The 71,344-nt window shown below is 45.1% G+C and overlaps 2 protein-coding genes across 26 annotated transcripts; both read left to right on the forward strand.

Annotated features, from left to right (window-relative positions):
- The first annotated feature begins 9,524 nt into the window (after nt 1–9,524).
- RPL14 (ribosomal protein L14) lies at nt 9,525–14,924 on the forward strand. The gene is made up of 6 exons (XM_081073445.1): nt 9,525–9,630; nt 10,100–10,201; nt 10,787–10,881; nt 11,975–12,074; nt 12,163–12,216; nt 12,381–14,924. The coding sequence occupies exons 1-6, from the start codon at nt 9,628–9,630 to the stop codon at nt 12,660–12,662; spliced, it is 636 nt and encodes a 211-aa protein (XP_080929571.1). The 5' UTR covers nt 9,525–9,627; the 3' UTR covers nt 12,663–14,924.
- A 557-nt stretch (nt 14,925–15,481) lies between these two features.
- Nucleotides 15,482–40,601, forward strand: LOC308507159 (zinc finger protein 621). 25 transcript variants are annotated; one of them, XR_013994849.1, is made up of 8 exons: nt 15,482–15,682; nt 16,225–16,310; nt 18,163–18,313; nt 18,897–19,013; nt 19,462–24,968; nt 25,385–25,779; nt 26,929–27,045; nt 31,548–31,861. XR_013994849.1 is itself a non-coding variant. In XM_081071728.1 (7 exons), exons 4-7 carry the CDS (start codon nt 32,855–32,857, stop codon nt 40,449–40,451), a joined length of 1,314 nt encoding a protein of 437 aa, XP_080927854.1. In that variant the 5' UTR covers nt 24,742–24,968; nt 25,385–27,045; nt 31,548–31,873; nt 32,793–32,854; the 3' UTR covers nt 40,452–40,601. The 25 variants fall into 25 exon arrangements, 14 of the variants coding, with proteins under 14 accessions (XP_080927854.1, XP_080927856.1, XP_080927857.1 ...); XR_013994852.1 differs by lacking the exon at nt 31,548–31,861 and adding an exon at nt 30,415–31,340; XR_013994851.1 differs by lacking the exon at nt 31,548–31,861 and having other exon boundaries at nt 26,929–31,340.
- Nucleotides 40,602–71,344: the final 30,743 nt, after the last annotated feature.

The raw sequence follows: 71,344 nt of genomic DNA on the forward strand, positions 1-71,344 counted from the left end.
CCATTTCTTGGGGGCGGCCTGGTGGCTCAGTTGGTTGGCGTGTGAAGGCCCATTTCTAGCTCTACTTCCATAGAGCTTTCCTTAATCACACACACACACACACACACACACACACACACACACACACACACACACTAGTCTATTTCCTGGACTACCTTCCAAAAACTAATTGCATCATAACTTATTACATTGTTATTTATCTTTGTGTGTGTCTATGGCTTGTTTCTAAGCTAGGTAATACCGTGTTTTCCTGAAAATAAGACCGGGTCTTGTATTAACTTTTGCTCCAAAAGATGCATTAGGGCTTATGTTCAGGGGGTGTCATCCTGAAACATCATGCTAGGGCTTATTTTCTGGTTACATCTTATTTTCGGGGAAACACGGTAGGCCACTTAAGGACAACACCTGTCATTCATCTCTCACTCTCTCATTCAACAGACATCTAAGAAACACCTGTGAGCTTAACACCTTTCCAGGTGTGATCTTGGTTTTGGTTGAGTGCTATGAATGTGTTATGTATACTCAACATATTTGTTGTTTGAGGCTTCCATAAATGACTCAGGGGTGGGCAATAAATGATAGAAATACCAGATTAAAATAGCATCTAAATCACCAAGAGTCTGCAAGAAAAAAAAGGATCTGTCTGTGCAGGAAAGAAGGCCAAAGCTCCATGAAGGCAAGTTGTAGTCAGTGTTTCTAGCCTACTGGGAATTTGAAATAAGCTGATGACGTATTTGGGGTTTTCTGATGTTTATCAAAGAATTCCTAACAGATGGACCATCATGAAATCTACGTATCTAGTACTGCTGGCAGAGGTCTAAGGTGGTCCCCATGACCTTCATCCTCTGCTGTTACTCCCCAGATTATGCTGTTACATGGGCACAAGGGATTTGCGGATGTAATTACGAATCACTTGACCTTAAAATGGAGAGATTGTCTAGGTAGACCTATTTTATCACTTGAGCTCTTTAAAGGCAGAGTATTTTCTCCAGAAGAGGAAGTCATATGCAGAGCATGAGAAGGATTTTACTGTTGCCAGCTTGAAGATGGAGAAGGCCAGGTGGAAAGGGCCTGAGAGCATTTCCTAAGAACTAAAACGAACTCCTGGCTGACAACCAGCAGGAAACAGGGAACCTCAATTCTACAACTGCAAGGAACTGGGCTCCGCCAACAACCTGAATGAATTTGGAAAGCAGATCTTCCCAGAACCTCCCGATAAGAGCTTGACCCAGTTAACACATTGATTTCAGCTTTGTGAGGCCCTAAGCAGAGAACCCAGGTGAGCGCACCTGGACTCTGATGTATAAAACTTCAAGGTCATAAATGGGTGTTATTGTAGGCCACTAACTTTGTGCCACTAAGTAAGCATTTTTGGAGATGGAGATTGTGAGTTGAGATTCCGGCCCGGTTGAGTCTAAAACCCATTATATCCACCTTGTTTCCTTTCACAGGGAAAGGCGGTATGGTGGCAGTTAGGAGTTTGTCTTTAGAATTGTGTAGTCCAACATATCCACTCATATAGAGCCATTTGATTTACGACAGAAGTGTCACAGCAGAGCAGTGGGGAAAAAATGTGGGGCGATTTTTTTCCATATGAAGGAAAAAGGAAACTCGACCCCTTTCTCATGCCATTTGCAAAAATCATGTCCATGTAGGTTAAAGACCTCCATGTGAATGATAAACCTATAAAGGTTCTGGAATAGAACATTGGAGAAAAGTTTTAGGGTCATGAATAAGGAAAGGGTTTCTTAAACACTGCACTAAAAAGCACTAACTATAAGAGAATACTTGATGTACCTGACTACATTAAAATTAAGAATGTCTGTTCATCAGAAAACACCATTAAAAGAGTGAAAAGACAAGACACAGAGTGGAAGAAGAGATTTGCAACATGTATGACTGATGAAGGACTAGTTTCCAAATTACATGAAGAATTCCTACAAATCAGTGAGAAAAAAGGCAGCGGATTCAATTTTTCTAAATGGGCAAAATGCTTGAAAAGACACTTTACAAAAGGAGAAATCTAAATGTCCAATAAATATGAAAAGGCGCTTAATCTCATCAAATAGGTCAGGGCAAGGCAAATGAAAACTACAATGATGTAACACAATACACCCATTGTTTTGGCAAAAGTCAATACCAAGTGTTAGTGAGAATGTAGAAAAAGTGGAAATCTCATCACTGCTGGTGGGAATGTACATTTAATGCAACCATTGTGGGAAACGGTGGTATCCTCTAGAAAAGCTGAAGATATACATACCAAATGACCCAGAAATTCCAGTCCAAGGTATATACCTTAGAAATATGTGTTCTAATGTACTTCAGGATACATGCCTAAGAATGTTCTTACCAGTGACCAAGATGCCCATCCCATAAAATGGAAGAGTAGTGATACGTCTGTACTAGAAAATACCATACAACATGAAAACAAAAGAACTACAAATACATGTTTGATATGGATGGATCTTATGAATATAATGTTGAGCATAAAAAGCAAGTCACACACACACACACACACACACACACACACACACAAACACACACACTTGTATAGTATAACTCCCTTCACATAAAATCTAAAAGCAGGCAAAACTAAACACAGAAGGTAAACTCCAAAGGAAAGCAAGGAAATTATTACTTTTAAATTGGGGGGAAGACAGGGACTGTGTTTGAAAAGGGAAAACGGATGCGTTAGTCTGCTAGGGCTGCCATAACAAAATACCACAGACCAGTTAGCTTAATCAACAGAGATTTATTTTTTCACAGTTCTGGAAGCTGGTCCAAGATGAAGGTGCCAGCCAATTCAATTCCTGGTGAGAGCTCTTTTTCTGGTTTGTCAACGGCTGCCTTCTCGTGAGTTCTCACATGGCCTTACCTCTGTGCTTGTGCAGAAAGAGAGAGTGAGTGCTCTGGTGTCTCTTTTCATAAGGGCACTAATCCCATCATGATCATTGGGCACCCCCTCAGGACCGCATGACCTCATCTAATCCTAATTACCTCCCCAAGGCCCAATGTCCAAATGCCACCATCTTGGGAGTTAGGGTTTCAACATATGAATATTGGGGAACATAAACATTCAGTCCATAACAACAGGACTTCTGGGGTGACAGTCATACTCTATAACTGGGTAGTAGTTACAGGTGTATCCTTTTTCAGCCATTTATACACTTTCTGTATGTCCTATGTGACATTTAAAAAATAAAATTATAGATCTAGATTAACTCAAGGATTTGAGTTACTTCTAGGATCTTCACAAATCTTTCAATATCTTTGACCCTTGATTTGCTCATGTATAAAATGAGGATAATATCTATCTGATGGGATAGTTGAGAAAAGGGAAAATTAAGCCCTTACCCTGTGCCTAGTACAGAGTATAGTCAATGAATAAAAGTTTTAAAAAGTATTTCTTTCAACCATTTACTTATTCATTCATTCACTCATCATACATTTGTCTGCTAAGTACATCCTCTCTGCTAAGTAAGCACTGGGCTGAGTTCAGACTGAGGTTGGAGAGAAGAGACACATTGTTCCTTTTGAAATACATGAGACAAGAAGGCCCTCTGCTGGAGCCACAGAGAAAACCCTTCCCAGGCTGCATGCTTTCTTTTCTTTTTCTCCCTAATTAAAGATGTTGAAAAAAAACCATTCATTCAAAAATATTTCTAATACTATAAAATAATGAGACAGTTAGTAATCTGAACATTCAATGATATCAAGAAATTGCTTTAATTTTTGTTTAGGTGAGATAATGGTATTGTGAAATTTTTTTCAAGGTTCCTTACCTTTTAGATACTTGCTATTTCCAGATGATATGATATATCTGGTGTGGCCGTCAGGGTTTAACCAGGGAAATAGAACCGGTAGGAAATACATGTTAAGAGACTGTTTCTGCAAGAAATTGGCATATTCGATGATGGGGGCTGGTCAGGCAAGCCTGAGATCCACAGGGCAGGCTGTTGGGAAAGGCAGACTCTGAGGTGTGAGCTACAGAAGCTCTCCACAGGTGGAATTTCTTCTTTCTCAAGGAAGCCTTGGCTCTGCTCTTAAGGTCTTTAAACTGATTTTGTCAGGCTCACCCAGATGACCTAGGATTATCTCCCTTACTTAAAAACAACTGACTATGGGCTTTCATCACATCTACAAAATACCTTCACAGCAACACTCAGAGTAATGAATAACTGAGGACTGCAGCCTAACCAAGTTGATATGTAAAATTGACCATCACATCTGTGAACTGGTTCAAAATGACGTTTGTATTCTACCAACCATCTTTACCCAGAGTGTCTGTATGTTGTTATTCTTGCCTCTCTTCTTTTTGCTTTTTGTCATCTGCTCTCTTCATTAAAAAAAAAAAAAAACCACAGGTGGTGGTGTTGCAAGAGGCCCCTGATTTTGTTCCTAAAACTCGCCTCTCAACTATCTTAGAACTGGACTTCTTTGCAAGGGTAAAGTTTCATCGCCTTTCTATGGATTTCAGAACCATGGTCAGGGATGAAACTACAACTCTATGAGGGTGATTGGGCTCCATCATACACTCCTAATGGGAGTGTAAATCGATGTCAACTTTCTGGGTTTCTGGACCCATCATAAATTACCAGCCTATTGTTGATGTTGTGAAGAGTGTCAAAGATCTTGATTTTGTTTATTTATCTTGGCTCCTGGCTTCACAACCCATTGAGCAAAATATGTAGCAAAAAACACATTTCTTCTGCTTACAGGAAAACAAACAAGTGTTTAGGATGATGGTTAAACAAGAAGCCATTAGTCCCAGAGGCTATAATCCTTAGAAATAACTGCCTCTGGTTATCTGTCCTTGTGCTGAAGAGAGGAAAAGACATGGCAACTCTTCCTCAATTGGCTTCCACTTTGGAACACTATACACACCACACCCACACACTGACATGTCCCACCACAGATACATCTGCCCCCTTCCTGATTACACACACACTCATTCACAAGCCATGCCCACTCCCACACACACACACACTATACCTTCTCAGCTACCCCCACCCATACCACACACACCTGTGCCTCTCCTACACACCATATCCTGATACCTCTGTACCACCCACCCTTACTACACACACACACACACACACACACACACACAACCACTTGTACTTTCCAACACCACTGCTGCTCACACATAAACACATTCACTGTTTTTCAGACATTCACACCAAATACCAAAAGGTCAGAGCTATGCACATTAAAAAAAAATTTTAACACCTTTATTGAGATACATTCACATACAATATAATTCAGCCATTTAAACTATACAGTTCAGTGGTTTTTAATATATATTCACAGAAAGAAACCCTATGTCCATTAGCAGTCATATCCCTTACCCCCATCCACCTCTTACTGCATTAAAGGTTCCCAGGATCCACTTCCCCTAGTATAGGTACAAGCTCCACTTACACGAGAAAGCCTTTTTAAAACAATCATATAAAACAGAGAGCAAAACCCAAAAATATGTTCAGCAGACACATTTGCCCTGGGGCAAGTTCCGAGTACTGCTACATAAGCTGAATAACTCAGAGAGCATTCCAGCCACTCTGTCAATACATGTAAGGCTCACAGTCACCCAAGACCTGACACATGCCTGATGTCCTGAGGAATACAGGTCAGGGCCAGCCCAGGCAAGCTCTTGTTCCTTTCCGGGGTGTCTCTGTCATTCTGATTCTCTCCAGCCCCCAGGTGGGACATGGATAGGCACAGTGGCCAGGATGGAGAGGGTTGTATTCTTGCTGGGGAAGGAAATGAGGTTCAAGTGTTGAGGGCAGCAAAGATGTTATTGGCTGCTCTCACCTGGGAACGTCCATCCACTCGGCATCCATCTCTGCAGCTCTGCTCTACACCTGTGCAGGTAGGCAATCTCTCCCTTGAATGCCTCAGACAGTGCTACCTCAGACTTATTCTTCAGTAAATGCAAAGTGCGTGGGACCAGCTACGGAGCTGATTAAGAAAGTCAAGTCTGCAGGGCCATTCATCAGGCCGGAAAAGCAGACACAAATACAGATAGCTGTAAAGTTAACAGGAAACAATATTCCTGCTAACATGCTACATCTGCTGAATGTCACAACGACCCTATTCTTTGAATGACCACTGCTTCCTTACTCACTGAGAAACTTGGTTCTCTAAAATCAAACACTCAGGGAGTTTGGGGTCTGAAATTTTATCAGCCAGAATGAAACCTCCCACTTTTTCCTTTCCTTTGGTGAAATGCTCCATGGCGTCTCCCATAGGTAGTCTCCCTTACAAGGAATCAAATGCACCTGCTTTTGTTGGACGACAGGTTTATTTCTGGTGATCTTCGGTTGACGGGGCTCAGCGTCAGGGTTCCAAAGATGCAGATTTTGAGAACAGACGTAACACACAGTTTTTCACTCCTAAATACACAGGCACCTGTCCACCACGTGGAGCAGGCACGCATGTGACTGCCACGCCAGTGTGGTCATAACTGGGAGGGGTGCACACGTCGCAAAGGTTACAGGAGCCAGAAGAGACGTCGGGGTTCTAGGCAGCGTTGGGTTCCCTTCGTGAAAAGGCGTAGACTTTGGGCCCCAGCCATGTGGTCTGCTGAACTGACACCTCCATCCCCTGTGACCGAGGGAAAGAAAGAAAAAAAGAAAGCAACACGAGACATGTACTCAGCCGAAGCTGGCAGGAATACTGGGGTTCAGCTGGCTCCAGGTGGACAGCCCTGGCCAGTGTGACACCCTCAGCGACTCTGGAAATGCTTCGGGGAAGTGGACGTCCTCCAGTGGGGACCAGGACCAGGCTACCTCTCCGCTCGGTGCCCCAGGGCAGGAACCCGAAGCCCAGTCCCCGCCCGGACCCGCACATCCACCTCTTGCCACAAGCGATCGCGGACGGGATCGGCTTTAAGGGGACACAGCTCCCAACACAAATCCCGCGAAGGACCTGCGGAAAACTTCCAAGCTTAGTAGTGACCCCCGAACGCCACGTCTGTCGCACCCTTCCTCCCGGCGATGGACTAGCGGGGATGACCTACCGCCAGGGTCTGGCTACGCAGGGAGAGGCCGTACAAACGTCCGGAAGGGCCCAGGACGCCATCTTGGATCCTGGCGTCGTTCACCAGTTGCCCTTCCTCCTCGTGATTGGACGAAACGGTTGCGGGTCCCGGAAAAGGCGTGGCCGGCCCACCGCAGCTCTGCGTGTGCTCGGTCTGGTCGTGCGGTTTCTGTCACTAGCTGCTAATAATTGTCTTGCTTATTTCTGGATGCCCGCGAACTCGCGAGGTAGAGCAGGCTGACGTAGCGTTACCTTGCCCTTATATTGGAGCTTCGGAGAAATCTGAAAACCGCCTGGGGCCGCTTGGGAAACGGTCTTGAGATGCTTCCTCCAAGACGCGCTGTCTGTCTCCATGGAGAGGGGAGCAGCACTTTCTAGGAGAGGGAGCCCAACTGCATGAAAAGCCGAGAGACCTGTAGTTACGGAGGCAGAAGGGTGAGATTGTGCAGGACCGCGAATGCTGGGTTGTGGAGTTTGGACTTGATTCTGTAGAACGGGATAAAGATGAACATGTGGAGGACTTAAAAATTTTAAGTTAAAAAAAAAATTTTAAGTTGACATGTATTTGGGGAAAATAAATGCACAAATCATAAGGGTAGAGCTTTGAATTTTCACCAGCTGAACACGTCACGTAACCAACCCCCAATGAAGAAACAACAGCAGCATCTCGGAAGTCCCTTTTCACCTCCAGCCCCCTGTTGCCTGCGCCAACAGTGCGGGTAAACACGATCATTACTTTCAACACCCACAGATTAGTTTGCCTGTTTTCAACTTGATATAAGTGAAACCACGTGGCACACAGTCATTATGTCTGACTTATTTCACTGCTGTGTATGAAGTCATCCATGTTGTTCCATGTAGTTGTTGACTCCATTGCTAGACTTCCTCAGTACACCCATTCTCCTGTGTATGCGCCTTTGGGTAGTTTCTAGTTTGGGGCTATTACTACAAAAGGACTGCTACGAACGTCATTCGTGTCTTTTGCTTCGTAAATTATAAAGCAGATACCAGAGCCTAAAGACTAAATCATTCACTACGCACTTATTGAGCCCTTTATCAGGTATTGTGCTAAGAAAAGATGGACAAGATCCTGCTCCCATGGAACTTATTCCAACTGATGCAGAACTGCAACCTTTTGGACAGAAAAATGAGTCAAACAATTGCAATTGTAATAACAGGTCTGGGGAAAACAAAACGCTGAGCTGAAAAACGGGCAAGACGTCTTTTTTTTTTTTTTATGTGGCAGTCAGGCTTAAGTTTCTGAGAAGAGCTATTTCTAGAAAACAATACAAGAGATGAATTGGCACTGCCATGCAATGAGTATAAACAGCGGGAAGAGCATTCTCGACGGAAACACCAAGTGCAAGTGATAGAGCAGGGGAGAGCTTGGCCTGTTCAAAACCAGGGTGGCTGAAGCACAGTGAGGAAGGGGAACAAGGGATGTGACAAGGTGTGTTTGGATACAGGGGCATATGATGCAAGGCCTTGTTTGTAGATAGAGTAAGGAATTGTCAGCACAATTGTCAGTACAATTATCACCACCTTAATAAAGTCATATTAGGACAAAGCTATCCTAAATGTGTTCCAATATGATGCATTAAGGACACAGCATGTCTACAAAAATGCAGAATCTGAATGTAATCATGAGGAAAACTACTGTAAATCCATACTGAGAGATGTTCTACAAAACACCTAGGCTGTATTTTACCATGTCAGTATTATGAAAGACAAGGTAAAGCTCAGGAAGTGTTGCAGATTTAAACATCTGGAATAACTAAGTGCAACTTGTAAATCCTCCATTAGATCATGGACAAAAATTTATATTTTCATTTGCTCTAAAAACTTAAGTGGGACAATTGGTAACATTCAAGTAGGACTGCAAATTAAACAATAGACCATATTACATAGTACTAATTTCCTGATTTTGGTCCAGCTGATTATGTAAAATAATGTCCTTGTTTTTACACATTTAAGTGTGTAGAGGTAAAGAAACATCACGTCTGCAATTTCTTAAGCGGTTCAGGACAAAAAGATGAAATGATAATGCAAACATAAAACGTTCATATTTGGGGAATCTCAAGAGAATTGTTTATGGGAATCATTTGTACGAGCTTTGCAACTTTTCTGTAAGTCTTAATCACGTGGAAATGACATGTTTACAATACTACTGGGGTCACCTAGTGGGAGAAAAAAATCTAGCACTAAGCCATGAGTAACATTTAGACAAAAAAGGGGAGAGTCGAGTAATTCAAAGTTGGAGGAATGTTAAAAAAGACAGTAAAATGGAACGTGTAGAGTTACACTGGAGTCACAGCTCCCGTGCTCTCCTTCACCCTAAAACACTACGGGAAGAGCTTCCCGCAGCTCCGGGGCCCGACGACCGAAGCCGATCGCGCAGCTCGCGCTCGCCACCACGCGGACACACGGAAGCCAGCGCGGCCACGGCGCAGGAGTGAGAGTGAGCACGCACGCCCCGACCCCACCAATCGGCGCCCACGTCGGCGTGTCGCGCACCGTGGGGGCGGGGCGGCTCGCTCCACTTGCGCACGGTCGGGCGGGCCTGCTTCCTTCTCGCCGAGCGCCGCCAGCATGGTGAGTGTCGCGCTTGCCGGCTCCGGGTCTGGCGGCCACGCCGCTCCGCCACGGTCCGGGCCGGGAGCGCAGGCGCGGAACGGCGCCCCGCGGGGCCTAGGTAGCGTGGGGTGAGGGTCCCCCGAGCGGGTGGAGCAGGGAGTTTGGGCGCTTCCCGGGCGCGCGGCCTACGAGCGCGTGGAGCGCCCGGCGCGCCTGGGCCACGCGTGCGCGCCTCCGCCGCCGGAGCCGTAGGGCCGCGGCCGCCGGGACCTTGGCGAGTCGGGGCCACTGGGCGGGGGCGTGGAGACCTGCGGGAACCGGCTTTGGCCGCCGTCTGCGGGGTTTGTCCATCCAGGTGGTCCCAGGGCGCTGGGACGTGTTCCCCTCTGGTTCTTACCCCTGTTTGCTTTAAGCGGCAAAGCCTGGTAAACGGGAGGCTTTTAAGTAGTGTCGCTGTCCTCCCCCCCGTGTTTTTACCGCATTCTAGGTGTTCAGGCGCTTCGTGGAGGTGGGCCGGGTGGCCTACATCTCCTTTGGGCCTCATGCCGGGAAGCTGGTCGCGATTGTGGATGTTATCGACCAGAACAGGGTAAGTGCCGGGACAGCCCCGCCACATGGCGGTGGGTGGTACCAGCGTGTAAACGGGGGAGTAGTCGGCATGGCGGCTGTATTTTACCCTTGCAGGGGTTTCAAGTACAGCCTCGAGTCGGTCCGCACTGCTGGGTTTAAGTATCACCCTGCTGCTTAAGCTAGCCAGAGCTTTTAACTGATGGGTAACACGTTGTGAAGTTTAAATGTTACTCCATGCAAAGCGAGCTTAGAGCAAAGCCAAGCACACAGAAAGCCGTTGTTTGCGCTTGTCACTATTTGAGAACCACAAACTAAGGGATTCACCAAAGGCTGTGAATGAACATGAAGTTATTTAAAATGTAAGAAATAAAGACTTAAAATTGTCGAGTAGATTATATTTACTTGGGTTATATGCTGTACTATTAACAGTTTAATCTTTTTTAAAAGCATCTAGAAGATTTGGAAGGCAGCTATAATCACCACTATACCCCCAACGCAGATAGTGGGGATTTGGTAAATCTGAAAGGACGGCTGTTACAGAATATCTGTCTATTTTGAATAGTCAGTTCTGTACTGAGATCTTCATCTTATTTGTGTATTCCAGGCTTTGGTTGATGGACCTTGCACTCGAGTAAGGAGACAGGCTATGCCTTTCAAATGCATGCAACTCACTGACTTCATCCTCAAGTTCCCGCACAGGTAACTGTCTACCAATCATCACACCCTCCCCCAGCTTTGTTTATACTAGAAAAACGTTTAATTCAAAAAGTGTTTTTGTTATTTTGTTGTTTTTCCCTTGAGAACACAGTAAACAGTTGAAAGGTGAAAGCAATTCAGAAGAGGAATTTACAGTGTAGAAATAGATGGGCGTTAGTTACTTTTTAAGTGTTCTGTAATCTGGTAGTTCTCTGGCTTTGCTTTTATCCAGATTTGCCATCATCTTTTTTACCCTCTTTCAGGATTTACACTCCAAAGACTTCCCTCAGGAATTCTGGTTTCCTGTTCACATTTTAGTCACTTACAGCTTCAAAACAAAAATTCTAGCTTGTCTTTTCCAATACTAGCTGTCATTAGTTGAACTTTTAATGTGTTAGTTACAAATATTTAACATTCATCATTTCATATGGCAGGCAGCCACCACAGAGGTTCTGTTCCCAGCTGCTTATATGGAATTGAGGCGATCAGTAGTAATTTTTTCTTGATGTGTAGATTGTGAAAGTTAAACACTGGTGTGTGTTGCTATCATTACCAACTGCAAATATAATTGCAGTGGCACACATGCTGTAACTTTTTTTTTTTTTTAAGCACACTGGGTTTTGATAAATTTCAAAATGATTATAATTGGATTTTATGATCAAATCTTTAAGCGTTTTTGTACAAAATAAAAACATTAGGTCTAAGGATTAACTTTACTTCATTCTTGATGAAAAGGAACTTGCTTTGTACATATTCACGACTCTGGGGTGATATTCTATACATGAAAGTTGATTTTAAAATCCTGAACATTGGCTGTTTTGCATTTTTTATTAAAATTGTGTTTGAGATAGTAAGATAAGCTGGTTCAGTGAATACTATTCAAATGAGTAAAACTGTAGTGTCCCAGGTGGTATGTGTTCTCTAGAGATGACTAGAACTAGAAGTATAATGAATGGGAAGGTACTTCAGGCATCATTTTGTTTATGCTTTTTAACTTGAGGGATATAAATTGTGCTTTTCAGAGGACGCAAAGCTGTCCTTGGATGTCTGTGGCTTCAAAGCTGATTCCTTAATTGATGGTCTTGGCTCTTTCTAGTGCCCGCCAGAAGTATGTCCGAAAAGCCTGGGAGAAGGCAGATATCAATACAAAATGGGCAGCCACAAGATGGGCCAAGAAGATTGAAGCCAGAGAAAAGGTGATAACTTAGTCATTTGAATTCTGACCTTTTTTTTTTCCTGGAGGTTGGAAGGTGACATAAGAGTTTTGTGTTTTTTTTTAAACAGAAAGCCAAGATGACAGATTTTGATCGTTACAAAGTCATGAAGGCAAAGAAAATGGTAAGTTTTAAAATTATTACAGGATTGTTATATTTTAACCCTAAACTTGTTTGGTAATTCTGTTTACCCAAGCTTTGTATACCAAAGTTGACTTTATAGGGGTCTTGTACATAAGGGTTGTCTTCTGTACATGTACATTAAAAATACGTATTGAAATTTTTCAGAGGAACCGAATAATCAAGCTTGAAGTTAGGAAGCTTCAAAAGGCAGCTCTCCTGAAGGCTTCTCCCAAAAAAGCACCTGCTGCTAAAGGTACAGCTGTAGCAGCTGCTGCTGCGAAGGTTCCAGCAAAAAAGATGGCTGCTGCAGGCAAGAAGGCTCCAGCCCAGAAGGTTCCTGCCCAGAAAGCTGCAGGCCAGAAGGCAGCGCCTCCAAAAGCTCAGAAGGGTCCGAAAGCTCCAGCCCAGAAAGCACCTGCTCCAAAAGCATCTGGCAAGAAAGCATAAGAACAAAAGGCTATTATAAAAGTAATAAAGGTTCTTTTTGACAAATTTACTTAATTGTGGATTAAAGTCTTGCTGGCTCCTGGATTATGAAGCAGATTGATTGTGGGATTGTTGATGTTCATTTGTCCCACACTGCCCAGACTCAGGTAGTGTAAAACCATCACACAAAGTCATAACTAACGTTCTCATTGGAAATGATATTTAGAACACGAAGTGGTTTTTTTTTTCCTTATACACATGTATTTCCCATAAATGTACAAGTCTAACAGCTTTTGATGCTTGAGAGTTTAGTAAATTTTCTTGTAAAAATATACTAGGAAAAGACAAGTGTACAAAAGCTGGTTTCTTGAACCTCACTGGAATAATAGGGAGAGCTCATTTTGTTGGTGATATTACTAGGCAAGTGATAACAATGTAATTAATAGCTTTGTGGCAGAGGAAATACAATTTATGGGGTGCCTGTCCTTGTGTGTGGGGTGGGGGGTCGTCTAGAGAAATTGGGATCTTAGGTGGCAACCTAAAAGATTAAGGGGAAGGCTGGTATGAATCTCAGGAATGCAGAGGACTAGACACAAAGGAACAAGGAAGCAGATATTAGCTATGGGGGGACTTAAGCCATTCAGTGTTTAAATGGAGTGAACATCAGATTGAGGTCATTGTGCTGTTGGACTGAATCTTATGGAACAAGACGGAATGGGAAGGTTAGAGGTGGTATCAAGCTTGGCAGTATTCTTCACCTTGACAAAGGTGCCAAGCTGGTTAAGTGGCAGTGGTGATGCCGTTCAGCAGGCCTTGGTAGTTAACCTAAAGTGATGTCTTACTGGTTTCTTGCTTTACTGCTGCTTCTGTTCCCTGTTACTCTTGGATTCATTAATTTTTGATTTTCACTGACGACATCCTCCAGTTTTTCTTCCAGTTAGCATTATGAATGATAAACTTGGCTTACTTGTCTGAAAGTATTTTGCCCTTACATGAACTATTTCTTAACAGCATTTCTGATAGCAAGTGTATGATTTTTTTCCCCCCACACCAACCAATTTAATTCTGATACTTGACTACCCAGAGTTAACATTAGACCTCACTTCAGATGCAAGTTTCAGGCCTCCTGTACTTCTGACTGACCAGCTATAAATTGGATTACCTCCTCAGGTTTGATAATTTATTAGAAAAGCTCATCACAGAACTGGGAAAAATGGGACTATTGCCAGTTTATTACAAAGGATAAAATTCAGCAACAACCAAATAGAAGAGATGCATAGGGCAGGGTATTAGGGAAGGGGCAGGGAGGGAGCTTCCATGCCCTCCAGCTTGCCACCTGCTGAACCCAATTTGTTCATTAACCTGGAAGCTCTCTGAATGCCCTGTGTCTTTAGGGGATTTTTTGGAGGCCCATTATATAGGCATAATTGATTAAATCGTCGGGCAGTGGTGGGGGTGAAAGTTCCAATCCCCTAGTTGGTTCCTCTGGTGACTGTCCCACCCTGAAGCTTTCTAGGAGTCCCCAGCCAACAGTCATGCTCATACAGAAAGACACTCAATACTCTGAGATTCCAAGGGTTTTAGAGGATTCCTGTCAGGAAATGGGGACAAAGACCAAAAAGACTTATTTCTCACTCATGTCTATTACACCGTGTACCTGTGATGTTTTAGCTCTGGAGTTCTAGATTCAAAATTATTTTCCTTTAGAACTGGAAGGATATCCCCTAGCACCCTTACTTGCTCTTAAGTCTGGACTGTGGGAAAATGCAGGGATCGGAACCAGAATTTGTGGAGTTCGTTGTTCCAGCCAACAGCCATTCATCCAGGAGCAGGAAGGTGAGGAAAGGTTGAGATTAGTCTGGAGTTTTAGGAACTGGTGGGATAGCCAATGATATACAGGCCTCTAGCTCAAAGCTATCTGCACAATGCCTGGCCCAAAGGAAGCACTATTGCGATGCTTATTATGTCTGGACTGGAGAAAGATACAGTGTTACTAGAGTGGTGATTAACTAGAGTGGTGTAGTCATGCACTGCAAAGCAACGTTTTGGTTAACGACAGCACATACAGGACAGTGTGGTCCATAAGATGTTAATGGATCTGAAAACATCCTCACCTGGTGGCACCCTAGCTGTCCTAACATTGTACATTGTATCTCTGCATTGTGTTAGTGTTGATGCTGGTGTAAACAAACCTGTGCTGCCGCTCATGAAACTAGCACATACGAGTAATTATGTGCAGTACATAGTGTTTCATAATAAATAACTTGCTACTTATTTGCTATACTTCCTATTGTTATTTTACAGTGTGTTTCCACTTTTAAAAAGTTTAAAACAGTATTTCCTGTAGCCTCATACATCTTTGTACCATCTTGTGCTTCATTTACTCTTGTGTTTTGATGAATTACGTGTAGCCTGAGTGTACGTGACTATAAAGTCTCAGTAGTGACAGCAGTGTGCTCGGCCTTCACATCCACTCACCACTGACTCACCGACCCACGCGGAGCAATATAGAGAATACATGATGGAATCAGGATTTGAAGCCAGACGCCAGACTTCATGATTCTAGGTCACTTTGCAGTGGAATCAGCTGGAGACGGGTTATACATTCATTAGGTTAGGTAACTGCTAGTAAGCCTCAGAGTCGGAGCATCACAAGGGGTATGATGATCTCTGTCCTTGAGGACCCCATCGTCAACTTGGGTAGGTAAGCCATGGAGTGAGTGACAGAAGAGCCGCTGTCGATGGGGGTCTGGCTTGGTAGCACCATGGAGAAGGCCGGCCTCCCAGCTTCCTAGAGAGGCGCTGCGAGCTCCGGCCGCGTGTGCTTCCGCCTTGGCTGCGTTCCCAGCGCTGCCATCGCTCCGCGGTGAGCGGCAGGGGTCAGGTGACCCTGCTGCCCCGGCGTGGCCTGGCCCTCCCGGTCCCGGAGCTCGGGCGTCGGGGGCCGCAGACGCCGCGAGGAGCCAGCGCCCAGCCTCCTGCCGGCCGAGGCGCCATGGACCTTCCTGCCGCGAGGAGCTGGCCTGACACCCCCTGGCTCGGTACTCAGGGTGGGGGCCGGTCACGTGGGGCGTCGCCGCATCCGGGGAGGGGTGTCCAGGTCTCCGTCAGTATCGCCACCTGGACGTTGGGCGTCTTACCCTTTACCACCGGGGCCGGAACACCACTTGCATTTTGTCCCGCAGCCGGCGGTTGGTCCAGGGCCACCTGTCACCCTACGATCTCCAGGAACTCGCGCTGGGTCTTGGCCTTGGTCCCTGGAAGCATTCAGTGCAAACTGCTTAGTAACACATTCATAGTGGGCCAGGGATTTTCTTAAAGGCCACGAATCCACTGCAGTTCTTGACCTGATTCAAGAACTTTCTAGGCATTTCCAGCCTCACCAGACAAATCTGTGGAGTGTACAAAGGGAGCAATCGCAGCATCCCTCTCATGAATCACTAGAGAGGGTGCATTGACAACAACCAGAATGTCCTAAGAATATGTTTCTAATGATTGTGGCAAGAAGACCGAGGGAGGGAGAGGCGGCAAGAGTGGGCAGCAAGATAGGGCAGGTCTCACGTATGGTGCTCTTTCCTCTTAGCTCTGCAGGTTCTTGCTTTTGCAAAGAGAAAGGGCAGTGCGTGAAGCCAGGGGTCATCAGCCATGCTCCAGACAGTGTGGTGCCAGGTGAGCTGAGCTCTCTTCCAGCTTTGCATATTCAGAGCAGATAGGAAAGGTCGTTACAGGACCGGTGGCCTGACCTGGCCAGTCCCGGGCTTAGCTTGGCATCCATCAATAGAGTTTGGCAAGGGAGTACGTTAGGGCAGTTGATGGGGGAGAGTAAGTAAAAGGGAGGATCAGGTTGGTTGAGAAAGAGGGAAGCCCCAGCTAAGAAATTCTAGAAGGTGAGACTGCATGCACAGTGCAAGTATGGTGCACAGATGAGCAGATTCGGCCTCACCAGGGGGCTTGTTAGAAAGGCACAAGCTCAGGCCCCACCCCAGATCTCCGGAGTGTACAGGTGTACAATATCTGGAGAGTTAATGGACCAGTTAAAATTTGGGCGTGCTAGTCTGCATGACAATACACAGAGGAAGACCACCTTCTGAGATTAAACAGGCAACTCCCACAGGAGGGGTTTCCCCTGCAGGCCACAAAGTTAGGGTTCAGTGAAGCCAAAATGGAGCATGCAGAGGACGTGGTTTGAGGAGGGGGGTGGGTTCTTGGAGGGATGCTGAGTGGGGCTGAAACCTGTGCCTCGAGCCCATTGCAAAGACTGGCACAAATTCACGCAGCAGTGCCAGCAGTTGTCCCTCCAAAGTTTTCTTAGCGGTAGAGGATTTCCCTGAATTTCTCTCCAGTACCCCAGTTCATGTAATGAGAAAGCTGGGTGTATCATGTAATGGATGTGTCATGTCATGAGAAAGCTCCATCCCAGATACTTACAAGCAGTATTATGGCTGTTGCAAACATTGGACCATCCACTTCTGTTTCTGCACTTGAGCCACAATCACAAAGAGAAGGAAATTGACGTGACAGTCAATTCTCTCAAGAAGGGGGTGGGGTACAGTGTGAGTCAGGGAGAGATGTTACAGTGGACCGCATGATGTACGGGGTGAGTTAATTTGAAATTTTTGCTTCCTTATACAACATTGTAATAAATACTCAGATAAAGAGGACGCCCTTTTGTCTATTTGAAAGTGCTTAACATTGCTGATTCCCATCTAAAAAGCTTAATATTACTGATTCCCCTCTAAAAAGGGGGATATTAATTCTGACTTCACAGAGGTGTTCTAATGATTGAGTAAATTGACATATAAAGAAGTCTAAATAGCCTGTGATGGTTTCCTTCTCCCTTGGGAAGGTGGACATGGCCCCAGCAGGAGGCGGAAAGGAACATACCTGGTGAGGAGGGCAGCAATGGCAGCCGGACTGAGCTTAGCTAATCGGGGGTAGGTCAGGCTCAAGGTCAGAGACTGCCATCCTGGTCCTGCTGTCATGTGTGTTGGGAAAGGAAGAGGTGACACTGCACATTACCTTCAAGGGACAACCAGCTTTCTGATAAGGCAAGATAGCAGAAGTAGGAAGAATCATCCAGAGTGAAAGGAACTCTGTGGCCATGGAACTGTCCCTCTATCTCTAGTAAAAGATGTGGAGGGAAGACCAGAGAGACGCTAAGTGGAGGGCCCTGATGGCGGCTTCAGGATGGATGGAGGCAGGGTGAAAGGCAGGTAACTTGCTGTGGTCACTTTAGAAAACATGTCAGGAAGCTAGACCTGCCTCATGGAGTCAGACACGAGGGGTTGACGTGACCACCAAGCAGACAAGAGCAGGTTCTGGGCTGTGTGCTTATGATGACACAGAATCCGGCCCCCAGAGGTGTGCACACTGGAAATGGGAGTGCTGGCTATGGTCTGCACCTGACGGATGCCGTGTGGCTCTCCCTGCAAGTACAAACCTTCCATGGGGCTCAGAGTCACGGATTCCCGTAGATTCGTCCCTTTTTCTGAGTTCAGGCCCCTTCTCTGACCTTGCACAGGGCTTGAGCAGGAACCTGCTTCAGGAGTCAGTGACCTTTGAGGACGTGGCCGTGTACTTCACCCAGAATCAGTGGGCCAGACTGGAGCCTGTGCAGAGGGCCCTGTACAGGGAGGTGATGCTGGAGAATTATGCAAATGTGGCTTCTCTGGGTAAGTCCTACCTCCTCTCTGAAACCCAGCTTCTGCCCTCTGAGCTCATGGCTTCCTCCTTAGCAGACCTGGAACCTCTAATACCAGTAGGATTGATGTTCCATGAGCTGAGCTACGTAATCCCCATTTGCAAGAGTAGCTGATGGAGAAAGATCTGGGTTCACTTTGGTTTAAACAAAGACTTCCTGCTTCCCTGTTTCCTGGTGGGGACTCTCCTGAGAGAGGCTTTGCTCTGGGCACAGAGAGTTAAGAAGGTTCCCAGTGGCCTGCTTTCATTCTTGCGCTCTTCCAGTTTCCTAGAGGAGATCTTGGTCCCATCTCCTCTGTATGAGCGTCTCCTAGGACCCCCATGTATACACCTCCAATGATGGTGGGCGCTTCCTGTCCTCTCAGATGGAGCTTGAATAAGCTCCCTCCTGAGCAAAACAATTTGAGCCTTCCTTAGATCCCCAGATTCTCTCCACACTGACCTCATTTAGTCTCTTGGCACGTCTACTTCTTTTTTCACCTGGCAAAGCCGAGGGTGGACTGAGAGGGGTCAGGATGGCCTCTCCTCAGCTTCCTGTTCCTTTTTCTCCTTCAGTGTCATTTCCATTCTCCAAACCAGATCTGATATTCCAGCTAGAGCGAGGGGAAGCACCTCAGGACCTGGATCCCTGGATACCTGGGGAAGCGGAGGCCCTGAGAAGTGTCTGCACAGGTAAGCAGGAGAACCCACCGTCGTCCTCTCCAGCTTGGCCGGTGTGCTTCCGCCTTGGCTGCGTTCCCAGTGCTGCCATTGCTCCGGGGTGAGCGGCAGGGGTTAGGTGACCCTGCTGCCCTGGGGTGGCCTGGCCCTCCCGGTCCCGGAGCTCGGGCGTCGGGGGCCCCAGACGCCGCGAGGAGCCAGCGCCCAGCCTCCTGCCGGCCCATTCCCATTTTTCTGTATCTATTTGTCTCAGTTAACAGCTTCTGCTGTCTGCACTGTTTGTGTTGTCCTATGGCATTGCTTGCCTTCTCCACCTCCAATATTTTTACTTTCCCTTCAGGGCACCCTCAGGTGGCTCTGACTCACTCCAAAAACTGTCCAGGGGAAGCTAATACTGCTTCATGCCTTGCCCCTTCTAGTGTAAGTAAGTGCCTCTGATGTTTTCTTTTTATTGAGCTAGGGGGTAAAACCAAGACTGAGAATGAGGAGCAAGTGCTGAAGCTGAACATTCCTAAAGAACCAGCATGTGCCAGGCTGAAATCAGAGATGCTGCTGATGGGTGCTGCCCAGCACCCTCACTTGAAAGGCAGCTTCGAGAAGCCACTGCTGCATGACACGGGGAAGAGAAACTCAAAGAAAGGAGATTTCACAGACTCAACAGTCCAGGATCATACACCCTCTACTGTCGAAAGAGAAGGGATAGCCAGGAAGTTGGAAGGCAGCAGTGGCGTCTGCACACATCTCATTACAAAGCAGGGCCTCCCTAGAGAACAGATGTGTTATAAATGCAGTGAGTGTGGCAGGTATTTCAACCAACATTCAGACCTTCACCAGCATCAGGGAATTCACACTGGTGAGAAACCCTACAAATGCAAAGAATGTGGGAAAGCCTCCAGATATAACTCCAAGCTGTCGCGGCACCAGAAAATCCACACTGGGGAGAAACCGTACTCGTGTGAGGAATGTGGACAAGCCTTCAGTCAAAACTCCCACCTCCTTCAGCATCAGAAACTCCACGGTGGGGAGAAGCCCTATGAGTGTAAGGACTGTGGGAAAACCTTCAGCTACAACTCAAAACTTATTCGGCACCAGCGAATCCACACTGGGGAGAAACCCTTTCAATGTAAGGACTGTGGGAAGGCTTTCAGGTGTAGTTATGACTGTATTATCCATGAGCGAATTCACACTGGGCAGAAGCCCTACGAATGCAAGGACTGTGGGAAAAGTTTCAGTTCGAATTCAGTCCTGACTCAGCATCAGAGGATCCACCAGGGGAGAAACCTTATGAATGTAAGGAGTGCAGCAGGGCCTTCCGCCGGAGTTCAGTATTTCTCCAGCACCAGCGGTTTCACACCAGGGAAAAACTCTATAAATGCAATGAATGTTGGAAAGCATTCAGCTGTAGCTCCCGCTTTCTCGTACATCACAGGATCCACACCGGGGAGAAACCTTATAAATGCCAGGAGTGTGGGAAGGCGTTCAGTCAGAAAATCACCCTGGTTCAGCATCAGTGAGTTCACACTGGGGAGAAACCTTATGAGTGCAAGGTGTGTGGGAAAACCTTCAAATGGAGTGCAACTTTCATTCAGCACCAGAAGTTGCATACTGGGAAGAAACCCGCCCACGTCACCAGGCCATCAGCAGTTAAGGCCCACTCTCCTGCTTCAGTCCCCTCCTTTCTGCCTCCCCAGCATGTGTCGCCTGCTCCAGCCACGCCCGGGTCTCCCCCGTCTTCTCCACATGCAGTGCTGCATCCTCTCTCTGTGCCTCTCTTCATGCTACTCCCCTCATCTGAAATGGCTGGTTCTGCACCTGTGCAAATAGTGCATTTCTTTCAGGATCTTGCTTCTCCTGGGAAGTCATCCCCTCGTAGCCTGCACCCTTTGTCTCACTCCCCGTGAGCTCCCTCATGTTCTCAACTCCCAGTGCATCTACAGTTACCAGTTCCCACCAGCTGCTCACCATGTCTTTGTCGAGACTCCTCTGGTCTTCTGTAAGTCATCCTTGTTTCCTCTAGTCCATCTTCAGTTCTCCCACTTAAGGACCATGTTGGTTACTCTCTTCTATCCCCTGGGTAGGAAATGATAGCATTTTTCCTTTACAGTGTCCAGTTTGGAACTAACCATCAGTCTGTACCTGCCTTCTGGGGCTACCAGAGTTAGAAATTTGCAGAACAGTCTGGATTTTACGAGAATGGCATTATAATGAGATAGACTATTGTAATTTGAGAAATAGACGGAATGCAACGCCCATGGGAGGAAGAAATCAGAGAAAGTATCCAATGTTTGCTTCCAGGATTTAAGGAGGGCCATTTGGTGGGCTAAGAGTGAGGCTCACTGTGAGACATCTGAGCCTTGAATTTTCTATTACCTTGATAATGACCATTCGGAGGATCCGATGTAACTAAGCAATAGACCAAGAAAATAACCAGTGAAAAGAATATCATTGGAAGGGAATGTGGTTTTTCTGTTTGGGTTCCTTTGCTATTTCCACCCATATCGTTGTTTAATTTTAGTGTCCACTCAAATATGTAGGTACAAAAAGTGACTTGGGCTTGTGCACTTTAGGACAGGTGCCTGGGTGCAGTAACCTACAAATTCTGCACGGGGTGAACGTGGTGCCCTCACACTGGTGAGCACCGGAGGGAAGAAGAGGAGAAACCCAACAACGACTCATGGAGCCCCTGCCTCAGAAGAGTCCATTCCCGATCAGGTACCCTGCATGTCCTTGGACACGGCCTCACACCTATTTCACGTCCCCTGTGATTAAATCTGAATTTGTGAGTGGTGAAAACTTTTCATTAATTTTACATAAAGAACTACTTAGGCAACACCAAGAAGAGTTTAAAGGATGCTAATTGTACCAGATATTATGATCTCATTGGTTTGGCCATACTTTCCGTCTAGTGGTTACAGGACTCTGACCTTTCTTGAAATCAGTTTCAGTACAGTGTAGCAACATGGGGAAGTATTTGAATAATGATGTGGGGATATGGTACTCAGAAAATGATATGTACACTGTTACAACACCGTAAAATTTTATCTGCAAGTTGAGGGCATAGAAAGATATTTTGGTTTTGGTTTTGGTCAGGTTTAGTGAAATATACTATATAAACAGTAAAATCCACCCTATTAAAGAACAGTTTGGTGAGTTTTGACAGTGAATACAGTTGTGTAACTAAGATATAGAAAATTTGCATTACCCCCAAAATTTCCCTCAGCACAGCGAGAGATTTAAATCCGTGAGATGTTCGGGATTTTTCTTTATCTTCATTTCTTTTCTTTTTTTTTTTTTTATAATTTTTTGTTTTTTTGTTTTGTTTTGTTTTGTTTTTTGAGCCCACTGGCCCATGTGGGAATCGAACCGGCAGCCTTCGGAGTTAGGAGCATGGAACTCTAACCACCTGAGCCACTGGGCCGGCCCTATCTTCATTTCTTGATAAGGTGTGTGCAATACACAGAATTCAGGAGAATAAAAGGCAAAAATAAAACTTATTTACTTAGCTTCCAGAATATGCAAAGATCCCTCAGCCAGAATCATGCTAAGCAGTCAAATATGGAAAATCACAATGACCATGGTTTCTTTGTCGTATTTCTGACACACACATCTACACACATGACTGAATATCTTTATGTGAGAGTGTGCTCCAGTGAAAGAAGAATGAGGAAGACACTGTGTCCAGAAAAACATGGGTTCATTGTGGGAAAATAGTGCAGACTCAGGACGATGGTTGTGTAGTGTAGCAGGGCTGGAATCTCGTGTCCTCATACCAAGGAGAGTTTGTAAAAAATTTAGGCTATCATAAAGTCAAGTAGTGGAAAACAAAAAGGCAACTAGCACTTTTTTAAAAAGTTGTACAATAAAGGGAATGCAATCTTAGTATAGCATTTGGCTCTGTTCTGAGCAGTGTTTTTTTTTTTTTTTTTAATTAATTTTATTGGGGTGACAATTGTTAGTAAATTTACATAGATTTCAGGTGTACAATTCTGTATTACATCGTCTATAAATCCCATTGTGTGTTCACCACCCAGAGTCAGTTCTCCTTCCATCACCATATATTTGTGAGCAGTGTTTATACCATATAGGAAAAGGTCTTTCCAGGTTGTTAGAAAAACTGGAGGTAGAGATATTGTTCAGAGACATCTGGGCACTGACTCGCTTTCCCCTGGCGCCCACCACCACGATCACTGCTGTCACCTAACGGATTCTGGGTTTATGTCAGGGACCAAAAGGGCCCAGAATTTAAACATTCCTTTACACAGAAGTATACATGTGTGTGTGTATATGTGTAAATTCTTATTAGCTCACCTTGAGTATAGAGCTTGGTTCATGAGCTCCCATACAGAGGACCCACTGCAGTACCCTATGTGGGCATCATGAGCAGCTGCTGTCTGGTGTGCTGGCACCACGTAAACTGCTGAGAGGCTGCGTTTGCTCCTGCTCTCTGTGTTTGTCTCATTTCCAATACGATTTTGTAAAACTTCACTAAATCTTACCCAACCATGTGTAAGTGTTGCATTACGTTTTCTCAGGTCATTTGTCATTGATAGCAGGGGAAATTCTGCATTGTTTGCATTAGTTTCATATTTCTTTTGTGTATTCTTTTTTTTTGCATAAAGGTTCAGATAAATGGACATTAAATATACAGAGGGTGCCAACAAAATGAATACATATTTTAAGAAAGGAAAAAACTATTAAAATTGTAATGCTCGAATACATGTTTGACTTTTGCAATTACAAGAGATGCTCAAAGTGGTTACCATCGGCATCCAGATAGATACTTCTGATTACAACGAACTACTGCTTGAGCAAGGTTGACCAAAGTGTCCAGTTATATACACATTTTTGGCACTCCCTGTATCTATGTTTGTAGGATCTAAGTGTGTTGTATATAACATCTTCCTAAGAAAACACTGAATGAAGATGATTACTCAGCCATATTGTAGTTAAAGAAATGATCTTGTGTTACTACACACACATCGGTACAGGGTGGGAAAGGGCCCATAAGGCTACATGTTAAGGCTGTTAATGAGTCCCTAAACTTACGGGAGCTCCTTCGGTATCTTCAAAAGCAAATAACAATCAGAAAACATAACAAACTCGCAAGCACTTATTATATGCCAGACATCCCTGTAAATGCTTTGCCAAGTACTTTGCCATTAACTCATTGCATTAACCCTTTGAGGTTGGTACCACCGTCAAAGGCATTTAACACACAAGCGACCAGGCAAACTTGCGCTGGCCACACAGCCGGGTTTCTGGACCCGGTACCCATCTGGATACTGCCCACCGGTACCCATTCGGCCGTTGACGTGATGGGCCCTCCTCTTCCGATCCTCTCGCTGCGGGGCAGCCACAGAACCCACGCAGCTTTGGCTCAGTGACGGAGCTGTCCCTCGTCCCCAGTCCCTGCAGGGCAGCCCGCAGCGGCAGACGCCAGACAACCCCGGGTATTTCCTGGGACTGGAGCCGTTCTGTGGCCTAAGCCGGCCGGCCGACATCCCCCAGGGGAGTTACCAGGTGGGAGCCCCGCAGGACCCAGGGAAAAGGCCGGGAACCAGCTGTCTGCGAAAGGAGACAGGCGGCTGCGGCTGGGATGCGGAACCACGGAGACGAGCGGCTTCCCGGGTTGCTAGGGAGGGGAATGACGCACTTCCGGCTGAGCCGGGCGGCGCTTTCCCAGGCCGGAACCGCCCTTCCCACGCTCCCACTGCGCCTGCGCCGCGCGCGGTGGGCGGGGCCTCGGGCGGAGTTCCGGTCCGGGGAACACGCTTGCTGTGCGGGCGCAGAACCGCGTTTGCTAACCTTGGTGGTAATGGGGCGGCGGGACGGAGACTTTTGTAGGGTGCCAGGCGGCCTCAGCCTTCCTCGTGCCTCTTTGTTTTCTCCGCAGTGCCACTTCTCAGGACCCCACGCGCAGTGTGCGAAGCGGCGACGCCGGCCGTGCCCCGGGCCCCTTGGCGCCAGGTGAGCCAGCGTCCTCCCAGCTGCTGGTGGCCGCCATCCTTTGGAGGTCCAGAGAGAGCCGGCGTGGGCTCCGCATCGGGACCCCGGGTTGTCCAGGCCCGTGACTTCCGTCGTGACTCGGACCCTGTTGGGCGTGTTTGGGGAGGGGAGGGACGAGCATCCCGAAGGAGGAGAGTCCGGCCGGGGAGGGAGTGCGGGGGCGTCGACTGGGGGGGGGCGCGGCGGTGGAGGCGGAAAGGGGCGCGTCTGCGTGGGTGCACGCGCGGGAGGGCCCTGGCGGCCCGTCCACGGGGTCGGGGAAGGCTTTCCTTGGATAAAGTGTGCTGGTGAAAAACCACACCACTGGAGTTGCTGTATCCGGGGAAAGACCTCTCCAGGGCCTTGGTTTAGGTGATCTCCGTCTTCCTCTGATTTAGGCAGGAGGACCAGTCTGACTCCTGGGGCCCCGGGGAGACGAGACGTGGAAGCTTCCCCGCAGCGTTTGGAGACCATTTCCCCTTTCACTTTTGCTGCCGTCGGGACTCCCCGCTTTTCACGTCTGTGTGGTTTTTCCTTCTCGGAAAGACTTCAGGATTTTTTTTTTTTTTTTTAATGTTCTCGTTTTTCTGAGACGTCTCAGTGATGTGCTTTTGTGTAAGGTCTTTTTCCTTCCTTGTCCTAAGTACTTTGTGGATCCTCCCTCCTCCCTGGTGCTTTTAACCAGGTGGAATAGTTTACCACGTTACGAAAAGCCGTGCACACTTAAAGACTCCCGAGCTCGTCCCTGGCTCTGTGGTCCCTCCATTTGGGGGGCCTCTCCCTCGGCCAGCAGGTAAGAGTCAGCTTTCTCAGTGTCAGTTGTAATGGAAAATACATAAAGATGCCGCTTTCTCTGCTCTTTCAGTTACCTCCATCCTTTTCCTGCCTTCTAAAATTCCGCTAACTCCTCTAGTCTGCTCTGACTCTTCTCTCGGGCCATTATGTTACTGTCATGTTCGTGGGGTCAGGGAGGGAGTGGAGGTCAGTACAAAAGTGCCGTGGGCCACGTTTATACAGATGTCCCCTGTGCGTGTGCACACAAGACCCAGGTAGGGGAAAGGAGCCAGAGGGATCGACGGGCACTGAGCAGCGCCCGGCAGAATCGACGCAGAGATCCTCAGGAGAAGGAAGGGCTGTTTGCTGGAGATGACCACAGAGGGGTGCAGTGAGCCTTGGGCTCCCCGTTGATGAGGGCAGTGCTGACTGAGGTCTGGCCCCTGAGGTGGCGGAAGGCACTGGGTAGCTGTCCTTAGCAATACCACCAGACCCAGTAGGCCTCCGCCCCGATACTTAGGCTCCGCTGCCCTCACTCAGGCATGAGCAGGAACCTGTTTCAGGAGTCAGTGACCCTTGAGGACATGGTCGTGTATGTCACTCAGAATGAATGGACCCTGTGCAGAGGGCCCTGTACAGGGAGGTGATGCTGGAGAATTACGCAAATGTGGCTTCCCTGGGTAAGACATGTCTTCTCCCTGCTGTTGTCTGCATGTGCCCTTTGAGCATCCTTGCTTCTTTCTTCCCAAGATCTTGTGCGGTCTCTAACAATCCTCATGGGTAGTCACTCTGAAAGCTGAGCTCCCTGGAGACTACTGGGTGCAGAGAGCCCTGGGTTCCCAGGTTTTGTAATCAGCCGTCCCTCCAGCCATGGGAGGGGCTCTGCCCCAAGCATGCAGGGAAATGAAGAGCTCTTATGAGCTCAGCAGCGCTCTTTGTGCCCCTGTCTTCCAAGTTCTCTGAAGAAGATTTGGGACTCTTTCATGTAAGTGAGGGATTATTCCAGGATTTTTCCCCTGCTGTCGGAATTTTCTGTCTTCTAACATGGCACAGGCTAACTTCACTTTGTCTCTCCCTACCTTGCTTAGCAGAGAAAGGTAAAGAGGACTAAGAGGGGACCTGCTTCATAAGTCCCTTTACCTTTTTGTTCCTGTTTCTCTATGGGCAGCGTTTCAACCATTCACCACACCTGTTCTGGTCTCTCAGCTGGAGCGAGGGGAACTGCCATGGGGTCTCAATCCCTGCAAACCTGTGGGCAGGGATACCCTCAGAGGTGTCTGTCCAGGTGAGCACGAGAACCTGTCAGCTGCCTTTTCTGCTTAGCCTGCTTGTTTGTGTTCACATTTCAGTGTGTGAGAAGTGTGTCTTCTCTTATGAGACTCTTTTCGTTCCTGTGGAATCATTACCTGTTCACGGTGGTAGTCTCCCTCAAATGAAGAAGGGGCAGTCTCTTCCAAGAAAGGCATGGCTGCAAGGTTTCTTTGCATGTTCATCTGTGCCTTTCCACCTCACCACCTGCCAAGGGACACTGTCTGACTTGCAGCCCTTAAAGCATGGCAATTCTTTTCGTCTGTCATTTGGAAACATTTTTGCACCAGTTTGTTTTTGCAAAGGGGAAGACGTCAACCACCTTATGAAGAAAATAGGCTTCTGGGGGCCTGTCCGGCCATCCACGTACTCGTATAGTACATTATTTGTGTAGAAAATGGAATTGCAAGTTCCTAAGCACTGATTTAAGAAATTAAAAACAATTTCGTTTTTATAATAGGAATTCTCACACATATGCAGACACTAGCACAACACACCCCATGGTCCCTCACACAAGGCATTGCACACCCTTTGGATCGTAAAACTTTATCTTTCATGCATCCTTTCTCAGATACACAATACTAAACAAGGGGTAAACCAGGAAAGAAAAAGATACGTAGACACCTTATTACAATCTGAATATTAGAAGTCTCCTAAACCCCCAAATGGAGGGACCCTGTCCACGTGGAGCCATCTGCATCGTGCAGGACATTGCTAACAGGATGCAAACTTTGGGAGATCTACCTCGGGTGCAGCACCCACCCACACTACTGGTTACTCTACAGTTAACTCTTCACTACTCATTTGCAGTCTGTGCCTTTGCAGAAGCTGGGGTGTATGCACTCTGAGTCAGATGAAAAACCCTGTTTGTCTTAAATTTATCCATCATTGCTGTACCTGACCTCAGCAGGAACCATTTCCTTGTAAGTTCATCTAGTTATTTTTTATAATCATGAAAGAAGCTACCATTATTTTCTGTTACCTGTAGAAAAGAGGGAAGATGTAAATATGTTCTGTTTTAGCATCCACTTTTGCAGACAGCTTGACTGCCCACTGTAGGAAGAGGGTAGTGGTTAATGATACGGAGCCAGGCCGACTGGTACGTACCCAGGTGTGTGACCTTGGTTAAGTTACAGAAACTACTCATTTCCTTATATCTGTAAAATAGAGATGACGATCTACGTCATAGGTCTGTGTAGAGGATTAACTGCACTAATACATGTAGAAGTGCTTAGAGCAGTGACTGGAGCTTAATAAAAGTCTTATTTATTATTATAGTGCCATTGATAAGTTTTGACTTATCTATATACCAGTGAAACAATCACCACAATCAAGATAATAAACAGCCATGACCCCCAAAACTTGGCTACTGCACCTTTGTAATACCCCCTCCTGGCTCTCCATAGGCAACCATTAATGTGCTTTCTGTCACTTTGGGTTAGATTTCCTTTTCTAGGATTTTATATAATGTTATCACACTGTATGTCCTTCTCCTTTTTGGTCTGGTATCTTTCACTCAGCATAATTATTTTGAGATTCATACATTAATGGGTCATTCCTTTTCTTGCTGAGTAGTATTCCACTATAGATATATCACAACTTGTTTGTCCATTCTCCTTTTGATGGTCATTGGGTTCTTTCCAGGTTCTGGTTATTACAGCTAGAACTGCTGTGAACATTTGTGTCCAAGCCTTTGTAAGTGTGTATGCTTGTATTGATCTTGGTAAACACCAGGAGTGGAATGGCTAGGTCATCAGGGAGGTGTACATTTAACTTTTTAAGAATCTCCAAAACTGGTCTATGTAGTTGTGCCATTTTCCATTACCACCGGCATTGTATGAGAGTTCCACTTCTCATACATCTTTGTCTACACTTGATGTTGTCAGTCTTTAATTTTAGTTATTCTAATAAGTATGTAAAGCTATCTTATTGAGGTTTTAATTTGCATTTCCCCAATGACTAATGCTGAGCATATTTTCATGTGCATAATTACCTTCCCCTATGTCGTTGGTAAAGTGTTCATATATTCTGCCTGTTTTAATTGGGTTTTTTTTTTTTTTGTTTTTTTGTTTTTTTTTCAAAAAAGGATAGTTTATTAGAGACAGGAGAAGAGGTTGCAGCTCCTGAGCAGGAGGGGGATCCCGAGTGGGGGTGCCCCCTTGGGTTTTCTTTTTATTGATCTTTAAGAGGCCTTTATATATTATAGATACAAGTCCTTTTTCATATATGTGATTTCCAAATATTCTCTCCCTTCCTGTGGTTTGTCTTCACTCTCTTAAGAGTATCTTTTGAAGAGCAGATTTTAATATCGATGAAGTCCAGTTTATCAGTTTGTCCTTTTACGGATTGTGCTTTTAGTGTCATATTTTAAAAAATCTTAGCCAAGTTTACAAAGGCTTTTTCTTATTTTTCTTTCTAGAAGTTTTATTGCTTTAGATTTTACATTTAAATCTATCATCTGTTTTGAGTTAAATTTTGTATAGGGTATGGATCTATGTTTCTTCCTCCCTCTTCTCCTTTCTCCCTCCTTTTCTTTTAAAATGGGTAACACATTGTAGCACCGTTTTTTGAAAACATGATTTCTTCTCCACTGGTTTACCTTTGCACCATTGTTTTAAATCAGTTGTCCATATATATAGAGTGTGCCAAAAAAAGTATACACATTTTAAGAAAGGAAAAAACTTAAAATTATAACATATACTGATGCCTCCATATGCCTCCAAAGATGAATACAAGTCACGTTTGACTTCTGCAATTACAAGAGATGCTCAAAGTGGTTATCATCAGTGTAATAGTAACACAGTTTTTTCTTTTCTTAAAATGTATATACATTTTTTGGCACCCTCTGCTATATATATCCGCATAGATGTGCACCCATCTCTATAAATTCATGGTAGGTATTTGATAAGTTTAGAGAAAGGGCAGTATGCAACGGTAAGTTGTTATGCTACTGTTTTTGGAAATCTACTTCTCTAAAGAAATCCCTTTGCATAAATGTTACAATAAAAATACCATTGGTCTTATCATCTGGACTGTTTCTGTGGTAGGTAAAGTCTTGGTGTTAGGCAGCCTACGCAGTGGTCCCGGTGATTCTCATCCTGGCATTCATGATGCCCTTGTGCATCTTGTCCAACACTGAATCATGCCTGGCCTTTGATGAGAGTATATTGAGGTACATGACTTCCAAAGCTAGATCATAAAGAACACTGCAGCTAGCCTTGGCTTCCTGGGTGACTTACCTTGGGTGGAAGCCTGTTACCGTGTTGTGAGGACACTCAGGCACGTGCAGATACCCATGTGTGAAGGGACTGAGGTTTCACACCAATAACCAGTACCAACTTGCCAGCCGGTGAGTGAGCCGCCTTGGAGGGAGAGGTCCTCCAGCCTCAAGCAAGCTTTCAGATGAGTGCAGCTTCACGTGACACCTGATAGAAAGTTCATAAGAGACGCCAAGCCACTCCTGAATTCCTGATTCACAGAAACTTTGAGCGATAATAAATGTGTATTCTCAGCCATAAAGTTTTGGGGTGATTTGTTACGCAGCCTTAGATACCTAATGTACTCTTGATAGGACTTTATGCTATAGTTTCTCAGTAACTATGTCTGATTACTGTGATAGGAATAACACAACTCCTTTGCTAGATCCAGATATCCAGGGTCATTCTATCTTCTAGCAGTGGGAGGCCAATTTCCTATTATAACTCTGAAGTGCTTGGTGAGTCGGAGCCATATATCTGGAACTGTGTCCAGTAGACACATCAGAGTGGCCAAAGTAAAAGTCTGTCCATATTGGCAACCACTCTGGCAAGAAGTGGTCACTGGAGTAAGATTACTGTTGACCCAGTGATTTTCAGAAGCATGGTGGTATGTCTCTTGCTAATTGGATCTAGTGGGTGGGACGATCATTTATTAGCCGATTTTCAAGGGCATTTGTCACTGGTTGGCTCATGTTCAGAAACTTGGGGCTGCCATTGAATTGCTAACTTTTCAGAAGCATAGTTACTGGGAGTCACCAAAGTGAGGCTGTCACTTATTAGCTGGCTTTCAGAATATGCATATTCACCCAAAGTTGCGTCAATTAACGTCAATTAACTGCAGTTACTTGTTTGTGACTTGGGATTTCGGTCAAAGAACAGTTTTTTCCACTCTTGAATATGAAAAACAAGTGTTTTCTCTCTTTTCTTCCACCAGCCAAACCTGCAGTAGAGACTGGAAGAGGTTATCCAGGTCTTTATTTGTGGAGCTATGATATTTTTCAGCCAGTGTTTACATTTAAGTTATTTAAGTGCCAGTGACTGGGCAACAAAAACAAAAAGAGCTCTAAATCACAGAATTTGTGTAAGTTATGGGAAAAAGCTAAACAGAGGACACATTCAGGGCATCCTGCCAAAGTCAATACAGGACAAAATCATTTAGTACAGGACAAAATCTACAGGATGCCCAGCAAACTTAGTCACCGTTATTTTGGTTGTTAACTAGATCTGCCTCCAAAGGTCCCACGTCTGGGTCCTAGGTAGGAGAGGGATTTGGAAAGGCAGGAGGAAATGATGGTTTTCCGAAGAGCTGCCCAGCCAGGGACCCGAGCTGGAGCCTTAGCTTGGGCGTCTAAGAGATGACACCACAGGAGCCGTTCTCCCCACACTGCACAGCCCAGGTGACCCACGGGATAAAGGCGGTCCACAGCTGATGGGACAGTGCCTTAACAGGGCCCCACCTGAGCCTAGAGGCCGAGGTCTGAACAGAGCGAGGGGGCATCAGCGCCCCGACACCGCAGCCCCACAGTCAGTTGCACCAGCCACCAGCCGGTGAGGACGCAGGCGGAAGCCCCGCAGCCCCGCCCCTTCCGCAGGGGCAGGGCGGGCTGGGTCACGTGGGGCCAGGCCGCGGAGACCACTGAGATGGGCAGCCTCCGGGCGGCCTAGAGGGGTGCTGGGCGCGCGCGCTCGCTTCCGCGTCGGCTTTTAGCCGCGCGCTTCTCGGTGTTCGTGTTCCGGAAGGGAGAGTGGGGGTTCCTGCGCGTTCTACGTGCCAGGTCCGGCCGCCGCCGGCCTCCTCGCTCTCCCTGGCGGCTCGTCAGCATCCCTGCCCCTCAGCTCGGTCTCAGGGCTGGTCCCTCCCCCGTGACCCAGGGCTCCAGCGTCTGGGCCTTGCGGAAGCCGCCCGAGGGGGCTGCACGGCCGTCCAGAGCCTTAGTCCAGCCAGCCCCCCGTCCACCGAGGCCTGATCCTCCCTTCTACCCTAAAGGATTTGGCCCAACAGGTTCCTGCTCCCGGTACTGACGTTTCTGTTTGGGGTCTCCCTGGGTGGCGTTCCTGGAGGGGGTCTCGGCCAGCACCGCTCCCTGGAGCGCCGCGTTTTTATTCGGCCCCTGCGCCCCAGGGGCACCTTTTTGGGGTCAGTGTCATGGTCTCTATAAGCTCCTCTGTAGGTTTGTTCAGACCCAACACTGTAGGGACAGGGTTTGTCCTGGATCCCTCAGTGCGCCCCGTGAGAAGGGGCTTAGGACCGCTTTCCAACGGAGCCGGCAGGTGGGTTGGAGGACCAGGCAGAGCAGTTCTCCTAGAGGATGCGGGCGATCCGCCAGAGGGGGCCTGATGGAGTCTCCTCCCGGGGCTGGAAAGGAGCACACTGGGAAGGCCTAGGCGGCTTGGATCTCGGTGCGCCCCGTGCCAAGTGGGTGACGCAGGACAGGGCCCATTGCACTCATGGCTTTTCTTCTCTTAGCTTCTAAGGTCCTTGTTTTTTCAAACCCAGAAGACAGTGCATGAAGCCAGGGGACATCAGCCATGCTCCAAACACCTTGGCCTCAGGTGAGCTGAGCTTCCTTTCAGTCTTTTGAAAATCACGTGAGCTATCAGGGCATCAAGAAAGGACCAAGAAGGCCTCACTTGGCCAGGCTCTGGTTTCCTCTCTGAGTCTATCCTTAGGGCTATGCCTTGTAAATACGTGGTGGAGGAAATGAGAGTTTTGTGTCTAGAGAGGGATGAATTTACATGTGTACTTTAAGTGGAAAAAGGGGGACCCAAGCCAAGAAATTCTCCCTGAAGGTGGAAATCCAGATCTTGTTCTGCACAGAAAGTCGCCTGCTGAGATCAGAGAAATTCTTCATTGAAGAGGTTGCCCCACACATTGGAGCTGTGTCCCAGAGAGACCAGCAGGGTTCTTTGCGTATGCACTTTCGAAATGCTAGGTGAATAGTATTGAATAATGCACACAAGTTCCCTTTTCTCATGCAGGAGTGTGGTCCACAGCCAGCCTGCATATCACCTATAAGCCCCTTAGACCTGCAAATTCTTGGGCCTCACCTTAGACTCAGAATCAGACTTGGGAGGAGGATACATGGGTTTAGGAATCTGTTTTCACAAGCTCTGCAGCTCTACCCTCATGGAGGGTAACATGAGGTTGAGACCTCGAGGATGAGGTTGGAACAGTCTTGGAAACTACTGTAGAGATGTTCCAGAGAAAAGGACAGAGAAGGCCCTGGAGTGGGGAAAAGCTGGGTGTGCTCCAGAAACGGGGAGAGGCCAGAGAGCATGGGTCCTTGGGAAGCAGGGGAAGTAGGTACGTGACTTGAAGGTTACTGTGAAGACTTGGCTTCTCTTCTGGCCTCACTGGGAAGCACTAACAGATTTTAAGCAGGGGAAGTGACGTGGTTGGATGTATGTATTAAAAAAGGTTTCTAGCCCTTGGCTGTAAGTTGGTTATGGAATGGTGTTGGTCAATTAGTTGCACATTGCAGACCAGCAAAGAGATTAAGCATTGTCCTTTTTTTAGGTAGACTTTAGTTTTTAGAGAAGTTGTAGGATCATGGCAAAAGTAAGCAGATAAACAGAGTTCCCATGTGCTTCCTGCCCCTACACGTGCACAGCCTTCCCCATTATCAACATTCCCTATTAGAGGGGGACATTAGTTACAACTGATGAACCTACATTGACACGTCATAATCACCCACAATTCATACTTTGCATTGGGGTTCACTGTTGGTATTGTGCAGTCTGTGGGTTACAAGTGTATAATGATGTGTACCTACCATTATAGTATCATACAGAGTATTTTCACAGCCCTGAAGTCCTCTGTGCTCTGCCTGTTTATCCCACCCTCCCAGGCAACCAGTGATCTTTTTAACTATCTACCTAGTTTTGCCTTTTCCAGAATGTCATATAGTTGGAATCATACAGTATGTAACCTTTTCAGGCTGGTTTTTTTCACTTAATCATATTCATTTAAGGTTCGCCTATGACTTTTCATGGCTTGATAGCTTATTTATTTTTTCTTTTTTAAGATTTATTTTTATTGGGGAAGGGGAACAGGACTTTATTGGGGAACACTGTACTTCCAGGACTTTTTTCCAAGTCAAGTTGTTGTCCTTTCAATCTTCGTTGTGGAGGGTATGGTTCAGCTTCAAGTTGTTGTCCTTTCAGTCTTAGTTGTGGAGGGCACAGCTTAACTCCAGGTCCAGTTGCCGTTGATAGTTGCAGGGGGCGCAGCCACCATCCCTTGCGGGACTCGAGTAGTTGAACTGGCACCCTTGTGGTTGAGAGCCCACTGGGCCATGTGGGAATCAAACCGGCAGCCTTCGGAGTTAGGAGCACGGAGCTCTGACTGCCTGAGCCACCGGGCTGGCCCAGTTTATTTTTTTTCAGTGCTGAATAATATTGCATCGTCTAGATGGACCACATCGTGCTACCACATTATTCATCAGTTATGAATAAAGCTGATGTAAACATCTGTGAACAGGTTTTTGTGTGGACTTAATTTGGGAAGATACCAAGGAGAATGATTACTGGATCATATGCTAATAGTGTATTTAGTTTTGTAGGAAACTGCCAAACTGTCTTCCAAAGTGGCTGTGCCATCTTGCACTCCCACCTGCAATGAATGAAAGTTCCTGTTGTTCCACATCCTCACCAGCATTTGGTCCTGCCAGTGTTGTAGATTTTGGCCATTCTAGCAGGTGTGTTATTGTTTTAATTTGTGTATTACTGGTGACATGATACAGACCACCTTCTTTCTCATGTACCTATTTGCCATCTGTATGTCTTCTTTGATGAGGTGTTTTGCCCATTTTTTAATGGGGTTGTTTGCTTTCTTATTGTTGAGTTTTAAGAGTTCTTTGCTTACTTTTAATGACAGCCCTTTATCAGACCTGTCTTTTCAAATATTTTCTCCCTGTCTGTGGCTTGTCTTCTCAATTTTCTCAAAATGTCCCTTTAAGGTAGGGTTTAATTTCCCCTCATCTTTTCTTTCAAAAAAAAATTGTTTTCTTCAAAAACATTCTTGGCTAGTCTTTCACACTTACTTTTTCAGGTAACTTTAAATAATCCCCTATTCCTGCATAAATCTTATTGGTTTTTTTGTTTTGTTTTGTTTTGTTTTGTTTTGGTGGGGGAATGGATTTTACTGAATTCATAGACAAAATTGGAGATAATTGACTTTTTACAAATTTGATTCTTCCCTCTCAGAAACACTACATGTTCCAATGTATTCAGTTCTTCTTTGGTTTATTTTAAGAAACGTTCAATTTTCTTCATCTTGGTCTTGCACATTTTTGTTAGGTCTATTCTTAGCTATTTTTATATGAATTACGTCTTAACTTTTCTCTCATTTTATCTTCTAATTGTTTATGATGGTATTTAGGAAAGTTAATGATTTTGGTTTACTTATTCTATAAACATCTAGCTAATGAATGATTTTGTCAATTTTAAATGTTTTCCATTTATTCTCTGGATGCTTGGATATTTTTAGGCAGATGCAGTCAGCCCTCTGTATTTGCTGGTTCTACATCCACATAGTCAACCAACTGTGGTTCGAAAATATTTGAAAAAAAGTTACATTGTAGTTGACACGTACTCTGTAGTTAGACCTCTAATGGTGGTGTCTCTACCAAACATGTACTTGTTTTCCTTATCATTGTTCTCTGAACAATATAATGTAACAACTATTTACATAGCATTTACATTGTGGTAGGTATGGTAAGTAATCAAGAGATGATTTAAAGTATATGGGAGGATGTACGTAGATGATATGGGAATACTACGCCCTTTTATAAAAGGGATTTGAGCATCCATGGATTTTGGCATCTGCGGGGAGTCCTAGAACCAATCCCCCTGGATTCTAGGGACGGCTATAGTTATTTCATCCTCAAAGCAAAGGTGTTTATGTTTATTGCTTTCCTATATTTATCCTCCTTTTCCATTCTTTCACAGGAAGTAGAACCTCAGCTCTTGGTAAATTACCAGCCATCAATTTTAATGGATATGCTCTGGCATTTTACTGTTAGGGTGGTGTTTGCTGTTGTTCTCTGATTCTTGTCATAAATTAAAAAACATTTTATTTGTGGCCAAACCGTTTTTGAAATCAATTCTTTCAGCAAATTGAGATGAAGCATCGACTCTACCAGGCACTGTTTGTGTGCTTGTAAGCCAGTTATAAGCAACACAGAATTCTTGCCTCATGGACTTATATTCTGGTGGGGGGAGAGCGACAATAACAAGTATTAGTTCCCTTCACTCTTGGGAAAGATGAAGATGGTCCCACGGGGAAGCCAAGAGGGGCACACCTCGGCAGGTGGGATGGATCTGTGCCCAGAGACAGGACACTGCCAACCTTCTTTGAAGGCTTGAATAGGCAGGCTGTAGGTTTCCTTCAGCAGAGCTGGCTCTCTGATAAAGTAAGAAGGTATAAAAAGCAATTTGCAAAATGCTGGGAAGCTTTTTGAGGTGTGGCTCCTTTGCTCACAGTGGAAGATGGTGGGGAAGGAAAAGAGGGCTGTGTGTGTATACACTAGATGGGTGGAGACAGGGCGAGTGGCAGCTGCCTTCAGTGGTTAGTGTATAGAAAATGAGGTGACCAGGTGATGGAGTACTTGAGGGTAGGAGGTGCCAGAGGGACAGCTGGTGAGTCAGAGACATAGGGGTGGATGCAGTTACCAGGCAGAGAGCCCCAGATGCCAGGCTGTGAGTTTTGGATGACAGTTGGGGCCCCAGAGCTGAACAGATGGGAGAGTGTTGGGGTACTGCATTTGGAAGTGGGAACACTGGCTGAGGGCTGGGGTACAGGGTGGTGTTCTTGATAAAGCAGACCTTCCGCAGGACTCAGAGTTGGGGACCCCGGCAGGTCCATCTCTTGTGGCAGGCCCATCTGGAGCTCAGGCTGCCCCCTTCTCCTCACTCAGCACTTGAGCAGGAACTTGTTGTTTCAGGAGTCAGTGACCTTTGAGGACGTGGCCGTGTACTTCACCCAGAATCAGTGGGCCAGACTGGACCCTGTGCAGAGGGCCCTGTACAGGGAGGTGATGCTGGAGAATTATGCAAATGTGGCTTCCCTGGGTAAGGTCTCTTGTTAGTGGCCCTTTGTGATAGTTGGGCATCTTCTCAGATACTTTGGGGATTCTGGTAGTCCATAGGTTTGATGACTCCAGGGGGAGGTCTGCAGTCACCAGCCTCTGAAGGTGCCTGATGGCGAAATCCCTGGCGCCCTTTTGTTTTGAAACTGGACTTCCTTACATCCCAGGGAAGAGCGTGGCTCTGGGCCCTGATGGGAAGGACTTCCTGGTGCCTTAGGGGAGCCCTTTGTCCCTTGGGTTGTTGATTCTATTGTTCTAGGGTTGTGGGCCCTGCCCTAGTGGAGGAGTCTCCCAGGATGTCAGCACGTGCGTCCTTCCCTAGAGGATTTCCCTTCTGAGTCAGAGCAAGGTTGCAGTTTCTTCCTGAGGAGAATGGCTGTCTCTCTTTCCTTCCCTTGGAGCAGTTTGGAGCCCTTCGTCAGAACCCCTGGCTGGCTGGCTCACTTGGTCTCCTGAGGGTTCCATTTCTCTGTCCTCCCCAACTGGCCCATCGTGGGGTGGGCTGAGAGAGATCTCAGGAAGCTCTCTGGATGTCTCCCTCAACTGTCTGTCTTTTTCTTTTGCTGGAGTAGCATTTCCATTGCCCAAACCTGTTTTGATCTCCCAGCTGGAGAAAGGGGAAGCCCCTTGGGGCCCAGATCCCTGGGAAGCCGAGGTGTTGAGAGGCGTCTGTCCAGGTGAGTACGAGAATATAGCTCTTTCTGGTTTTGAGTTCCTGGTTTCCTGGGGATGTTTCTTCTGCAGTGGAGAACAAAGCTCCCAGAAGGCAGTGCTTGGTGTACTCCCTGACCTCTACCGAGTTCCAGCCCCGAGCCCAGAAAGCCCAGTCCCTGGGAGTACCTGGCCACACTGTCTGCACACACACGTGACCATCCTCCCACAGAAGACTGCCACCCAGGGCTCCGAAACCACTTCTCGCTCACCAGTGGAAATAGTTCATTTATGCCAGATTCATGGCAGAGAAGTAGCGTTGCAGCCATATTGTAGGAAAAATTTGATTCTGTGGGTCAAACTGACATATTTGTGCCACAGCTATGCATTTTATTTGTAGGCTTTCAGCAATGGAAAAAATACCTTTAATTTTTTTTTTTTTTTTTGTATTTTAAAGTTTCATATGTGATAGTCTTTATGTTTACATTGTATTTGTCTTACAGGGGCTATACAGGTGAGGGCAAGGAGTATCCCCCCCCCCCCCCACATACACACCTAACACATATACACAGCCTAAAATTTCCCTGAGACTATTTACAAGTCCTGGGAGCTTTTGGTTACTTGGTTTTCTTTCCTTTTGAAAAAACGTGCCAGGCCTCACTTCTCACACATACTGTGATTTTGTAAATTGTGGTTCCTTTGGCAGTAATACCACCCTGACCTAGAGCTCTCCTGTTCAACTTCTGCTCCTGCTGACTTTCTGAAAGCCATAATCTTTTATTCCAGAATATTATGTGGAGTATTTAAAAATGGAATCATTCGACCATTGTTTAGAATTTAGAATTTGGAGTGGTTTCCTGGTTTCCAGGTGGCGCACTGGGATCCATTGTTTGCTCTCAGTTGTGTTTCCAGCCTGTCCCGCCTCTGATGTCTGAGCAGTTTCACTGGTGTCATTTTCCTCTTCCGGGTCTCTCTCTCTCTCACACATTTTTTTTCCATTTCTGCTGATCTCTCTTATCATTCTTTTTTCTCTTTTTCCCTCCCTCCTGCCTTCTTTCAATTCTTGAAGGTCTCAGTTTGCCCATTTCACCTGCCCTTTCCCCCCAGTCCTCCTGATGGGAGGCACTTCCTAGTCTGTTTCCAGGGTCATTACTTCTGCAGTTATATGTTACGATTTTTCTTTTTCTCTCTCATCCTCCTATATGGATGCTTATAGCCATTTTATGGGTATATTTAAAACATCACATCGTACGCGAGAAAATTAGGACCGCTGGATCCTCTTTTCCATCCAGCTCAGTAACTCGGGACACTCATGGTTTCTTTGGTTAGGTGGTGAGACCTGGATCAAGAATGAAGAGCCAACTGTAAAGCAGGAAGCCTCTGAAGAAACAGAGTTGCCTGGAATGCCGGCAGGAGGACTCCTCAGAAACGTTTCTCACCACATGGACTATAGAAGAAAGGCGACATGGCAGACTTTCAGCCTGAACCCGAATCTGATACTTCGAGGAGGGATGAAGTTCTATGAATGCAAAGAATGTGGGAAAATCTTCAGATACAACTCAAAGCTTATCCGGCATCAGATGAGTCACACTGGGGAGAAGCCCTTCAAATGTAAGGAATGTGGCAAAGCCTTCAAGTCCAGCTATGACTGTATAGTACACGAGAAGAACCACATTGGAGAAGGGCCCTACGAATGTAAGGAGTGTGGCAAAGGTTTGAGTTCCAACACAGCCCTGACTCAGCATCAGCGGATCCACACTGGAGAGAAACCCTACGAATGCAAGGTCTGTGGGAAGGCCTTCCGCAGGAGCGCAGCTCATCTGCAGCACCAGAGGCTGCACACGGGGGAGAAACTCTACAAGTGCAAGGAATGTTGGAAAGCCTTCGGTTGTCGGTCTCTCTTTATTGTCCACCAGAGAATTCATACTGGGGAGAAACCCTACCAGTGTAAGGAGTGTGGCAAGGCGTTCACGCAGAAGATAGCCTCCATCCAGCACCAGCGAGTTCACACCGGAGAGAAGCCTTACGAGTGTAAGGTGTGTGGGAAGGCCTTCAAATGGTATGGCAGTTTCGTTCAGCATCAGAAGCTGCACCCTGTGGAGAAGAAGCCCGTCAAGGTTCTTGGGCCGTCCCTGAAGAGTCCCCAGACCGCCTCGTCAGCCTTTTCTCCGCGGCCTCTCCAGAGTCCGTGCTTGGCTCCGGCTGTGGCCGTGCCCTCACTGGCCTTTCCGCGTGCTGTGCTCATCCCCGCCTCTGGGCCTCTGTTCGTGCTGCTGCCCACGTCTGGAATATCTTCGTCACCTGTCCAGATAGTGAGAGTCCTCCAGGGTCTTCCTCCCACTGCGAAGCCTTCCCCAATTATTCTGACCCCTTCTCACCCTTCCTGAGTTTTATCTTGCAAATCCTTTGGCTTTTACACCCATCAAATCTCCAACCTAATTTGAGCTTCGTTTGTAGTTGTCCTCACGTTACATGTGTTAAACTGTTTCAGCCTAAACTCCATTGTAATCTATGTCTATTTAAAGACTGTGCTTATATGATTTATTCTCTTTTCTTCTGGGTAGAAAACGGCAATACTTGACCTCTGCGTTGGCCCCTTTCAGGCTTGAACAATAGTGGCTGTGTCTGCGTCGTGTCTGCTGGTGTTAGAAGCGCTAGCGGGACACTTTGGTACGTTAGAGAAGTTTGGGACAGAGGACATTCCCGTATTGGGCTGCTGTGATGAGAGAGAAGCAGCGCGAGAAATGGAGGAGGCATTCTCTAGAGGATTAGAATAAACCTCCAACCACAGACTTTAGACATTGAGCAGACAGTTTAGTGGACGAAGGTGGTGTGTTAATGCAGATGAGGTTGCATTGGCCCGGGCGCGGATCGTGGAGGGTTTTGTGTATCTGTGCAAAAGATCATGCGAAACAACCCGTGGAAAATAATCAGTGTGCAGTGATAGTCATTTACATCATCAATACCAATCGTGTCTCTAACACATTTTTCTTTAGTTTTGCTCTTGATGTTTAGATTTTTTTTTTTTAACTTTGGTTTCCTAAGTAAATGTATAACAATGCATTCATCTTTGTTCTCTCTGTCGTGTAAGTTTTTCTTGGTGGGCATTCTGGTTTTCCGTTTGCAAGTACCGTTGCAAGCTTCTACATTTTGTTTTCTCTAGACGGCAGGAATTATAACAATGAATTTGGCAAATTACTAAAGAAATAGGAGCAACAGTGTAAAGCCAACTTGAGAGAAATTGGAATAAGTCTGTAAAATTGTTTGTAAGGAATAAAGGAGGCTGTGAACTGGGTTAATGGTTAAGCTTATGTGATGGGTTGGTGAAGTGGAATTTTGGGTTGCCCTTGCTTTTGACCGTGATGAGGCACTTTTACAACTATGCAAAGGACTGTGAAGGAATTCTTGGAAAAAGAATTTAAGTTCATTATTAGCATTAATGTAAAGTAAATCCTCAAGCATTGATGAGAAGGACCGTCCATTTTTTTGTTTTGTTTTTGCTATCTAGATGTTTGTCTATGGCATTTAACAGAAAAACCTTTAAATGAGTGGTTCTTAAACTTGAATAACCTGGGGTGCTGCATAACCTCGTGTAAAAAGACTAATTTTCTGACCTAACTCAGAAATCCTGATTTGGGGTATCTGTGGGGATGTTCGGACCTTCAGCATGGACCATGTGTTGAGAGAGGTGCCTTAAGCAGGAACTGCTTCCATTGATAAAGGGTTCAGGTGGGACTGCCTCATTTCACAGTAGATCTCCGGGAGACAGACGTCTAAAAGTAGTGTGGGTGGTGTCAGGGCAGAAGAGAGAAAAATGAACATTGGCCTGTAGGGAAAAAAAGAAAGGGGCAGAGAGGTGTGACCTGGCCTCTGAAGAATTCTGAGGTCTCCAATGCTACGAGATTGGTGGGTTTCACATTGGCCACCTTTTGCTATTTATTTGCTTGTTGGCTGAAGTAATGAGGACATTTTTTTTTTCATATAAAGTTAATAACACTTGAAAATAGCTCTTGGGTTCAAAGCACAAAACGGATGTTCCAGATGATTGAGAACAGTGAGAGCAGGACAGCACATAGCGGTGGCCAAAGGTGGTGCTCAGAGCAGTGTTTACAGTCTTGGATGCATTCTTTAGAAAATGAATTTGAAGGCTTGCGATTCAGAAAGCTGGGGGTGTTGTTTGGTGGTGGGAAACAAACAAAAAAAAAAAGTAAGAAAAAATAAATTAACACAAGCAAACAGGCCAAATGAAAATCCAAAATAAACTGAGCAGAAATAAGTTATACACCAAGAGTTTTGGGTAAAGATGATGGTTGAATATGTCCGCATTCACAGCCTCCTGAAACCCCACTAAAACAGGCAAGAGATTACAAAGTAAAGGCATAAACTCACAAGGACAATAAGGATGATATTTTGGAAGCTCAAAAGCAAGTGAGAGTTGTACCTCTCAGCAGAACTGAGAAAGCTGCATCCTACGTCACACTGGGGAAGCTGAACAGCCATCCTATGTGGTGAAACTCCCAAAAAGGCTTAGGAACTGAAAATTTGGGTATCTCTGGAAGTATGGGGTGCCAGGGGGGCTAAGAACAGAACTGGCTAAAAAGTCTTTGAAACACTCAGAGTCTCAGGGCACCTCTCATCCCACTAATCTCTAGAACAGTTCAGGAATTTTGGAGGAGGTAGGGGCACCGCAATAAATGATAGGTCGTCTCCCGCTCCCTCTGACCTTCATGGACCCAGGAGGTCAATATCAACATTAGTTTTTGCCAATGAATTTATCAATTCAAAGCAATTCCAATCAAAATGTCAAGGTGTGTGTGTGTGTGTGTGTGTGTGTGTGTGAGAGAGAGAGAGAGAGAGAGACCTGACAAGCTCATTCTAAAATATATATAGATGAGCAAAGAACAAAGAATAGCCATGACAACTTTGAAGAAAGAGGCGGAAGATTGTGTGCTGCCAGGCATTAGGTATTGTGAACATCACAAACAACCAAACCCAAAAAATCCAAGTTACAATTAAAAAAAATAGATACACTGGAATTAGATTTATATCAATGAAGAATCTATACTGTTTAAGAATATACATATTTTGTGCAAAAGTATACACCTACAAAATGCAAAATTAGTGAATTAGAGATCAAGCCTCAGTAGCATATGCTGAGAAAATACAAAAGAGATTTCTGTCCCTCTGCTACCTCCTTTTTTCTCTTCCTACTATTTTCATCTCATTTCAAATGCCAGGAACCCAGGCCCAAATGCTGCGCACCAGCAGTTCAACACTCTCTACCTTTGCCACCTATTTCTTGTCTGAAAACAAGCAATAGTAGTCACATACTTTGTTTTTAAAATACTGTGAATTGATGATTCTCAAAATACTTTATAAAATATGGTCTATTAACATCCCTATAAGTAGATCAGTACTAACGTGTTATTTCCTGGCTCTCCGGAAAGAAGTCACGGAACTTGCTTTAACCTGAAAATCCTATCGTTTTGAAAGCCAGATGATTGAATATATTGCTAAAGAAAATATTTTGAAAGTTTTATTACATGAAGCTCAATTTTAAGGCTGGCTCGTATCTTTCTCCTAAATGAACCAGTAATCAATGTTACAATGTCATTTCCATGGATGTACTTACTAGTCACAATGGATTTGTGGTATTACAGGAAATTTTAATTGGCCCAAAAGTTTCAATTTACTCCACTTTGCTATCACTACAAGAACACACGTCAATTTTAGTAATGCTAAAAATAGATACATTCCTGGTACTGTTTAACATTCAACGTTTAAGCACAATGCATTGCAAGTTAGCTTTTCTGTCTAAGGTTTGTGTAGAAAGAAACTCCAGGGATGGTAGATGACCTTGCTCAAGGTCACGGTGGTCTGTTGATGTCCACTTTCAGCTCTGATGTTAACTTTCTAAGAAAAACACTCTCAAGTATAGCAGGAGTTTTCAGTGTATCATGTAATTACATACAATGGGGTAGATTTTTCTTCTTTCTTGCTGTTTTGCATGCAATCTTAGCAATTTCGTTGTAATTTGTTCCTCGGTGATTACTAGCAAATTGGTTAATTATAGAAGGAGTTATGTCCATTAGATTGTAAAAGTGTAAATAATGAGTCTCAAATGTGAAAGCAGCAGAATCTGAAACCAAATTATTCTTGTTCCTGTGACGGGAGGTTCTGTTTACAGCCATTGTCTGCTGGCAATAGGGCAATTTTCTTGTACTTTTCAAGTCTCTCATTTTTTGATAAATAAGCTGCTTAATTGTTTTATAAACAATTGAGGTGTCTACATCATTTGAATAGATTGTCTGCTTTTAACCTCTTGACCATAGTGGCTTTTAAATTTAATTAAAATCTAAAAATGTTTTTCTACTTATAAAAGAAGTACATGCTTAGAGCAAAATTTTACCTAGATCAGTACCTAGGTCTGAATTTCACCACTTTTAATACTTTGCTGTACACACAAACATACACACAATTACACACACATATACATGCATGCACACATATATATGCATAGTCTGTCATAGACTCCTTTTTTGGCAGCAGATTATCATGCACACGTCCTAGTCAACAAGTAATGTATAATATTTTTATAGCTGCATAATATTACGTTGCATGGATTTATAGTCTTTACATAACCAGTCTTTTATTGAATATTTAGGATATTTCCATTTTGAACCTCTTTTAAATACTTTGATGAACCTGGTACATACATGATTGACACAGTCGTGATTTATTGTTTTTTAAGTTTATTTCTACAAATATTTTGAAAATAAAAGAAATGGGATATTTCTGATAAAATAGGGTGCTCTTATTCTTCCCCTCCTTATTTCCCTCTTTCATTGTTTTTCCAGAGGTAATCCATAAATAATAAGTGGAGAATTATGCTATGTGCAACCACGTACAGTCATTCACTGTTAGTTTCCGTGAGTTACTCGTCTCTCATAATTCCGAAATTTCCCTTTTTTTCTCTTAATATAATGCTTGAGAGAAATTACTAGAGGATGTGTGGTTCAGGAAAATGAGGGAGTAAACCAAAAAAGAGATTTAGAGTTCGGGAAATGGAGGATCCAATATTCACAGAATAGTGAAGGGATGAGACAACATTTGTGTAGCTGTCCCAGGCAACAACCAGTTCGAATTGGAGTAGGAAGATGGAAAACTGATGGAGTTAGGCCACCAGAAAAAAAAAAGGACAAAAAATATTGTAATTCCAGGCACATCATTATACAATATCTGAACATCAAAGATAAAAAGATTCTAAGAGCTTCCGGGGGTTGGTAGGGATGGGGAACGGGTCATACACCAAGGAACTGGAGTCAGTATGACATCAGACTTCTCCATGGTAACATGGGATGACATGGAGATGCTCTCAGATAGTGGAGCAATTTCTTCAGAATTCTGAAGAAAATTATTTTCAACCTAAAACTGCATTCCTAGCTCAACAACCCACCGAAAGGAAATTGACACAAGTAGAATGCCAGGTGCTAACTGGTACACGTACTGGGAGTGCTGGAGTTGGAAAATCATTTTGCAACCATTATAAGGATCAGTTCAGGTAAGAATCCTCAATGGATGCTCAATACGGGGAAATCTAATAAGGATCAGAATATTTGTACAGTCTTCAACTGTCCATCCATGGAAAGCAGATTAGTTTCAAGAGAAAGCACAGTAATTATCTAGAAACTGTACAACACCTTGATTGAATGATCAAAATGAACACCAGCAGTGAAGGGCAAATGGAACGTGTGTCCTCCATGTGTGATGACCCGAGAATGGCACGTCACTCAAGAGAACTCTGGCGAGGGAAGACGATCCTGAATCTAACAACGAGGAAGCACCAGACAAGCCCCGGATGGAGTACATTATATTCAAAAAAGGTTTCACTCTTGCACTGTCATCCCTGGAGGTGGTATTCAGAGGTCCTGCAGCTGTTATGTGAACCAGAGGGAATCCAGACAAGATGACAGAGGGTGAAGCTGAGAAAGTCCCTGAGAAGTGGAGCCCCGCTCACATTACACCTTATATTTTCTTTTGGAAATACCTTTAAAGATAAACACAAAGTAAAAAAAAAAAATGTACTCTGCCATCTTAATCCTTCAGACGTTTCTATGAACAGAGTGTACATTATTCCGGTCTTTGCACGTTTGTGTGTGTATGCATAATGTGATTTTGTGTGTGTGTATGTATACATACACGCACATACAATTTTTTAACACCCCCAATGGGATAAGACTATAGAGCAGTGCTTCTCAAACTTGAATGTGCTTAAGAATTATCTGGAAGAGTTCTTAAACTCAGATTACCAGGTGCCATCCCCAGAGATTGCCACACTACAGGGATTACAGCTCAGTCCTCCCAAGACTAGTGGAAAACTCACCTGGAATCCTGCCACTTTCGACTCTTATGCACGACTCATGGACCCATGCCTCCCAATTCTGTCCCCAATCCTGGGGGAGCAACCATCTTCATTCTAGATTCTCCTCCCCAACCAGATACACTAAAAGCCTGCATTGCATATTCTCCCCATCTAGTTAATCCCCTCAATAAACTTAATAGCAAATGCCTGTTTTTAGGGATTGTTTTTATGGCAGTAGACACTCCAATTTGCAGGGTTTTTTTTTTTTTTTTTTTTTTTTTTTTAGAAACACAAACACTTATTAATTGCCCCCATAGGAAGATAAAAATCCAGATTTTAGTATCTGAGCTATCTGGTTACTCTCCTAGGAGAGCAAAAGATAATGTTCGTTCCTTAAGATTGACAGCAAGAAAATAAATCACAACCCACTTTCTTCACCACCCTGCCACATCTATGGTATGCCAGAAGCTGCAGAAAGCTCTGGTACGTCTTCAGTGAGCCTTTGCATGATGTTTTCTGTCTCGTCCTTGATTGACTTACCGTATTCTTTACAACATATTTTCCCCCTAAATGACTGCATGCTCATTCTGTTTGATTTTCTATCTCCCCCAAACCTGGATCCATTATGGAGATACCGAGAAATGCTGGCCGAGACCTCCAGGAAACATCAGTAGACCTGAATCTAAAATGATAACTGTTCCTTAGAGACAAACCTAAGATAAAATGGTGGTTCCTTAACACTAGTGAGATTCATGACAATTGGTGACACTTTGGTGAGTCCAAATTCATTCTTTTAAAAATATTTATTAGGTGCCTATTGTAAGAGGCTAGGCACTGTAGGAGGACAGGGAAAACAGCAGTAGAACAGATAATTTAACAGATGATGGTGGAAGAGATAATTTAACAAATTACTATCATTTTGGTAAGCCCTTGCAGGAAATACCTTGCAGGAAAGGTAAGGGGTGTTGTGAGAGAATCCAGGGAAGAGGAAGGCCTGAGCTCAAAAAGCAAAGGTTCTTAGATAGGAAGGCTCGGCTCACCTGAAATACCAAAGGAAACCCAGAGTGGCTGCGGTAATAAGTGAGGGATGGAGAAAATACTGTCATCCAGAGACATTTTACTAGTGCAACTTCTTTCTCATTAAACAGAGATTCTTTAAGTTTTACCCTAAAGCAAGTAAATGTGGTCCTTGAAATATTTTACCCAAACATTTTATCTTGAATATTGGTATACCTATAGAAAAGTTGAAAGAATGGTACAATGAATACGTGTTTATCTTCCATATAGATTGAGCAACTATTAACATTGTTTCGCATTTGCATTTTCCATCCTCTTATGTATGTGTGTATATTTTCCTAAATCACTTGAAAGTAAGTCACAGACATCAATCAGATGCTTCAGCCCTACCTTCTTCAGCTGCATGGCCTGAGAATTTAAGGAAAGTCTCCTCTATTGTCATAATACCATTCTCACACCCAAGAAAATATACCAATAATTTGGTGGCAGTATCTAATTTACAGTCCATTAAAAAAAATCTCCCCTAATTTCCCCCAAGTGTGTTTTTTTAAACTTTTTTTTTTTCAATCCGGGATCCAATCAAGGTTTTCCATGGATTTGGTCGTTCAGTCTCTTCTAGTATAGTCTGCTTAAAAAAAAAAAGTGATACTATTTAAAAATTGCTTTATGAGATATATTTTAAATACGTAGGATTCACCCATTTCAAGTATACAATTCAGTGATTTTTAGTAACTTCACTGAAGGGTAAAAAACTACAACTGTAGATCCGTTTGATAATACTTCCATCCTCCTGTCCACGAAACCACTAATCTACTTTCTGACTATAAATTTCCTTTTTATGAAAAGTTCCTATTAAAAACAAACATTTTTGTGCTTTCTGGCACAATGTGATGTCCGTGCTTCTCTGGGACTTCCCAGCCCCAGCCCTGGAATCAACCATTTCTCCCAGGAGCCCTGGTGTGGGGAATGATATTTAGAAACCAAGAGCTGGGAACCAGGTGTCTTGTGTTATCTTGAACATGGATTGTCCAAGGCTGGGATTTGATACCTGTAGTCTAGTTCATGGCTGTGGGGCTGTTGAACTTTCATCTGCCTTTCCAACTCTTGCTTCATATGGAAACCCAAGTGGAATGATAAGATAGATCTTAGTGCTGAAAGATGCTGATTATGAGGCATCACTTGTTGGTTCTCATTTGAACTTGTAGTCATCGTGGTTTTTATTGTTTGTTTATTTATTGTAAGAAAAGTAAATATATGCTTGACTGCCATGTCTAATTCATACAGCTATCTGGTTTTCAAATAACTGACAGAGTGCCTGATATGTTGAAGGCTTTCAATAAGTGCTTTTTGAATAAATAACCAAAGCATCTTTGTATAAATTGTTATTGCCTTCATCATAATTCAAGCTGTAGCTTTATGTCACCAGAAGGCCAAGCAGTAAATATGTAGAGATTCATGAGCTATAAATTATAAAACAGGCCTCACTACATATTCAAATACAGACAAATAATATCTGCAGGTCCTAGTTTGTTTATAAATTGAAGAATCTACTCCCATAATTATAGGATTACTTTAAGGACATGCAGCAAAAATGATCTTAAAACATTAAACAAATGATATATTGGTAGATAAATGTTTGTCATTAGCAAAAGGGAAGTGAACAATGTGAGAAGAAGCAAGTTTAGTCTTTCCTTGTTAATGCAGGAAGGGGAAAAAATGGGTATCGTTTACAATTTTACTTGTGTCTAGATTTTTAGCAAGTACCATTTCTAAGAAAAGTGGTATTGTCATGTCAGCACAGCATTAACCATGGGAACAAAGGGAAAAGACAAAGATGATTTGAGTCATTTCGGTTCATCTAGCTGGACACATATAGACCCCCAGAATAGTTCAGTTTGTTCCTATTGTGGTCAGATGTCTGCTGACTTTTGGGGGGTGCTAGTAATGCAGAAAGAGGATTAAGCCCTGTTCACAGCTCCACCCTCATTTTCACCCCATTTGACAAAAGAGTCACACAGATTCACCAATTGTTAACAGTTTCCGCATTTGGTCTCTCTCTCTCTACACACACACACACACACACACACACGCACACGCACACGCACACACGCACAGTAAGTTGTAGACATCCTGTCCCTTCACCCCTAAATACTTTCATGGGCATATCCAAGAGCAAGGACATTTTCTTATGTAATCTCAATATAGTTATCAAATTCATGAAATTTAACATTGATCCAATACTATTTCCTACTTTATAGTCTGCCTATGTTCAAATTTCGCTCATGATCCCATTAATGTCATGCGTAGCAATTTTTCATTCTAATCCAGGATCACGCATTGCATTTACTTTTCTTGTCTTTCTAGGGTCCTTTAATTTGGACCATTTCCTCAGCCTTCCTTTGCCTTTCAGGACTTTGGCATTATTTAACTTGGGTTTGTCTAATGTTTCCTCATTATTAGATTCAGATTATGCATTTTGGGCAGAATATCCCAGAACTAATACTGTGTCGTTCTCAGTGCATCTTATCATGAGGCATACATTGTGGGTTGATTTCATTATTGATGATAAGAACACTGACTGTTTGGTTAAGGTGGTATCCATCATATTTTTCCACTGTTAAGTTACTGTTTTTCCTTTTGCGGTTGGTAAGTACATTTGTAGGAGTTATTTTGGGCTTATGTAACTATTCAGTTCCTTATCAAGCTTTCACATATTCTTGTCTGAATCATACTCTAATTTTTAAATATAGGTGATATATACCAGCTGCATAATCTGTGAAGCATAAGACAGACCCTAAATCAAGTTTTGAACCCGAATCAAGTTTCATAATTCTATTAAATTATCCTTGGCAGGTGAAATGGCTGTAGAGTGCCAGCAAACTTCAGACTGTTTATTCAATAGACTGACAGACAAGCCAATCAGGTGGAAGCTGCCAGATATTTTTAAACAGAGCTATAAACAATGCCCGGGGAAGAAAGAATAAATTCAAGCTGAGACTGAAGCCTCTGAGTCCTTCGGTCACTTTTCTCCTGCTACTCAGAGCCCGGTGACCCGCCAGGCAGTCCGCCATTATTCCTTGGGGTGGGAAAACCCTTCATCCTTCTGTGAGTTACTGCATATTTTCTGTACTTAGTTTCCAAGGCTGAGGTTCTTTCCTAGGGAGAAGCTTCACTTCTTCATGAAGAATCCTTAGACTTGTAACGGACGACGTGTCCTGGTCACATTTGTGTGTCCCTCCAGTGCCTGGCATTGAAGGATAGAGAGGTCGCTGGCTTCACCAGCACAGCTGGGTCTGTACTTCCTCTGGCTCCCTGCATATGGTGCATTTACTCCTCTCAAAAGAGAATGTTTGTTTTATATTCACTGTTCGTGTGTGATGCGGTTTCTTGACATACATCATAATGAAAAATGTGGATTCCAAAAAAAGATCCCACATTGGGTGATTTGTTTGTGACAAAGTCCTGCCGGGCTTTTCTAAGTATCTGTGGCTCCAGGACGGAATTATTCTCACAGCTGAATAACAGTACAGTTATTTTCATTCATTTCTTCACTGGCAAGGAGGACTAATGCCCGTGGGCTTGTACGAAGATTCATGTCCAAGGAGCCTGCATTGCATTAGTCATCAGGTCATCTGGTGGCCAGAATAAGCATTCCTTAGCTAATAACTACTATGATGGCCAGTCTTTACTGAAATATAGTTATTATACAATGAAATGTGCGTGCCTTGAGCGTTTGGTGAGTTTTGGCTACTAAATACCCTTATGTATCATCACCAAAACAAGGTATAGAACATTTCAGTCTTTCCAGAAAGTTCCCTGCTGTTCCCTTTCAGTCAGTACCCACCACCCAGAGGCAGGTACTATTCCCACCATTCCCACCTTTCCCTGCAAGGTATCCACTAGTCTAACTTGTAGCTCAAAAGGTTGGTTTTGCCTATTTTAATCTTCCTGAAGGGAATCATACAGTAGGTACTTTTGGAGGGTCTAGTTTCTGGACTCAGCATTTTCTGTGAGATTCATCCTTGTAGTCACTTTTGCAAATTGCTGTGTAATATTCCCCAATATTATTTTGAAGCAAATTCCAGACATAGTTCAACTGTAAATATTCAGTAGGCAACTTTAAAAGATAAGTAGTCTAACAAGACCCTCCATTAGTACATCTAAAAGAAATCATCACGAAGGCTCTGACATATTTCTGGTCCTCTGTCTGGTGGAGATGTTGGGGCCTGTGGTCCAGGTTGACACAGAAACCTGAGGGATTGAGGGCCTGACCATGGCAGAGGGTTATGGAATGGGAAGGAAGCATTTATGAACCCTTAGTAGGGTGCTGGGGAAGGGAAAGTCACAGGGAAGGAGGGAGCGGGAAGATGACATCATCCTGTGGTCCAGTTGGGTCAGGAACACCGGGGGCTTGGGGCTTGCTTCATTTATATGGAATGAATGAGTGACGACATCAGGGAGTGTGGGTGGCAAAATACCCTGTTTTCTATGCTTGCCTTTTATTAACGGATTTTCAGCCACTGAACCATATGCCTTAAGAAGTACTTATTCTCAAGTGTGTTTATTTGCTTAAAGATTCAACCAGTCTGCCTTAGGACACACACTGTCTCTCAACCGCAAATACTTTTTCTTCTCTTTGTTTAAAATGGGTCTTTATTCACATACCCACCCTTCCTTTTTTGTTGGAATTTAATTTTCATTGAAAGAGATTGGTCTCACTCTCTGGTTATTGTGAACCTGCCTGCATACTATCTTGTTCGTTAAAAAAAAAAATTATATATATATATATATATATATATATATATATATATATATATATATATATATATATTTCTTTCAATTAAAGTTTTCTATTTAAAATAAGGCTGTGTGTCAGCCCAATCCCACATGCAAATCAGGAACAGCACATTTCATGTTCTTGGTCTATTTCCCTGTGCTTGCCTCTATTTCTGCAGCCCTCCTGCTGTTTCCCTGTCTGCGTATTCTTTTATTCTGTTGATAGCTTTCATTTTGGTCTCCCCTTTGCATCTGGCCCTTCAAGCTGGGCTGTGGTTTAGCACTGTGGTGGGGCCCGTTCAGCGATTGGACTCTTTCCAGCCCCCACCAAATACATTCTCTTTCTGTAGCGTGGAGATGAGCTTCGAAAGTATTTCTTAGGGTGCCGTGAGTGATGTATATTGCTTTGGGTGCAAAAGCCCATGCCAGCTTGAAATACTGTCTGTGCTCTGCATTTAATAATAATAATAACAATTATAGAAAAATACTCCACTATTTTAGGGCCATTTTTGAACAGAGCCCTCCCTTGGCAGTACATGTCTTTCAATGCTCAAAGACAGCTATAAATTACATTGTAACATCTTTGTGAGGATTCTGTTCTAACACTTTTTTTTCTTTGCTATTATATGTTGGTTCATTTCCCCCTCTCAATAGAAGGGAATATTTAAAAATTGGAATTGTTCAAGTTGATGGCCAGAATAAGTATTCTTCAAGCCAAAGAATGTAATTGCTATGATTGATGGCAAGAGACTAAACCTAGTTTTTGTTGAAATATAATTAGCATACAATGAAATGCACATATCCTAATCACTTGATGAATTTTGATAATTGTATATGCCCATATATCACCATCGAAACAAGATACAGAATATTTCCATCACTCTAGAATGTTCCCTCCTATCCCTTTTTAGTCACTACCCAGAGGCAGCCATTATTCTGGTTTCTATCCCCATAGATTGGTTTTGCCTATTTTTGAATATTATATAAATACAGTATGAATGCTTTTGTGTCTGGCTTTTTTTTTTTTTTTACAGCTATTATCATGTCTGTGAGACCCATTCATGTTGCTGTGTGTATCTGTAGTCCATTCCCTTTTTAAAAAATTTTTATTGGGGAATATTGGGGAACAGTGTGTTTTTCCAGGACCCATCAGCTCCATGTCAAGTCGTTGTTTTCAATTTAGTTGTGGAGGGCGCAGCTCACTGGCCCATATGGGAATCGAACCTGTGACCTTGGTGTTATGAGCTCCGTGCTGTAACCACTGAGCAAACCAGCCCCAGTGCATTCCCTTTTATAGCTGAGTGTTATTCTGTTGTATATTCACACAGTTTGTTGATTCACTCACCTGTTGATGGGTATGTGGGTTGTTCATAGTTCTAGACTATTTTGAATAAAGTCACTATAAACATTCCCATACAAGTGTTTGCATGAGTGTGGCAGGAGGCTGTAAGATGGTAGCGATGAGCCCTGTCTCCTGGTGTTCACGCCCTTGCATACTCTCCTCCCCTGGAGTGTGAGCAAGACCTGTGACTTACTTCTAACCTATAGAATACGGCAAAGGTGATGGGATGTCACTCCTGTGATTACGTTACATCAGATTGTATCTTCCATCTTGCTAGCAGACTCTGTTAGTTTTCTTGCTGGCTTTGATGAAATAAGCTGCCCTATGGAGAGGCCCACGTGGCAAGGATCAGAGATAGCCTCTGTTCGATAGCCATCAAATAACTGAGTCCCTCCCTCGAGGGCCTACAAGGAATTGAATCCTGCCAACAACCCCGTGAGCTGAAGGGGTTCCTTCCCCAGTCAAGCCCCAAATGAGACCCCAGCCCTGGCTGACGGCTTCATGGCAGTCTTGTGAGAGATGCTGAAGCAAAGGACTAGCTAAGCCTCCCCCAGACTCCAGACCCACAGAAATAGTGAGATAATAATGTGCTGTGTAAGCTGGTGGTAACATTACACAGCAGTAGGTAACTAGTAGCATGGGCGTGTGCGTTGATTGCTCTTGGATAACTCTCTGTCAGTGGAATGACTAGATCATACAGTAGGTGTATATTTAACTTTTGAAGAATCTTTAAAACTGTTTTTTCAAGTGGTTGGATGTTTTTACATTCCCAGGAGCATCGCGTGGAATCCCACTTTCTCCACATTCTCAACAATGCTTTACATTGCCAGTCTTTTTGATTTTCCATTCTAATAGGCACAAAATTATCTCTCATTGTGGTTTTTAATTTGTGTTTCTTTGATGACTAATGAGAAAAACCTGTTTTAGCCAGTTATGCAACCTGGTCACCTTTTGTTTTACTTTTAAGAGAAATATACCTTGTTTGTTGGCTTAATTTTTTATTGTTATTTGAGATATATAAGTGAACAGACAGAATTTCTATCTTCAGAAAACTCATAATAGATGAAAATGTTAACATATATATGTAAAATACATAAGGAACAATAGAGGACATGAGGTAGGTAGTATATGTAGAAACAGCAGTAATTCAGTGTACTCCTTGCTGGGTGAGGTAACATGCATTCTACATTCTAGATTTGTACATTTCATTTTAAGGTAAGGAATCTGAGGCTTACAGACAGGTATCAGGTGTCATGGGCTTGGCCGTGCTGCAGTAACAAGCATCCCACCCTATTTTGAAGGCTTAAAACAACGACAGTTTGTGTCTTCCTCTCATCCATGTGCGTGGACGCTGTTCTGAGACTCTGATCAGCATGATTGTTGTTTTCATTATGGAATTCTGGGTGACAGAGTAACCATCACCCGGAAGCTTGCTGATCACCGTGTCAGCACGAAAAGAAAGCATAGCTAAAAGCTTGTGCAAGCTCTTGAAGCTTCACTTCTGTTGACATATTCACTTCTGTGCACTTGTATTGGCCAAAGAAATAACTCCAACAAGGCAGAGGTTAAGTAATTTACCTGCAAGGGCAAAATCTGGAACCAGATCTTATGATTCTCAACTTAATGCTTTCCTTCCTACACCACAGTTGTCCCAAATGGTCCTTGAAATAATAGTGTTTCGTTTACTTACTCTTCATAATTTTTTTGTTGTGTTCCTAAGGCTGAAATATTCCCTTATTTGTATTTCCTCAGGCTGGGCAAGATACTGCACGTAAAAATAATTTGTTTATTTAGCATGTCTGTTTATTTATAAACTGATGCATATTTTCAATTTCTTCCTTTCCAGTTCAGAAGGTCTGTTGGTAATGAATTTTCATTAAAGTAGTACAAGATTGGAAAATAAAATAAGCGTCAACACATTATCCAAAAATCAACACAAACCCAGTGTGAAAACCAAACAATTACTACCTTCAGAATTAGCTCCAGATTATTAAAATGCAATTATACTTGGAAAGGTAACCCAGCAGGGGGGCCATGTTTATTCTCATCTTCACAATAAATTGTCTCAGCATAAGGGGACACCCCCTCCATATTCTCCTTCTAATATCTGAACAAAATCCAAGGGTAGAATAATTTGTTTCTTCTTCTATTGATTTCCAAGATACCAATCAAATACTAAGATATAATCAGATATCGCTGTAGATAGATGTAGTGTTTTATGTGGCTCACTGTATTTATAATTTAAAGAAATTAGCTGCCAACACTTAAAATTCTTGCATACAAGGTTGGATTTGCAGCTTCTCTTGGAAAACTGGAAGAGCTGGTAGCTCTGGGCCACAGGCCCCTGTGGCAGCAGTTGGCTGAGGGGTAGCTGCCCCTGTCGGAGGGCCACGTGCCGTTTGGATCCCCACTGTCCCCATGTGGGGTCTCTTTATTCGTTTGAGTTTCCCAGCTGAGGGCAAAAAGGAACGGGCATTTCTCAACATCTCTGTCTCCTCAAGTCTCTGCAGTCTTCACAGTCCTAGCTGGCAGAAGCCTCTAGAAGCCTTGAGTTGCTCGGTTGGGGAGCTTCCCTGAGAACTGCCTGCAGGGCCCCGAGCCAAATGCCCTAGCAGTAGGTACCAGTGAATGTAGCCCTGGGCGGTGCACACGTTCCCTTAGCTGCTGCCAGGGATTCCGACAAGAGTTTCCTCCCGACCTGGTGCCTTGGCTTGCCTTTCTGCTTCTGTCCTTGTTACAGGGACAGCCCACTTTTCGTTTGCTCCCAGGAAGTGCACAGAGTGGCTGTGACCTTCCCTTCCTTGGAGCGCTCTCCTGGCCACCTGCTCACCTGTTGCTCCTTGCTGGCAGCCTCAGCTCCAGCCTCGCCACTTCCTCTGGCTCTGTCCCCGGCTCAGGCTCTCCAGTGGACATGGCGCTGCTGAAACTTGTTGGCTTACATTTTGTCATTTATCTGCATAGAAAATGCCTGTAACAGCTTTTTTGCCTCAGGAAGCTGGATGATGAAGTGACCAATAGGACAGAGTAGAGAGTTCAGAAACTGCCCCACTCATATACAGTCACCTGATTTATGACAGAGGTGACACTGCAGTGCAGTGTGGACAGGATGGTCGTTTTAATAAGTGTTGGGCTGACTGCATATCTACATGAAAAAAAGTCTGTCTTTGCCTCTGCACATACACGAGAATCGAGGCGGATTGCAGTTCTGAAACAAGGCAGCCGCAGGCAGAATAGAGAACATCCTCCTGGCCCTGCAGTCGCATTTGTTTGTTTAGCTCATGTTTTCAGTCCTCATCCCAAAGCAGGATTGAGAACCTACTGTGTCCTGGGCCCTGAGCTGGGCAGCAGAGGTACCAGAGTGAGGCACACTCCCTGCCCTCAAAGAGGACACTGTTTAGTCAGGGGAAGATACAAGGAACAAATGCTCACAACAAAGTGTGACAACAGTCATAACTGTGTCATGGGAGCCCGGGGATGGGGGGACCCAGCTCAGCCTGGGGCTGGGGTAAGGGAGGTGCTTTCTGGAGGAGGCGATGGATGTATGAGGGCGGGGTTAGCCAGGAGGAGGGGGGAGATGAGCTGGCCAGACGGAGAAACCAGCATCTACAAGGGCAAGGAAAAGCAGGGATTGCTACCCATTTCTTAAAAACGTCTAGAAATTCTCTTGGCTCATTTGTTGGATTCTTGCAGAGAAATAGCATGTGTTGCACGAGCAATAGCATGAGCATTTGTTGACATCATGATGCGACGTTAAGGACGGGTCTTATCCTGGTTACACAGGTGGGGACAGACAGGTGCATTTGGAGTGCTTGGATGACTTACCCAAATCCACCTAGCTCTCAAGGGGGGATGATGGAATTGGAGCTCAGGTCTTTGGATGCCTACTTTTGTCTTCTTTCCACCATGCCCGGTGCCTGCCCGTTCATCCCTGGCCAAGCCTTTGGGACATCAGAGCTTTGTGGGCTTTGAGAGCAAGAGGAAGGATGCTCTAAGCCATCTTGGGCCAAGTTTGCAACGAGCAGGTTAGTGTCTTCACGCTGTCCAGCATGGCTAAAGCTGAGGGACTAGCACAGGGGTTATATGGACGGGGTCTCATACGGACAGAGCCACAGAGCTGATGAGTCCTAAGTGTCCATGTTACGTTAAATAACTGAACGTAGGAAGGCAGCTCAAAAAAAAAAAAGCGCACCTGGACGCGATGCCCAACAACTGCCAGTAGGTGGCGCGCGGACGCACAAACGGGCAACTGAGGGTTTTGCGGGGCTGCACTGACACAGCGGGTGGTTGGATGTGTTGGTGTCGCGCATGGAAACCGTGGTGGAAGCAGGGAGACTCGTGCACAGGCAAGATGACAATCTCCACTTGTGGGGCTGCCAATATCTGATCTGCCTTGGTCCATTTGCAAGCCCTGGGCTGTGTACCCTTGTTGTCTCATGAGGTCTGTGGGCCCTGCAACTAGTAGGGAAGCTGGAAGTAGGAGCACAGGCTCTCGTCTGTGCCCTGTCTGCATTTAACTGCGGGGGCGGGGTGGGGATGGAGGGTCCTCAGGCAGCTGGATTTGGACTCTGGGAAGATTACCCATCCCCTCTCCCACATGTGTAAAATTCAGTCCTGCACCCACAAAACCCCAAACGTGCACGGTGCAAATTGGCAAGGAGTCTCTTGCTAGATTTTCTGATGATGAAATTTCAGATGGCCTCCTCAGATCTAGTCTCCTTTTCTGGTGTTCTGTGTTGCTGTCCACTGGGCAATCCTTGTGGTTGACAAGTCTCTTGGCACTTTGAAACCTCAGTTTTCCCATCTGCAATGTGGGGATAATGAGAGCTGGTGCCTATTAGGGCTGCTGTGAACATCACATGAAAGCACAGAAGAACCAAGGGAGCTTTGCAAACCGTGATGTGCTCTGTACGTATGCTTATTGTAGCTCTGCCTACGTGGTGCCAAGTCTTCTATTATGCTGTTTACTCCTCATCCTTCTGGAGAGCGTTTATCAGGTGCCAAGCATGGTTCTAAGGGCGTCATCATTCAAAAATCTCCCCACACCCTATAAGGCACTGATATTCCCACCAGGCCAGTGAGTGGCAGAAGAGGCTTCCCACCCCAAGCTCGTGGCTGCAAAACTTCCTCCCTCCCATGACTACTCTAGGTGGCCTCCCTCTCTTGATCAAAGACAAATTTCTGTAATGCAAAAAAGCATGTGTCATATTTTCCACATTTTCATTTATTTCCAGATAAAGCCTTAAAAGTCGTTCCCCCTTGTGGTTCTCACCTCCTTCACACACCTGCAGCCTCAAGGCCCCTCTTTGGGCTCAGCTGTTCTTCCTGGGATGGAGTGGAAGAGAGGAGGAGGAGGCTGGATGGGAGAGATGGAAAAGCAGGGTGGGGCTGCCCTGCTCTCTGTGTGTCCTGCTTTGGGGAGGTTGAAAGAGGTAAGGGGTCTCCGCACCCCAGGCACCATTTGGCTTCTGTTAGATACAATGACACTTTCAGGGTGTATTTGTCATTAACCCATTTGGGCCATGTTGACTGGCGTCACGCTGGGCATGCAGAATTAGGAAACAGGACATTTTTTCCTTGGGCCGGCAGCCTCTTTCTCACCTTAGTGCTGTCACCTCCTACCTCTGCCCAGTGTGGGGCCAGTGATGGACCCTCCCTCCCTCTCCTCTCCCAAAGGCCCAAGGGGTCTGGGCACCTCCTAAGTCACAGGGTTTCATCTAGGAGAAGGGGGAGTGTGGGGACAGAGCCAGGAGAGCAGTTTCCAGGCTCTCAGCCTCACGCGGAAAGGTGCTGGCTCAGTTATTAGATGGCGAACAGCTGTAATCAGATGGCCATCGCTGTGGCTGCGTGGCCATCAGCTGTAACCAGTTAGCCATTGGTCACTAATATAACTGCCGTGGCTATGCTAGGGGTTCGGTTGGTTGGCAGAGAAGCAGATGGCGGATTGCGGCTAGCAAGTGCGGTTAGCAAGCGGACAGTGGATTGTGGATCATGTGGCTCCTGCTTCCTGTGTCTCCAACCCAGCCGCCAGCGAGAAAATAGTGGCGGCCAGCGAGAATTTATGGCTCCTTTGTTGTTCCTTTCTGGCCTCACCATATCCTGCGTTCTCATGTGGGGAGTGGGAGCTGAGTCCCTGCATTGCAGAGGGGTATGGGAAGAGGAGGGGTAGGCGGTGTATTTTGTAAATGTGTCAAACTATAGCACCGTCGCTGACTGCAAGGAAGGAAGCCCACTAAGCAGAAAGGGTGCTCGTTGTGAAGGCCCCCTTTCATCCTAAGATTCTAGGATTCAATGACCGAATTGCATTAGTTTGTTTTTATTAAGGTGTAAATGACTGAAACATTGTGCACCTATCCTTAGAGTTTACACAGGAATTATAAACAAGGCTTCTCTCAGCCACATTCCCCAGACAGCAGTTCTGGGAGCAAACAAAAGGAGCTGAACTGCTATGGGAAATTTTTCCTCCAGCTCCCAGCTGTACTCATAGACTCAACCTCAGCCAACCCTTCCAGAAGGAGTCGGTGCTAGTGGGTCAGACAGGCCAGGAGTGGACCTGGATTTGTGGCTCAGTGACAGCTCCCTGAGTTGACCACTCCCCCTTGGGCCCAATGGCACCTCTGGCCAACTCATACTAGAATGATAAAGTTGGATCGTCTCCCTGCTCCCTGGTGCCCTGGGTGGGGGGAGCAGGCACGGAAAGAAACCTCGTCTCCCAGGACAATCCCAAAGGCAATTATACTGTCCTGTGGTCAGATCCCAAGTCCTAGTTTCCAATTCAGCAAATGTGGTCCCTGAACAAAGGGGCAATCACGTCCAGATGCGAAGAGATTAGGGACTCAACCAAATATTTGCTAAGTCCTTTCCAGATTCTATGCAGGGAGATGCAGTAGTCAAGTGCCTGCAGGTGACATTGTTGTCAGAGGAATGTGCTGGTAGGAGATGCTGTGCAGCACAAAGCAGGGGCACCCAGCCTGTGCGGACAGAGGGAGGCAGTGGGAAGAGCCATGCGTGCAGGGCTAACGCTTGGTGCCAAGTCAGAGTCAGGCTAGTGATGAAGGAGCTTCCAGGCAGAGGAGCAGCCTGTGTAAAAGCCCAGGGATGGAGGAAAGCAGGGCACGCTCTGGGTTGTCAGACAGCTTCGCCTCGTGGTAGGAACCCTGTGGAGAGATGGGGTCAGAGGTGATGGGGCCACTTGAGGAGGGTTCAGACAAAGAAGGAATACCTAAGGGTACACTCCAGAGTCTTAAGTCAACAGCACTGGCAGAAAACCAAGTGCTCTTCAGAGGGTCTGGTCGTGTCCGGTGATGACAGGGAGCAGGCAGGCCAGAGGGCGCAGAGCTGGGCTGTGCTGCCCGGAGCCATGGGAGCAGAGGTCCTTTCACACCAGATTAAACATGAAGCCCTTGGAGGGTCCTTGGTACGCCCGACCCCTTCTGAAGGCCACTGATCCCCAGTGTCTGGCGTTAGGATTTGGAGCTGTCACCAGTAGGGAAGTCTCTGGTCAGGGTTCATCTCAGAGCCAGAGTCAGTCCCTGTGTAAGGGGGCTGCAGCCCAAGACAGACGTGGCTGGGGGCGTGGGGGAAAGGCAGGGCTGTCAGGAGATCCCAGAGGATGTTCCTTGCTCTACAAACCCTCCCTGAACCTGGACGGGGTGCAGGCGTGACATCCCTGTATCCAGGACCACTCCCAGCCCGAGGCCACAGGGATGTGAGGGCCCCAGCCTGGCCTGTGGGGCAGGGCAGCCTCGCACTGGTCTGGTCTGGTTTGTGTCATGGAGCTCGTTTCATTTTTCCTGAGAAGGGAATCCCAGCATTGATGGCCTCAGCACACAGGGTCATGGAAAAGACACTGGAATCCAATGCCAATACCCAATAGGCTAGTTGCATCCATAGGGCAAACCACTCCACTTCTTGGGACCTGTGATTTCTCGTCTGTGAAGAGTGCACATCTCCACCTGGCAGGGTTAAAGATTGAATGAGACGTGTGTGTAACACCGAGGCCCAGCCCCGTGGTGTGGCACCTTGCCTACCACCATTCTCCTGAAACTCTGGGCCAGATGGACGGACAGGCCTGGCTCGCCCGCGGACCAGGCTTGGCTGGCTTTCCTGGCTGCCCTGCTCATGGCCTGCAGGGGGCAGCAACAGGCCATGCCGCCGAGGCCCAGGCTGCTTGCTCTCCGTGCAGTCTGGGAAAGAAAGTTCTTTGCATCGCTGAATGCAGCTTGGGTCGATTTGTTTTTAAATGGGTGATGTTTGAGATTCCTTTATGAAAGCCTTTCACATCTGGCATTCAAAGAAAATCATCAGTCTAGACTCTCAGGCCCGATAGCAGCTTGTATGAAATTTGGGCCTGTCTTTTGCAAGCCTCCCTGCTCCAAGCCTCTGCTCCCGCCCTCCCTCCCTCCTTCTCTTCTTGTGACCTTTTATCTCAGCGGGAGCTCTGACTAGAAAGAGGGTTCTGGAAATGTGGTGTGTTTCTCATTAAGTTTCTGCAGCATAAAAGTCACGTGATACAAAGCTTTTTTCCCCCCTTCTTTCTTTATCGTGCATATCTACAATGACTCCTTCTGCTTAGGTTTTATTTAATTTGAGGTGATTGGAGACCAAAATCTTGTTGATACAAGATTTGTAAAAATCTGTTTTCTAGGGTGCTGGTGGTATGTGTGGTTCATTTTTCCTTGACATTGAAGTGGTCAAACAGAATTCCAAATAGAATCAAATCAGTCCTTTGCTAAGGCCCAAATGTCCCCTTTCCCTTCTCTTTCCAAGTCTGAAAATTTCTTTCAAACTTGAGGCCATGACTTGGGAGATTTTAAGGATGGAGGCTGCTGAGGGGGCCCTGAGGAACCCCTGGGGGCTGCAGGGAGTCTCCTGGCTCTAGGAGGGTCATTGCTGGGAGTGAGCTGCTCCCTGCCCTGCATCTGTGGAAGGGCTGTCATCTGAGCCCAGGGAGAGAGAGAGAGACAGAGTGAGACAGAGAGACAGAGAGAGACAGAGAGAGAGAGAGACTGGCACAGATCCTGACAGCTGCCAAGTGTTCTTCGTCTTTTCCTGGGGCCCGTGGCCCTACTGCTCCTTGAGGCTGGGTGCCCTACACTGCCAAGGTGAAATGTAAAGCCACAGGTCAGAGTTTGTGCAGCAGGCCTCAAAATAGGCCTGTAGTTTCCTGCTTAAAGCAAAGGCCTATGAGAGCATGAATCAAGTCACCTGTGCAGGTAAGCATTGCGGTTACGGTGGCGTGAGTTGAGGGTCTCTTCTCACCCATTGCTCGGCAATGCTCAGCCACTGGGACTCCTCTTCCCTTGGTCTTCACCGTGGTCTTGGCAATGGGAGTGGCCGGCCTTTCATTTTCCTTTGTCATCCTGGCCACCTTAGGGCTGTCCAGGGGCCCTGCCGCTCACGGTGCTGGCCCAGGGGTGATACCCAGGCAGGAATGATAATGGCTGTCTCCACGCCTGGCTCTCTGCTGACTTGTACCCTTCCCTTCTCCTCCTGAGGCATCATGTCACCCTCTGCTACCAACATTCATAGAAGCCTAGGACTCAGCCCTACCCACTGAACCACAGAATAGAAACAAGGAGTGTGTGTGTGTGTGTGTGTGTGTGCGCGCGTCCATTTCTCCTCTGACTGCCACTAATTCCTGTGGGAAGCTGGGCAAGCCCCTTCCCCTCTGGGCTTGTCCTCATCGATAATCTGGGTCTTGGATCGGAGCTAAACTCCCAGCTCAAAGAGCCTGTGCTAGGAGTCAGCAAACTGTTGTCCGCAGTTTATTTACGTAAAGTATGATTGGCACCCGGTCATGCCTCTCACGTACATGCAGCCTCTGGCTGGGTTTGCGCTGCAGAATCTGACAGTTGTGACAGAGACCAGCTGCATGGACTGCGAAGCCTAAAATATTTACTATCTGGCTCTTCCCAGACCAAGGGTGCTGACCTCTGCTCTAGCGCGTCCATTTTGTTTTATTTTCCCTGGACGAAGGCAGCGTTGCACCCACAGCCACTGTAATTTTGTTTTGCGGTGACAGGTCACTTGAAGGAGGCAGAGGAGGCTCTTCCAGCATCCCAGCCAGAGAGCAGGTGAAGGACTCTGTATTAGTCAGCTCCGGCTGCCATAACAAAATACCAGACTGAGTGGTGTAAACAACAGAAATTTATTTTCTCACAGTTCTGGAGGCTGGGAGTCCATGGTCAACATGCTGGCAAATTCTGAGGTCTCTTTCTTGGTTCATAGGTGGCTGCCATTTTGCTGCGTCCTCACATGGACTTTCTTTGGTGTGTGTGTGTGGAGAGAGAGAGAGGTAGCGTGTTGGCTCTCTGGAGTCTCTTTTTATAAGAACCCTAATCCTATTAGATCAGGGCCCCACCCTTATGACTTCATCTACCCTTAATTCCTTAATTACTTCCTCATAGGACCCAGCTCCAAATACAGTCACATTGGGGTTGGGACTTCAACATATGAATTATGAAGGGGCACAATTCACTCTGTGATAGAATCCTACTCCTTTTCTCAGGAGACTTTCTAAGTATGCCAACGTGACAGATGAGGAAACTAAGGCAGTGGGGGCTCAGAAGCTTGCTCTGTGCCTTTGGTTGGATTTCTCAGAAGAAAACCCTGCGATGAGGACTTATGGGCAAGTGATGTACTGAAGACGTGCTCCCTGGAGGACTGGTCCGGGAGTCAGGGAAAGGCCTGGTGAGAGCTCAGGGGAAGTCCCGCAGCGGGTGGGCAGGGTGGCTTCAGCCTGACCCTGCAGCGGAGCACTGGAGTGTGAGTTCCATCTCAGAGCCCGAGATGCCCGCACCTGTCAGTCACTGGCTGAGGGCTGTCAACTCCCAGGCGGTTTCCACCTCTGCAGGCGTGGGCAAAGTAGTTCTAGTCGCCTGAGGATAGTCCTTCAACAGGAGTCAGAAGCAAGGTCACACAGAAGCCAGCAGGGCAGGGCCTCCCCTCAGCTGTAAAAGGGTGGGAGGGCATGTGGGCAGGGCATTGACGGGTGGTTACATCCCATAAAGGAAAGTCCGTGTCAGTAACAAAACATATCGAAGCATGCCTAGCCTCAGTTTGGTAAAACAAAATCCGGCACATCTCCAAGCGTGTTCTGTGCGTGGAAGTCCTCTGAGGAAAGGACTAGACCATTTGTATTCTTGCAGTCCCAGACCTGGCACTCAGTAGGTGCTCAGTTAAGCTTCAGGGCTGCTTGAAGTGTGGCCGAGTGGGTGCTTGGCGAGGGGCCAGAGAGAAGGACAACAGGCTGGGCTCAGTCTGAGAGGGCCAGCCCTGCCCTGGGCCTCTCCTCACAGCTGGGACGCCTGGACCAGACTGACAGTCCAGGAAGGCTTGGGGTCTGACCATTTGCCCCAACAGAGGGTTTTTCTGAGTCTGAGTTTCAAAGACTTTCTTTGCCACACAGAGGAGTGGCCTTTCGCAGGGATGAGGGCAGGGGACACTGAAAGGTTGGGGGTAAGATGGGTAGGAACAGGTGACTTGCACGTGGCCTGAGTGGGATTTTTGTTTTTGTCTTGATTTTTTTACACATCTCTGAACAAAAAGAACAGTGGCTGATTTCATGCATTTTTGTCAGTTTTGTCACATTGCCTGGATTACCCCCCACCCCCCACCCCTTGGGAGAATTGAACTGAAAAACTATTAGAAATGATGAGAGTTCAGTAAGGCAGCCAGTCACAAAATAAATGTACAAAAATCAATAGCTTTCCTATTTCCAACAGTGACCACTTAGAAAAAAATAATAGAAAAGAAAGATCTCGTTCACAACAGAAACAAAAGATATTTATCACCTGCAAGCAAACTTCTGGGAGAAGACACATGTGCTGCCCTCTCCTCTCCGTCCCAGGCTCCCTCTGTGGTGGGACAGGCAATTGTTATGACTACAGCTTGGATTCTTGGCCCCTACCCCTCAGACCTTGCAGCGGCAGGAATGGGGGCCAGCGTTTTCCCTGGCTTGCTTGGTAGGAGGTTTTTGCCTCCTCTGAGGCATGTTGAAGATATAAGCTCATGACAGCTGCTCTGGGCAGCTGCCAAGGGGCTGCTGGGCCGGCTGGTTTCCCGTTGTGGTTACTGTGGGTGGTCACCCGAGTCCAGGGCAGGGCCTGGGTTGCAGGCCTTTTGCTGGAGCAGGGAGCCAGAGGATATGGTGCTGTTTCCTGGAGGGCCGGCTGACTCTGGATGGCTACCAGGTTGACCATTTCGACCATTCTGGGGTGTCTCGATGGACAAGCTAGCCATGCCAGTGTGAGTCCAGGGCACAAACGCTATCACTGTAAGAGTTTCCCCATGTAACCAGGATGGTGTCATGTCTGGAATAGGATTAGATCAAGGAAGAAATCCATGGCTTTTTTCTTTAAATCTCAGGAACATTTTAGGATTACCTCTGACTTGGGTGGAAGTATCACATGTATTAGTCAGGATGTTTTTCCTTTGCAATGGTAGAACTACTAGCTTAACTTGCCCCCGCCTTCCGTAAGAAAAATAAAAAGTACAAAACCCAATAGGAATATCCCACCTATTTCCCTTGGCACAGGGCACACCAGCTTGCCTGCTCACTGCCAGCCCCCATGGTTGCCTAAGGAGCCTGCTTTGCCCATTCTCCTGGTGGGCCGGAAATGAAGGGGGTACGAATATTCCCCCAGGAGCAGACTGACATAGTGACAGACAGGAGAGGTGGGTCAATACCCCGCTCCCTTGTCTCTCCAGCAGGATGGCTCTGAAATGTCTTCTCCAAAAGGTCTCCCAGAGTTCTGGAGTGGTACTGAGCCCAAGTTGGCCCTTAGCTGTTACTTGTTAGCAAAGCACCTTCTCTTCCTTCTCTCACTTCCTCCTTCCCCCACAGATATTTTCAGGGATCAATTCTTAAATAAACTCTTCGCATATGAATCCTTTTAGGGGGAGCCTCAAATGAGAGAGAGTGAGGGAGAGGGAGAGATACTGATTTAGCCTCTCATAACTGGAGTCCAGGCATAGATTTGGCTTCGGATAGGGTTGGACCCAGCAGACTCAAACAACATTATTAGGCCTTGATCTCTCTTTTTCCATCATTTGCTCTGCTTTCTTCCCAGGCAGAAATTCTCAACACAGTGGCTGCCAGCAGTCCCAGGCTTATATTCTCCCAACTAACCTATAGCAGAAAGAAGAGAATGTATTTTTGTCAGTGTTTCCAAGAAAATCACAGAATTGCAATTCAGATCCCCTCTGAGCGATCCCTAAGGCCAGGTGGATGAAATGATCTGATTGGCCAGTCCTGAGTCATGTGCCTGTGGTTCCCTCTCAGGTCCTCTTCTGTGCACTTTCATTGTACTTCTCCCCCCACACCACTGCATGCAGTGGAAGCAGGGATGAGGGGCTTGTGTTTTGGAAGTAGATAAGGGCAGGCACTTACCTGTGTGCGTGTGCTGGTATCTATTTGTAGGAGGCAGGAGCCTTCAATTCCTTTGTGCCTCCAGAATCTGATCACTTGCTAACCATCAGGCAACCCTGGCGAACTTTTTCAGGGAAGCTGGGTGAGCCAGCCCACTCTTTTCCTCAAAGTGAGGAGATAAAAAGAAAGTGAACATCCCAGCGGAAGGACTGCATCCCTCTGCCTTTCATACTAGTGATTTCTGTAGAAGAAACCAATCTTGGACAAGAAAATAGAAGGTGGGAAGGGACCTCACATCCGAGAGTGACCGCTGCATGCCCGGCATCCTCTTAGCTCCGTAGGTTGTGATTCATTTAACATGAGGCCTGTGGTGCTCCCCTCAAGCTGGGAGACTTTAAGTCAGGTGCCGAAAAAACACAACGCCGCCTCGGCGGCTGGACTGTCTGACGCCTCAGTCACTGGTATTTCCACTGTTCTAGAGGCCTTCTGTTGGGAAGTGGTGTTGGGAGAGAGAAGTCTGCTCTGCTGGTTCTGGGGATAAGATTAACTCTCTGCACACGAGTCTAAGTCCTACGACACTGGAAAGGAGACACGTTAAGCAAATGGGGTATAGTCATAATAGTGTTACGAACGAGAGGCAACCCGTCAGTGCTTGTGAAATCCCAACCAGTGTAATAGCAAAGAGTAAGCACTTTGATCAGATCCAGGCTGGAGAAACCCGTCTGTGTTCTCCAAAGTGCAGGCAAGAGGAACAAAGGACCACGTGGCTCCCAAGAGCAAGGACTCTGCCTGCCTTGTGACGACTTTGTCCCCAGCGCCCAGGACAGTGCCTGGCACACAGTGGTGCTCAGCATGCGTTTGGGGAGTGAATGAACAAATGGACACTTGCTAGCAGCTTTAAAAAGCAAAACGAAACAATGCTACTTTCCAAAGTTCTTTCCATGACAACAAATAATTTCTGATGGATGCATAATATCTCCTCATAGTTCAATTTATTCAACACTTGATTGAATTAACAGTTCAAGGGTGCTTGATATATTTAACAATTTAGTTCCTTAGTTTTGAACAGTGGGTAGTTTACATTTTCAGGAGGATATTAAACACTGCTGTGAGTGAACATCCTTGCACTTACATTTTTGTAAAGTTTTCAAATAATTTTCCTAAGATATATGCAGAAAAGAATTGCTTGGTTAAATAGCATGTATGTGTTTTAAGGCTTTTTTTTTTCTTCTTTTTCCTTCTTTTTTTGGATGTGCACAGACAAATAGATATCCATATATAATAAGGAAAAATGTAATTTATTTTTACAATTAAATAGCATCTGCCCTTGACACAGTCTTGGGCTAGACTTATCAGATATCTTAGAACCTATTAGCCTTCCGATGCTAATGAATTAATTTTTGCGGGTTATTGTCTAAGGTAAGTGGGCCACCAGATAAGATTGGAAAAGCCTTTGCTTGCTTTTTATGTCCACCATCCTGCTCTGTGACTCTTTGGTGAGTCTCTGCAGAGGTTGAGGATCATGTCTTCAGGTCTGTGATGCCGCGTCTCCTGTAGTTTATAACCTGCTCTGCTTCCTCTCCACCCCCATAACCTCATTAGTGTCTCACACAGGATCCAGATTCCAAAAATACTTGTGGAATTAAGTGTTGGCAAGAGCGTAGGAAACCCAGACTTGCACACACTGTTGGTGGGAGTATTAATTGGTGCAGACACTGGGAAGGCAATTTGCAGCATTTATTAAAGTGTAGAATGTGCATACCCTGTGATTCAGCAATTACACCGCTCCATGTCTTCTCAGGAGAAACTTTTGCACATGTGCAGATGGTCACTGCAGCCCTGAACATAATAGTGAAACTGGAAACAACTGAAATGTCTCTCCATAGGGGAATGATTGAAATACTGAAAAAATTCTGTACTGACTGAAGTAGACCAGAGACGAAAAATTGGGTCCTGTGTGTTCAATCCAGTCCAGCAGACATATTTTATTCACATTGCACAGTATTTTTGCCCGATATGATCTATCACTATTTTAGTATAGTTTGTTCTTGTTACGTGTGGTAGTTATGTTCTATAAATGCACTGCGAACACTGCATTCGCAAATACTGAACCATTACTCCTCGGGGAAATACAGGGCTACGTTCCTGCTAGTCTCTGGCTACATTTTCATCAACCAATAAATACATGACCTTGTTTTATGAGTGTTTTTATTTAAAGACAGCTTATCTAATATACATGATTGACTCATTAACACTGAACTCACTGTCAGTAGCAACTGTCAGTCAGGCCTGCGCAAAACCTATCGGGCAGGTGTCTTTTCTCCTGAAGGCACAGCACAGCCTTCGCGTGCTTAAGACCCTAGATTGCACTTCAGCACTTAAGTTAGGGGCCATCTGAAACAGCAAAATAACCAGCACAAAGCACAACAACGGGAAAAATGTGACATTAACTAGACCACAGAAAGGATATTGTTTATGGGGCGAAAGCTGAAACACATGTCTGTGAGTGATCACAAAACTAAGAGTAATAATTTTGGGGTTACAAATAAATTTTAGTGAGTACAGGCATTTGCAAATATAGAATCCATGAATAATAAGGATTGACTGTCTATATCTCTAAAATACTCGTATAAGGACTGTGAAAAACATAACCTCAATTACCATTATTACTCCTAGATTCCTTAATGTTGTTGAGCATCCAGTCAAAATTCACATTTTTCTAAATTCTTATTTAAAAAATTGTTATGAATCCATGGATTTAAGCATACTTGACATGTTTTACTGCATTTGCAATGATTATTCTCATTCATTTTACTATTTATGTTTAAAGTTATTATTACTGGTGATCTATTGTCCCACCTTTAGCCACTCGGAGCTTTTTAAGTTGGCATAACCCCAGTAGTCTTATAATTATCTTGCTTTCTGGTACAATTAGTAGGTGTGTCAGGCTCCTCTCATTTATTTTCTGCTCTAGACCTGGGATTAGCTATTTCTCCAAGCAGTTTTGGTTCCTTTTGTTGAGAAATGGTATTTAGAGATCTCTATATGCACGCTAAGCATGTTCTAGCTACTAACACTGTCATTGTTCCCAGTCACCTTGAGTGGACAGAACTAGGAATTATAGGCAGTATCTATCTGTATATCTCTAGCCATCTACTTAGCCATTATCTATCTATCTATCTATCTATCTATCTATCTATCTATCTATCTATCTATCATCTTAAAATATGTTATGAAGTTGAACTAATGCTTCCTTTTCAGTTTCAGGATTACACGGTTTTTACTTAGACTCTTCTAATATCTGCATTTCCTTCTTCCCACATCTAGAATCTTTGTTCTTAAAAACAGCATGGACGCTAGAATATCAGGCAGTTATTCAGTAGTTTTTCCCACATTACCCAAATAGCAGTCTGAGAATAGCAAAACCACATGCTACCACCAGCAATATTATTACTGAAAACAGTTACTTTTATTGTTGTTGTTTTTGCAGTTTTTTTTGTACTTGGTATATGTTCCAGTAGGAGTGGGCAGTCAAGTTACTATGGCTTCCCTCTGTATTGTTTTGCCACCAAAATGAATACACAGTTAGGTTCCTTTGTTTCATTTTTGTATTTTGGGATTGATATTTTGAAATTTAATTTTGCCTTAAAATTTATGTGAAAAAATTACACAGCATTAAAAACATATCTGAAAAACAAATATACTCAAATAATTCTAGCTTCTATCCCTTCTCACCCCTTCTATATCTTCCTTCCCCAGTAGTAAACCCTTTAAAATTTTTGTGGTTTATTCTTCCATTGAAAAATAGAATTAAATCTGTATATATTTATATCTATATATCACTTCCTTTTTTGCAGAAACAATATAATATGATACACATTTTTAGTCACCTTGTTTTGTTTTTTTTAAATCACTTTAACAATGTATCTTGGAAATCACTCCATAGTAAAAGATGGAGATATTTCTCCTTCCTTATTATAGTTATATAGTAGTTTATCATATGGATGTACATAATCTATTCATTCAACCAGTCCCAGATTTGGCATTTTGGTTGTTTTCCATCTTAGTCATAAATCATTTTAATTAGTGCTGTAATTTTCGTCCTTCTGTATGTATCTCTTTTGTAGTTTTGCCAGTATGTATTTGGGAAGATTCCAAGAAGTCTTGGATCAAAGGGTAAATGAATATGTAATTTTATTAAATATCTCCAAATTCTCTTCCATAGGGGTTATAGCATTTTGCTTTCCTTCTAGCAATGTACAAGTATGAAAGTGCCTGTTTTTCCAAAGCTTCACCAACAGAGTATGTTGTCAAACTTGTAGATTTTTGTTAATCTTTTGGATAGGTGAGAAATTATATCTCACTGTAGGTCTAATTTACATTTCTCTTACTATTACCCAACTTTTCGAGGAAA

The sequence above is a fragment of the Rhinolophus hipposideros genome (genome assembly GCF_964194185.1).
Source record: "Rhinolophus hipposideros genome assembly, chromosome: 14".
NCBI classification, from domain to species: domain Eukaryota; kingdom Metazoa; phylum Chordata; class Mammalia; order Chiroptera; family Rhinolophidae; genus Rhinolophus; species Rhinolophus hipposideros.

Coding starts and splice junctions, on each gene's coding strand:
- RPL14 (XM_081073445.1), top strand. Junction 10,202..10,786: donor ATGTTATCGACCAGAACAGG/GTAAGTGCCGGG, acceptor TGTGTATTCCAG/GCTTTGGTTGATGGACCTTG. Junction 12,217..12,380: donor TCATGAAGGCAAAGAAAATG/GTAAGTTTTAAA, acceptor GAAATTTTTCAG/AGGAACCGAATAATCAAGCT.
- LOC308507159 (XM_081071728.1), top strand. CDS start 32,855: ATGCTCCAAACACCTTGGCCTCAG. Junction 32,879..37,269: donor TCCAAACACCTTGGCCTCAG/GTGAGCTGAGCT, acceptor TTGTTGTTTCAG/GAGTCAGTGACCTTTGAGGA. Junction 37,397..37,985: donor TGCAAATGTGGCTTCCCTGG/GTAAGGTCTCTT, acceptor TTGCTGGAGTAG/CATTTCCATTGCCCAAACCT.